General features: G+C 36.4%; 5 protein-coding genes across 9 annotated transcripts in view; 3 read left to right on the forward strand and 2 right to left on the reverse strand.

Moving 5' to 3' along the window:
• Window positions 1-1,313: 1,313 nt before the first annotated feature.
• LOC121319658 (T-complex protein 11-like protein 2) lies at window positions 1,314-9,288 on the reverse strand. Its single transcript, XM_041257311.1, has 10 exons — window positions 9,106-9,288; window positions 6,278-6,463; window positions 5,941-6,073; window positions 5,599-5,719; window positions 5,259-5,479; window positions 4,863-4,999; window positions 3,738-3,928; window positions 3,351-3,532; window positions 2,714-2,886; window positions 1,314-2,281 (listed from the first exon to the last, which is right to left on the reverse strand). Exons 2-10 carry the CDS (start codon window positions 6,438-6,440, stop codon window positions 2,031-2,033), a joined length of 1,572 nt encoding a protein of 523 aa, XP_041113245.1. The 5' UTR covers window positions 6,441-6,463; window positions 9,106-9,288; the 3' UTR covers window positions 1,314-2,030.
• Window positions 9,289-10,110: 822 nt separating this feature from the next.
• Window positions 10,111-17,137, forward strand: LOC121319659 (actin-related protein 6). The gene is made up of 11 exons (XM_041257312.1): window positions 10,111-10,342; window positions 10,898-11,015; window positions 11,482-11,550; window positions 12,060-12,183; window positions 12,310-12,445; window positions 12,720-12,776; window positions 12,965-13,063; window positions 13,151-13,229; window positions 13,425-13,596; window positions 16,186-16,324; window positions 16,834-17,137. Exons 1-11 carry the CDS (start codon window positions 10,275-10,277, stop codon window positions 16,961-16,963), a joined length of 1,191 nt encoding a protein of 396 aa, XP_041113246.1. The 5' UTR covers window positions 10,111-10,274; the 3' UTR covers window positions 16,964-17,137.
• A 6,253-nt stretch (window positions 17,138-23,390) lies between these two features.
• On the forward strand, window positions 23,391-30,711 carry depdc4 (DEP domain containing 4). Its single transcript, XM_041257313.1, has 9 exons — window positions 23,391-23,470; window positions 24,430-24,841; window positions 25,047-25,195; window positions 26,040-26,232; window positions 26,736-26,965; window positions 27,251-27,393; window positions 27,612-27,737; window positions 28,885-28,963; window positions 29,120-30,711. The coding sequence occupies exons 1-9, from the start codon at window positions 23,392-23,394 to the stop codon at window positions 29,317-29,319; spliced, it is 1,611 nt and encodes a 536-aa protein (XP_041113247.1). The 5' UTR covers window position 23,391; the 3' UTR covers window positions 29,320-30,711.
• An 852-nt stretch (window positions 30,712-31,563) lies between these two features.
• On the forward strand, window positions 31,564-51,319 carry scyl2 (SCY1 like pseudokinase 2). Its single transcript, XM_041257314.1, has 18 exons — window positions 31,564-31,687; window positions 33,754-33,957; window positions 38,597-38,754; window positions 39,500-39,644; window positions 40,943-41,092; window positions 41,392-41,613; window positions 41,889-42,005; window positions 42,178-42,303; window positions 42,701-42,877; window positions 43,377-43,499; window positions 44,280-44,393; window positions 44,813-44,945; window positions 46,379-46,497; window positions 47,752-47,852; window positions 48,089-48,152; window positions 50,213-50,302; window positions 50,421-50,540; window positions 50,684-51,319. Exons 2-18 carry the CDS (start codon window positions 33,781-33,783, stop codon window positions 51,311-51,313), a joined length of 2,766 nt encoding a protein of 921 aa, XP_041113248.1. The 5' UTR covers window positions 31,564-31,687; window positions 33,754-33,780; the 3' UTR covers window positions 51,314-51,319.
• A 772-nt stretch (window positions 51,320-52,091) lies between these two features.
• The window catches only part of si:ch211-244b2.3 (uncharacterized protein LOC557230 homolog), a 16,562-nt gene continuing 10,004 nt past the window's right edge, over window positions 52,092-58,649 (reverse strand). For 2 of the 5 annotated variants that reach the window (XM_041257315.1, XM_041257319.1), the window contains 5 exons: window positions 58,471-58,591; window positions 58,262-58,340; window positions 57,381-57,483; window positions 56,758-56,878; window positions 56,172-56,627 (listed from right to left, as the gene is read on the reverse strand). In XM_041257315.1, the coding sequence (XP_041113249.1) occupies window positions 56,554-56,627; window positions 56,758-56,878; window positions 57,381-57,483; window positions 58,262-58,340; window positions 58,471-58,591 (498 nt within the window). In that variant the 3' untranslated portion in view covers window positions 56,172-56,553. The other 3 variants (XM_041257317.1, XM_041257316.1, XM_041257320.1) reach the window with 3 other exon arrangements.

Raw genomic sequence — 58,649 nt, forward strand, 5'->3', positions numbered from 1 at the left:
ACGTTTTTATTTTTTACAAATGCAGACTATTTTTTTCCCTTTTCTTCAATAAATTGTATTATTGCTACATATACAGAACAATAATTGTTTGTGTTTTACAGTGTAAAGAAATACCAGTATAGTATATTTTACTGTGCAATTAAAAAAAAAAATGTTATTGGTGATTCATGTTAACAATCGGGAAAATAGTCTGCTGGCAAATAGTCCGCCGCGAGCTCCTCACACGCTCTCCTTAAACAAATACTTACGCAATTCAAGCCGCTGGAATTTACTGGTTTACCCAACTACTGGGAAAATTTCCCGCTATTGTGATATGTTCCCCCGCTAAAAACACAATGGGATTCCATGATTTATCTAAGGAGTGGCTTCTTTTTGATTCCTCTGTAAAATGTGCAAGGTTTAAAGTAGTTACAAAAATTTAAAATAAGAAATGTTTCGAAAGACCCAATATAGCATAAAAAATAGATATTAAAAATAAAACTTTACCTATGGAAGATGGGTGCAATCAGGACAGAGTGAGTGAGTGTGGTGTGTGTGTGTGTGTGTGTGTGTGTGTGTGTGTGTGGGGGGGGGGGGGGGGGGGGGGGGGGGGAATTGGGTTGTGCAGGTTTGGCGATAAAGACGGGAGAGGATATAAGCGAGTGGGGGGGAAAAGACCGGGACATGGTGTGGACAAAGCAAGAGTTACAGAAGGGGTGTGTGTGTGTGACACACACTCACCTCTCTATGAAAAATGCAGTTTTTTCCGTCAATGTGTTTTGTTTATAGCAGATAATAATCTACTATAATATTTGTATGTATGTATGTATATATATATATATATATATATATATATATATATATATATATATATATATATATATATATATATATATATATATATATAAAATAACACACACATTTTTTTTTTATTTGTTATTATTAAATCGTTATTAAATCGTCCAGGAAATTTCTTAAGCAAATTCATTAAAATGGGATTGATTACAAACACATCTGTGCTGAACCAGACTACCACAATAAATGCATTTAGCATGTCAGAAAACACGGTATTTTAAAACAGTTCTTACCTGTAGTATAAACAGAGATAGCAAGTGCTATGCATGTGTTATTAAGCCCTTACCAGATAGATCCAATTATTTAAAGCTTGCATTTTCATGAAATGAAATGATGAACTGCAAAAAGTCTCTCTCTTCTCTCTCCCACCGCCTCCCCAATTAATAACTGGGGTCTGTGGCAAGTTGTCACATTTAGCAATATTATTGTATTTTAGCTGGCATGTGTTTGAACAAAGAAGTACAACTATATTATATATATATATTTCTTTTGTTTATTTCACATGTCAAAAAGGTGCCAGGGTCTGTGAGCAGATGTTATGTTGTGGAAACAAACCCACCAGTAATCCTAGGAGAGGGAATTTATTTATATTATACACAACCTATAGTTTCCCTTTCTTATAAATGAATAATAACAGACATGTCCAAAAATTACCTTTATAAACAATGCATGAAAAGTTAGTCAAATATATCTAAAAAAGTGGGCCCAAAATGAGAAAAGATGCAATAATGAAGAACCCCAACTTCAACTATACTGTGTATATCAAAAAAGTAGATTATAGAATGAACATTTATCAATACAATTTCATATTTTACATAAAGCATAAACATCTAAATTTGATTCCAAAAAGTAGTCTGGTACTGATACATTTAAATCAAAATTATGTTTATATAAATATTTCTCTCTATATAATTATGAAAACCATATAACTTTTAGTACTGCATGAAAAGGCTAATTTACTTATCCAACATTCTGAATGCACGATGAAATGAGTTGACAGGTTATATATTGAGAAAAAAAAAAAAAAAAAAAAAAAAAAAAATCCATTGCAGATTACAAGTGACATCCACGCCTAAAAAAAAATGAAAGAAGTTGCCTCTCAGGTATAATTGGTTCTCAGTTAAAATAAAATCCTACGGCACAATTTCATGGAAGGAAGTGGCACAAGGTTTACTAAGCATGGTCCCATTAACTGTTCATTCAGCAGTTACAGCAGGCGTTACAGCTTCTGCAGTTCCCTGTGGTGCTTCACTTAACAGCAATTTCCGCAGGATCCTTCCATAAAAGGGACAGTACACTTGTTTATTGAAGTTGATGATGCTGTTAAACTGGGCCCTGATTACCTCCAGCTCAGGCTGAATGAGTGCAAGGCCTCCAGGAACAGCAAGTGGCTGGGTGTGGGAATTTGGAACAATGCTAAGTTTCATGTATGAGTGGACTCTGTCATCTGAAACAAAGGTGAGAGTTGCACAGGTAAACACAAGTATGCTGTTGAGTAACAGTTTTTTAAAACTTTACATTAATACTAAAAACTTAATCAAAACAAGTAGAATTGTACAAAGAAACCTTGTTATAAAGTCAGATTAACATTTTGATGAGAAGTCTTCATCATTGCAGCTTGTGTTTACAAACAACAAAAAGAGACATTAATTTATAATTGTGTTTAAATGGATGCACAAATTTTGTACACTTGTAAAATTATACATTTGTAAAGGGTCTTGAATACTTATGGAAAACAACTCCCCCATTTTTAAATATCCTTTAAATATTTATGCAATAATAATAACAGAAACTATGAGGTTGAATCTGAAGTTGTACTAGTATATAATATACTTGGAAGTTTATCATAAATTTAAGAGGTAAATTCATATTAACTTACCAATGAGATTACGGATAGAGTTGTCCTTATGCTCAATGGTGCAGATCTGCCCTGTCAGAGCAACCTGGACGTGAGCCGGGAGTGCAGGATAACCTCGCTCAGTCAGAGACTTATTCAGAGCAGTGCAAATTTGAGCACTTACATTTTCAAGTGCCTCAGTCATGTTAAATGATCTGGAGGAGACAAATAATAAGATATTGAATTAAGATATTCACAGTCATCTCTGAATGGACTTTTTCTGAAAGTCGACATTAACACAGTTTCATAACTCTGGGGGGGGTGGGGGGTGGGGGGGGGGGGTGAGTACTTATCTAATCTCAAGTCATTTTAGTTTTGTTTTTGTTTATTTTTAACCTCCTTTAACTGTTTCACAATAAAAAATTATCTTGCCTCTTCAAAGTGTTGAGTAGGTTGTGTAAATCAAAGGAAAATAAATCCCATTTAAATGCATCAAGATTTCAGGTTGTAACACAACAAACTGTGAAAATGTCGAAGGGGGGTGAATACTTACTACAGTGTGTGTGTGTGTAATATATATTAATTACGCTCAGTAAAGCAATGGGGGGCTCATACATCCAAAAGGGACTGAAGCAAGGCGCAATGCAGGTTTTATTTTTGTTTGCAGATATTTACTTACTTGCTGTGAATCCCTTCAAGAAGAACACTACTGATCTTTTTTAGCTGGTCAGCCAAAATTGGCAAGCCTGAGATGGGTCCTCCTATTGCATTGTAGACTATCAACAACACAGCTGCTACTACCTTATACAACTCCAGGCTTTTTTGGAGCTCTAGGAGGCGGGTCTCATCTGTAATCAGAGTCTGGTATAAAAGGAACAGTTGATGTTTCAGTTGATACAAACCATTCAAAATTCAGGAACTAAAATAATTCTATTACTCAAAAAAAGAAACCTCACCTTTACAGAAACATTTTAGAGCATTGTTAAATTTGACCATTACACCACAGACATGTACACAACAATAAAAAAAATAAAAGGTTTTGTCAGCCACAGACTTCAATATTCACCTCCGGCAACACTTTCTTCTGGCAGTCCCAGTCCAAAAGTTTAATGTAAAAGTTATTCAACACTGACATTGGGCTGGGGATGCCACTGGTAAGGTTTTCAGCACCAGAGGACGACGAGCTAGTGCATGGTTTTACAGCCATTAATTCATCAAGGGACTCCTTCATCCACTCAGTTGTGTGGTCCAGTGCACCTGAAAAAGGTAATTCAATGGTAAAGTAAACAGGCCATACATTAAGAATTGACTGCAAAAACATTCATTTGTTATTTTCAAATTACATTTTTGAAGGACTATACAAGAGATGGGCGGCATTTAACACAACATGATAGAGAAATTAGAAACTACAGGGGTCAGCTGTTATGGATCATGGGACTATAAAACACTACAGTACAGTGTGTAAAACTTGTTGTTGATCAGTTCATTACATTGCCTACGAATCTTGGTAAATTGACAAGGCTGATTCTTATTTCACTCCTGCATTGACAGATGGTTCAAACAGAAGTAGCTGGACTGAAGCCCAGGCTTTTGTTTTTCTCTGCTTTCCTGCAAGAGATATCAGTATCAACTGGAAACACATCTCCCATCTGTTGGGGGTTTCTTGGATGAAATAATCCTAGTTTGTTTTGTTATGAACAATGAGACATACATTGCACACAACTTCATCACTGTCCTCAGGCATTTCATCAGTTGAGCACAATAAACTGGCTAGTACATTGCTCTACCACTACTTCTGCAGTCGGGCTTTCTCTCCATCGAATAAAAAGCTGCATCAGGAGAGGCTTGCAATGACTGCTACTATAAAAATTCCTGTGACACTAAACTAAGACTGACTTTTCACGCCCAAGCAAACAAGACACCAGAAGAGTAAAAAAAAAACCAAACAAACAAAAACAAACACATGGAGCAATCATACCCATTTTTATTTTTATTTTTTTAAGACACTTAAAGAGAACCTGTGTTAGAGTCAGCATACCCTACCTATGAGGGTTTACATCATGCTAATACTTTGTAAATCATGCTTATTAACGGATTAATTAGTGTTTAAGGATGTTTTAAGTGTGAACTCCCTACAACAGAATCTCAAAAACAGTAACCAATGTTATGTTAAAGTAAACAAAGTACTTACTGGGAGTCTTGTCTAAAATAGCCTGGAACTTGGTTCTTTCATACTCAATAGACTGCATCTGCAGCTGGGGTCGAATGTTATTAATTGTAAAATTGACCATATCCATTTTCATTATGTCCAGCACACGAAAAATCTCCCTGGAAATAACATAGGGGAAATAAAAATAATTACCCAAATAAACAAAACAATCTTTAATTATATCCACAAAAGTACATTTTTGAGGATGTTAAGCAAGTCATGTATATAGGAATGCAAGGCTAACCAGAGAAAGAGTTGGTATTAATGGTATACGTTATTTTAATGTTACAGAATTATAAATATAATCTTTTTCATTATGGGTAAAACCAATGATTGATAGTTTACCGCTTAAAATACATTATATATAGCATGACTTACCGAAACAATGGGACAATGTCAGAAATATCTTTTAACTTCTTGATTTCATCATCCCGTGCCGGGGCACACAGCCTTCCCATGACTGTAATAATGTAGTTTTCTAGTCCATGGATGTCCACAGCATCGTTATCAACTTGCTGCTGTATGAGATTCATGTCTAGAACTTCGCAGATCTGGTTCCGAAGTCGATTTGCACCAGGATTGAGGAATGAGAGTAGAATCTTAAAAGATAAAAAACTTGTGTTAATTTTGATACTGTTCTTTGTCTCTAGAAAACACACTATTATAAAACAAGGGTATTTTGCTTTTGAGTGATATTTGATGTAAACCTCATTCTCACCTCTTTGATTTCTCCTACTAGTCTGATGGCATATTCATACTTAGGAGGATCTTCATTAAGTTCTGCCTCCAAGCGATCCCAAAATGCCTTGTGAACAATTTCTTTCACTTTCCTCTCCAAACTAAAAAGATCAAGCAGCAACAAACACATTCAAATGATACACAACTAAATACAGCAGAGTATCCTTACTTTGTTTTATTATAGCTTTATAAATCAAGCATCCTCGCAAAACCAGATTTTGGGGTGGGGTGGGGTGGATTTAGGAACGTACCTTGTGTGATTGCTTAAAGGAAAAAGAAATCCCCCCCCCCCCCAAAAAAAAAAAAAAAAAAAAACACTTGCCTATTCTCAGGCAGTTCAGGGTGTTCCACTTGGAAGTTTCTATTCACAACTATTTCATGTGCCAAACTCAGGTTAGACAGGTCTCTTGCAGAGGTCATAAGGTCATCAAATGTAACCATTTTAGGAGGGCTTGCTGCAGGGAATAAAAGTTTAGATTATGTTTTAGTCTGACTTGTTGAAATATAATTTAACATTTCAAGATTCTAAAGTGCCAAGAGCGAATCTACCTATGGGATATGGAAATAAACTACTTGGAACCTGAAAGTACGTCATGATAATTATAAGAGAATGTGGGGATCTTGGATTTAAATTTTTTTTAAATAAATAAGTGTCTTACATGCTGGGGAGCTTCGCTTGCTGGAGGAGTCACTGGTAAAGCTCAGTCGGGAACATTCAGTGTCACTGGATGAAGTCATGCTGTCACATCGCTCTGAGGATTCAGTGTCACTGTTCTGGTCATCGCTCGTGGAGGTGGAGGGTTGCCCGTCATTGAATGGCATCTTAATTTGTCAGGCAAACAAAACTAGAACACAAATAAAAAAGTGTTACATTAAAACAATCAAAGATACAAATATATAGGTCAACAAGAAGGTTTGACTACAGATTTTCAAAGGATCATACAGTTTTCACAAAAACAACTATAAAACATGAAAAGGGCTATGCTTTGGATTTCTAAAAAGAATCACATTTTCATGCTTAACGGATGCGATGCTCAATATTGACCAGAAAGCAGATGTTTGGTGTCGTTCATATGAGGTATAATTAAAAATAGTTACAGGGACTATTTAAACACAAGCTGTTAATACTGCAAATTACCTACAAAACTATGGGGGGGGGGGGGGGGGGGGGGGGGGGGGGGGGAATAATAGAAAACAGATAATTGTTAATTCTTCTACAGAACAGCAGTGAAACTTCTTAGTGCATCAAAAAGTGGATCAACTATTTTGCTAATGTACTTTGAAGCAGTCAGCCTGAAAGTAAGCATGGCAGCAACAGTTACACCAACTGAAGTGTGAACAGTATTAATAAAATAATAAAAACTAGATGTCTGTTTAAACAGCTGCCCAGTATGTAACCATCAACACTGATGTTAAAACAGCTTCGAACTTGTTTCCAGTGCTGTATATGATAACCCCATATTTACTGCAAACAGTTTACTGAGTCTTTCATTAAAATATGATAAACATAAACAAAACAGGTGTACCTATATGTCAGCAATAAGGAATAAAAGGAGCAACAACAGAACATATTCACATTAAAATAAAGTCTGAACTTTCTACAGTTGGCCTGCTAAGTAATTATTGGAAGCAACTGATTTGGTTTAGGTACTTACAAACCAAATTATATTAACGCACAAATAGGCATTTGTTTTGTCTACAGAAGCAAACAAGAATGTTTCACATGCACACTTCTGTGACAACACAATCTCTGCCATCCAATATTTAACATAACAGATTTAAAAATGAAAGTGAATACCCACAATCAGCAGTGGCTCTTACATGCAATATATTTAAATCATAGATAACAAGAAACTAATCAGGGCTAAATCTCAAAAGGTATTTTACAAACTACCTACCATGATGTTGAAGGCCTCTCTGAAGAAGGTAAACTGTCTACAGAATGAATCTTTAAGCACAGAGAAAGGTGCCAGGAACAGCAGACCAGAAAAGACCAATTGCATGGTTGAGTATATTAGGGGTCATTAAGGGGAAATAACTGGATTTAAGGTCAGAAGGGGGAGAGCAGTCCAAACTGAAATTCTCAGTTTTAGAGAATATCTAGAGGTAAGGGTTAAAAAAAATAAGAGTAAAATCATAGAATTTCTACTTCGACATTTCAGTGTGTTGTTTTTACATTGATGATGCTGTAAAGCTAAAAGAACTGATTGCAGGTTTATAGCCCACAGGCGTTTGAAATAGAAAGCGTTGAAAGAGAAGTATCTTGTTTAGGCGTTTGTGGTGTAGCTGTAGCATTTCTACACTAGGCATGCCTACACGAGACAGGTTACTGGCACAGGTGACGAGGCACACTCCCAAGAGTTTTCACCCAATGGTGTACTTCTGCAAACTGAGGGAGTCTCAAGCAATCATCTTTTTTTTTTATTTTAATTTTTTTTAATTTTTTTTAATGGGGTAAATGTCAGAAAGTCTGTTGTGAAGAATTGTAAGCAACCAGTTATGTAGATCAGGGAACCTACCTCTTAGTAGATAAATAGAACAGCCAAATTAAAATCGATAAAAGAAACATTTTTAACACAAATAGGGAATTGGTTGTAGACCTGTATATCTTTGCCAAGTGGATAAGCAAGTACAGTGTGTTTTTTGACGACGGCGGCTGCTGCTGGTTTGACACAAAAGAAACCCTTTACTACCGTATACCACCACTCAGCTTAGCAACTCATTTCCTATTGGCTGCTTGATCAGCCATAGAGGGACAGTTTCATGCGCTGCATGCGGTTCTACACAGAATGACGCGTCACTAGTGTTTAGCACACGTGATCTGAGCTTTTTGTGTGTGTTGCTTCAGTACCAAAACAAGAGAAGCGCTGCCAACGAACATTTAAAGACATTTCAAAACAATGGAAACAGCACTGGCATTTTAACGGCAAGCACTGTTCGACTGTAAAGACAAAAAAAAAAAAATATCAAGACGGCCTTGTATTTATAACATTTTACATTCTTAGACGTACACGAATCTACGCTGGTTAGTTTTGTCCTGATCTATGTATGTAACACACATGTTTTCATTATTGATCGAAAGTTTATTCTTCAAACGTCTCACTAATTTAATGTAAATTAGCAGACTGTGTTAGAAAAACAATTTTTTCGAATACAACTCTTATTTTTGATACTCAACATTTTATAAATAGCTGAACAGTATGTAAATAAATTATTTTAAAATAGAACTGTGATGGATTATAATTAAAATAAAACGATTAGGTTGACATTACCTCGCACTATCGAAAAAAGCAAACAAAAAAAACGACTAGCAAAACTATATATATATATATATATATATATATATATATATATATATATATATATATATATAGTAAACAACTGTACCCCCAAAGCTGTATACAAATCGAACAAGTTAACTATAGTCTTATTACTGACCAAACTGCAAAACAACAAGGTTAACAAATAAAAACATATAAAAATGTACCTTTAAAAAGTCTCCGGTTTGAGGAGACTGACAACGGGGCTCAATTTTGTAAGTGACTTCAGTAATTGATACTTGACCGTCCAATTCCTCTCCCTGTGGTGGTGAGGTGTTGTGGTGGTGTGTTTTTTTTCTTTTTTTTTTTTTTTCCTCTGGTTTAAAGGGCTCGATCTCCAGGCATAGCTACAGGGCTATTTATGTTGCAACAAGGACTGAAGCATTTTGCCATTTTAGAGGGGTAAACCAATTTGCATTATTTAATGTTACCAATGTTTTTTTGTTTTGTTTTTTAGTTTTACATACATTAAGGTATGTGTCTACATATACAAAGCTCATATCTGCATGTGTAAGTGAAAAAAAATTAAAAAAACGACATTTATTATCTGTTTGAATCCCCTCAAACAATGGTATTTCCTCTCTGAGCACAGGCTCTTTGTTTACGGATGTAACGTAATAGAAAGGCAGGCTACTATTATACAGTTGTGGGGTTTATAGGTTTGTTTTTCCGCTTTTCCGCGTGGGAATGTTAATGTTACCTAAAACTGTGAAAAGGTGAATAGTTTTTTTCGGTTTAAACTACATGCCATTATTAGTCTGGATTTTTTTTATATCCATATATGTTGTATTTTCCACGAATTTTATTTAAACCAAACCAAATATGTATAACATTCCACATTATCGAGCATTTCTTAATAAAAACATATTATTGATGGTAGTTGTGCCAACTGTGTCTGTCATAGATCTCTGTAATTGCCCTTACATACAGCATGTATTACATCGTGTTAAATGTACATTTACACTTTTTGCTACAGTATTTCATATGAATGATAGCAAAAGATAATAATGCTATACTACAGTTTGGTAGCACAAAGCATTAAACATGTATCGGCAAATGTAATAAATACATTGGATAAAAACAACAATCGCTAATAATAATAAGGCTTATATTTCAGGCGGAACTATTGTTTTTCTGTCAGTTTTCTAGCACGGACATATTAACTGAAGACCAGGCATCTGAAATCTCATTGGTCCTTGGTGTAGTCGTGTAGATTGAGAAACGCAAACAATTATTGCTGCTTTTGGAGGAGTTTAATAGAGTTAAAACAAACAAAACCAAAAATATAAATATTTATGTTTTATTTTTAAAGTTGAAACCTTGTTTTGTCATAGCAATGGCAACTCTAGTTCTTGACAACGGAGCTTATACGGCTAAAATAGGATACAGCCACGAAAACGTCAGGTTGGTTTGTACTATATTGACTATTGTATTTAAAACACATAGCTAAAACAAAAACACGAATGCAAACATTAACATGGTTAAATTACGATTTGTATTTTATTACATAAACATTGTGCTGTTATTAATATGAAAACAAGGCCAGCGCACCCTATAATTTGTTGTGAAATTTAGAGCTAAATTAACGTTTGTATGTATTATAAGAACACGAGTGTGTGCTAATGGTTGAATACAGTAATTTAAATCGTCCTCCAACCTCTAGGGTTGCCCATTTTAAACTATCTTTAGAACTCCCAAATTGATAAAATACGAAACATTGATAATATTACGTCTATAGTTTTGACACACAATAAATATTTTGCGTCTTTTGCAGTAGTGCTTTATATTGATTTGTGTACCTTGTGCTCAGTTTGTGATATTGGCATTTATTGTCCCGGAATGACATATTGAAGTCCCGGGACACATTCCTCAAAACCGTCACGATCCAGGGGAAACGAGAACAGGTGGTCTTATTACCTCTCTCTCACTATCCGTTAAACCTCTTTGTTTCTCTTTCAGTGTAATACCCAATTGCCAGTTTCGCTCAAAAACAGCAAGACTGAAAACATTTACTGCCAATCAGATTGATGAAGTTAAGGATCCGTCTGGGCTGTTTTACATTCTTCCGTTTCAAAAGGTGGGTTCTGAGCTAGTTGCAGGTTTTTTTTTTAAATATATATTTTTTATAATTTACAATCCCGTATCCTGCTGTGAAGTGTTGTTTAAGGTAAATTGCTATTACTAAGGAATACAGTATGTTCTTCATTCACTAGATGTCATGTACAGTAGCTATTTTGTTTAGAGTTTCTCAATTGTAGTATTTTTATCCAGCCAGTCAAATAAAGTAATTAATTGATGTTATAAAAGTTGTTTAACAATTCAGTTTCATTATTTATATTGCTGCACTTGTGACTCATATCAATTAAGTGTTCACACTTGCTTTTTACTTTCTTGAACATCAAGTCTAAAATTAATAAAGGATACAACTGATCCATCCTGAGTGTGCGACCCATCCAGTCTCTGCAAACAACAAACAAATGGAGTTTGGTTTGTCTTTTACTCAACATGTTTGACGACTAAACAGACAAATGTTTGTTTTGCAGGGCTATTTAGTAAACTGGGATGTCCAGAGGAAAGTGTGGGATCAACTATTTGGAAGGGAAATGTACAAGGTATAAACAAAATGCCATTCTCACAAACCATACTGGAAATGTCATAATTAAAGAAACAGATTATTTGTTTCTAACCTCATGAAATATTTTCTAATTTCAGCTAGTGCAGTGCAGTGCATTAGAACTTGCCCTTGTTTCAGCAACAGTGGGATCTGCTATCAGTACATTTACATTACAGGATACATGGGGGGGGGGGGGGGGATCATATTCACTGTCCAGTTGTGATAAGAGTCTGTTTGATTCCAGATTGTAATATGGCCTAATAATACACAGTCTAAAGGTAACAGGTTTTGGTCTGTCTAATTAACGTTGCAGTAAAAGATTGGTGTTTTGAATCGTTATATATATGTGTGTGTGTGTGTGTGTGTATATATATATATATATATATGAATATATATTCTATATATATATATATAATATATATATATATAATATTATAATGGCAGCAGCATACAGTGCCCTACATTTTGCAGAAACTATAATGTAATAATACTTTTTGTGTCTAAAAGGTTGATTTTGCAGACACCAGTATAGTGATCACAGAACCATACTTTAACTTCACTTCAATTCAAGAATCCATGAATGAAATTTTGTTTGAAGAATATCAGTTTCACTCTGCTCTCAGAATTAATGGTAAGTAGATGATTTTGCTAGTATGTTTATTGGCATTAATGTATGTATCTGGTAATTATAGTGTAGCAAACAACTTAAACACAGTGGAGGCAGATACTGTAATAACCCACTTTCCTTTTCTTTCAGCTGGATCCTTAAGTGCTCACAAATATTTTCAAGACAACAGTTCAGAGCTGTGCTGCATTGTTGTGGATAGCGGATACTCCTTTACACACATAGTGCCATACTGCCGGGGTAAAAAAATGAAAGACGGCATATGCAGGTAAAACCCCTATTTGGTGAGATTCTTTCACTACAAAGGTTAGAAATTCACCATCAAATTCAAACCCTTCAGAAAGCTTGTAGGTTTAACTTTTTTCATATTCTATGCCATTTTGGGTCAGCACCTACATGAAAGATTTATGAACTTGGGCTGTGCACTAATGACTATTATATATATATATATATATATATATATATCTATAATATATATATATTATATATATATATACTTACACTCTGACTGACATTTATGTATACTTATTTTTGTATTGTAGGCTTAATGTTGGTGGAAAGCTCCTGACCAATCATTTAAAAGAGATCATTTCATACAGGTAATGACTGTTGTGCACTAGAGTTTATTCAGTGCATTTTAAATGTTTAACTTTCTCTACTTTTAAAATGGGGTGCTTGACAAATTTTTATACATTATTACAATAGCAGTGGAATTATATTGGTTACTCAATTGTATTGTCTTTTTTTTTTGTTTTACCAAAACTGTTTATTTGTCTTAATGTTAAAGGCAACTTCATGTTATGGATGAGACTCATGTTATTAATCAAGTTAAAGAAGATGTATGCTATGTGTCTCAAGACTTCTACAAGGACATGGAAATAGCTCAGTAAGTACCTCCACGATTTATTTTTTCAACTTAGAGCCTATTTAATTAAAATATGACATGGCCTCCAATTTATGTATTTCCTTCTAGGTTAAAAGGAGAAGACAACACAGTGATGAGAGATTATGTGCTCCCAGATTTCAGCACAATCAAAAAGGGCTTTTGCAAGGTAAAGACTCACCACTGTTTATAAAATAAAATACAATGGTAACACAAAAAGCAGCTTGGTTGGGTTAACTAAGGGATTCTTGTTGTAATGTCATAACATTAATGTGTGTTTAGGTTTAAAAACAAAGCATTCCACTCCCCCCCCCCCCCCCCCGGTATAGTGTTAAGTGTGTTCTTATAATTTCTTTATTTGTAGCCTCGGGAAGAGATGAATTTTAGCGGAAAATATAAAACAGGGGAGCAGATACTCCGTCTCAGCAATGAGAGGTTTGCTGTTCCTGAAACAGTATTCCACCCATCTGATATTGGAATTCAGGAGATGGGTATTCCAGAAGCTATTGTCTACTCTGTGCAAAACCTGCCTGATGGTAAGAGGGGATGGGGGTGTAGTAACTAGGGTTTTAAAATCCCATTGTTTTGTGTAACCTTTCTCCTAACATAAACTTCTCTGAGCAGCCCCCTCTTCTGTATGTATTAGAGGTATTAGTACTGAATCACAGTGTCTCATTCAGGTAAATTGTTTTCTGTGCCCTTTACCTGTCCCACAGTTTCAGTAAAGCAAGATGGCAAAATTTGATACATTTAGTTCAAAGTTGATTTTATCACTCCACAAAAAAATGATTGTGGGAGAAGCATAGTAGGTGCAGACAGGTCTGATTTCATCATGTCCATGACTTATCTATATCACAAATGCAACTGTTGGCTTTCTAGCACAATAACATAACATACAGATAGTTTTAAGGTATTATAGCACCAGTTCACCTCATTGTGGTGTGAATTACTAGACTTAAACATACCACCTGGTGGCCAAGTATAGAATTTGCAGTTCCCTTAATGCAGTATATACAGCTCTGGAAAAAATTATCAGTTTCTCTGGTTTTACTATTTATAGGTATGTGTTTGGGTAAAATTAACATTTTTGTTTTATTCTATAAACTACTGACAACATTTCTCCCAAATTCCAAATAAAAATACTGTCATTTAGAGCATTTATTTGCAGAAAATGACAACTGGTCAAAATAACAAAAAAGATGCAGTGTTGTCAGACCTGGAATAATGCAAAGAAAATAAGTTCATATTCATTTTTAAACAACACAATACTAATGTTTTAACTTAGGAAGAGTTCAGAAATCAATATTAGGTGGACTAACCCTGATTTTCAATTACAGCTTTCATGCGTCTTGGCATGCTCTCCACCAGTCTTTCACATTGATGTTGGGTGACTTTATGCCATTCCTGGTGCAAAAATTCAAGCAGCTCTGTTTTGTTTGATAGCTTGTGACCATCCATCTTCCTCTTGATCACATTCCAGAGGTTTTCAATGGGGTTCAGGTCTGGAGATTGGGCTGGCCATGACAGGGTCTTAATCTGGTGGTCCTCCATCCACACCTTGATTGACCTGGCTGTGTGGCATGGAGCATTGTCCTGCTGGAAAAAACAATCCTCAGAGTTGGGGAACATTGTCAGAGCAGAAGGAAGCAAGTTTTCTTCCAGGACAACCTTGTACTTGGCTTGATTCATGCGCCCTTCACAAAGACAAATCTGCCCGATTCCAGCCTTGCTGAAGCACCCCCAGATGAGTCAAATTTTCAGCTTTGCCCAACACCTGGTCATATAATGGTTAGACGGAGACCTGGAGAGGCCTACAAGCCACAGTGTCTCGCACCCACTGTGAAATGTGGTGGAGGATCGGTGATGATCTGGGGGTGCTTCAGCAAGGCTGGAATCGGGCAGCTTTGGCATGAATCAAGCTAAGTACAAGGTTGTCCTGGAAGAAAACTTGCTTCCTTCTGCTCTGACAATGTTCCCCAACTCTGAGGATTGTTTTTTCCAGCAGGACAATGCTCCATGCCACACAGCCAGGTCAATCAAGGTGTGGATGGAGGACCACCAGATTAAGACCCTGTCATGGCCAGCCCAATCTCCAGACCTGAACCCCATTGAAAACCTCTGGAATGTGATCAAGAGGAAGATGGATGGTCACAAGCTATCAAACAAAACAGAGCTGCTTGAATTTTTGCACCAGGAGTGGCATAAAGTCACCCAACATCAGTGTGAAAGACTGGTGGAGAGCATGCCAAGACGCATGAAAGCTGTGCTTGAAAATCAGGGTTAGTCCACCTAATATTGATTTCTGAACTCTTCCTAAGTTAAAACATTAGTATTGTGTTGTTTAAAAATGAATATGAACTTATTTTCTTTGCATTATTCCAGGTCTGACAACACTGCATCTTTTTTGTTATTTTGACCAGTTGTCATTTTCTGCAAATAAATGCTCTAAATGACAGTATTTTTATTTGGAATTTGGGAGAAATGTTGTCAGTAGTTTATAGAATAAAACAAAAATGTTAATTTTACCCAAACACATACCTAGAAATAATAAAACCAGAGAAACTGATAATTTTGCAGTGGTCTCTTAATTTTTTTCCAGAGCTGTATATAAAAAAGGCGGGGGGGGGGGGACTACCTCAGGTGCTAATATCTCTTAACCTCTTGAGCTGCCTATTCCTTATTTTTTATTTTCTCAAAACGTTCGAACTGGGTCTTCCCATATTGAGGCCATGTGACTTTTTGGTTTATGGATTATAAAGACCTAACGCTTCGGTACTATAAATGTATTCTGTAGGACAAGATGGATATCAAGTGTTTTATTGTACAAAAGTTTTAAAAGCAGTCGCTACCACAGTATCAAATACTAGTACCCAGATAATATTTGAGTTAGCGACTTTATATGTGCAGGGTTTTATAAAACTGCATGCAAAATGTGTTGTTTGTCACATCATGTTTACACACTGTTCAAATAACTGATCTTATAAAATGCTCTTGGTTAGCTTTTAAAAGTAATATGATTCTGAATTATTTATTTCTAAAATGTCTGACAGCAACCGTAAACCAGATTTCTTTAGCTTATTTTATTAACATTTGTTTTTTTTTTTTTTTTTTTTTTTTTTCTTCAGAAATGCAGCCCCACTTCTTTAAAAACATTGTGCTGACAGGAGGCAATACCCTCTTTCCTGGGTTCAGAGACAGAGTTTTCAAAGATGTCAGATCCCTCACGCCAACGGATTACGAAGTGTCAGTAGTGCAGCCTGAAAAGTAAGTTATGAAAATGAATTGTGTTTTTAATCTGACAGTTTAAGTATGCCGTAAATTGGGGTTTGTATGGGTCCAGAGTGGCTATAAAACGGTATTAACTGTTTCATCAAAGATCATTCACAGTAATATAAGTAAAATGGCTACACCAAAGGAGATTTTTTCAAACATCTGTCCTGTAGGGTAGGTGATGCTACAGTCTAGCCCGAGAATATATATCCATCATTTTTAATTTAACACCACTGTCAAATAGACAGAGCCAGTGGTGCAATTCAATTGCTAAGTCTTTAATCCCGCCTGTCGTATTGTATCCATATCTTCACAGCAATAACTGAATTATAAGAAAAACTACCAGTAAATTATGAAGGCTGTATCTTGGGAACCACTTCTTTGAAATGTGTCTTGGTCTTTTATTTTAAGTTGTAGATGTAGGTCACCATGGCTTGATTTAGTTCAAGACACTGAACCCAGGATATGAGTGAAGTAATGCCATACCTTTTATTTTGTTACAGTCCAATCTCCTACTCTTGGGAAGGTGGGAAACTGCTGTCTGATAATCCAGACTTTGATGAGATGGTTGTTACTAGAGAAGATTATGAAGAAAATGGACACTGTATATGTGAAGAGAAATTTGATATTTAATGTCCTCCTTCTCGGTGAATGCATTGTAAATATTTCCCCAAGACTGATGATCAGCAAATAAATGTGTAGCTAATTCCTAATTACTCTTTCACCATTATAATTAGGACTTCTGATTTTCAGTTTTCAACCGATAAAAAAACAATAAAACACATGCAAAAAAAAAAAAAAAAAAAAAAAAAAGTGTACAGCCAATAAACACTGGAAAGCAAGATTTAAAACAAACTTACAATTAGGAATGGAGGTTTGTTAGCAGGATTTAAATCTGTGTTACAGTTAAGATACAGATGACTTAAAACAGAGTTGCAAATTGTAGCGAATGTTAAAAAAAAAAAAAAAAAAAAAAGGCTATGCACAAAAACCCCAGAAGAATTTGCCCGAGACCATAACGATTGTGTTGTGGAAGACAGCAAAGGAAAGAAGGTGCAACTTAAGTGTGCAAGTACCAGGAGGTCCCCGGTTCAAATCCCAGCTCAGCCACTTACTCATTCTGTGGCCTTGAGCAAGTCACTTAACCTTGTGCTCCATCTTTTGGGTGAGACATTTTTGTAAGTGACTGCAACTGATGCATAGTTCACACACACTAGTCTCGTATCTTGTAAAGAGCTTTGCGATGGTGGTCCACCATTAAAGGCGCAATATATAAATAAAGATTATTATATTATTACTTACAAAATGCAAAAACTGGACAGATATATAAAATAGATAAATAAAACACAAATATAAAAATGAAAAGACACAGTAACAACCCAGATTCATTCACCAAATCTTTCTCCATAATGGAGCCCTGGGCTCTCCTTTTGTAGCTGCTCCCGTTAGCAGCAATTGTTAAATTAGGAGCAGCCACTTTCTCGCATGTTTTTGGTATGGAGAGGAATTAAACTCATCCCTGCCAACCACCACCAAAACACTACACTATTTGTAGGCAGAGCTCTTGCTCAGCCACAAGGATCTATTAAAACAGATCTTTACTGGAAACATACTGACAATGACTACAAAAAACAGAGAAAGGAATTAAAAATAAATTTAAGAGGATATAAAGAACAAATTGAAAAAAGTTGACAAACTCGATAGGAATGAACTAGTTGATTATGAGAAAAGGGAAGAGATGGTTAAGAGAGTACCATTAATAAATACATATTCTAAATTATTACCCAACATTTGAAAAATAGCTTGGAAGCATTTACAATAATTCAGAAAAAATAAAAAAAATGTTTGCAAGAGCACCGATGTAGTGTTTAGAAGGGATGCAAATTTAGCTGACATTTTAGTCCACTTTAAATATAAAGGGGCCATAGATACATTAATGTTCATTGCAACCTGTAAAAACACATGTAAAGTGTACAAATGTATTGGTAAAGATAAAAGTGAAATCCCAAATAAAGAAAAATGTTCAGTTTTAAATCGGTAATGTAAGGATAGCAACCTTGTATGTGGAATATTTTGCATAAAATGTAATGAACCAGTAGTTCAGCACTTCACACACACATATATATATATATATATATATATATATATATATATATATATATATATATATATATATATAAAAATAGTAACAGGGCTGCACTCTCAGTCGTTCGTTTGCCCCTTTATAAAATGAACCCAGGACACAAAAACTGGAGATTTAGTGCTTATGTGCACTTTTAATGAAAAATAAAAACAAGATAAACACCAAGCTCCTTCAGAGCTCTCCTAGACATTTGTCAGGAACCTAGTCTAATAAACTGGCAGCTAAGCTGTTTACTGGCTGAAAAAAACACAGTTTTTACAGATGAAACAAAAAGGCTTTGCACAGTACTTTTTAGTGCGATTGAACACACCATCAATCATGGTTCTCCACACAGCAGCACAAAATGTACACAAAATTCACATTTCAAAGTGTATGTGAATATGTAAAAATCAGATGGTGTCAAAATGTACTTAAAAAACCCCAAAGTACATGGTAAAATATTTTTTTTGGGGGGGGGGGGGGGGGGGGGGGGGGGGGGGGGGTTGTACGTATAATTACTACATTTGATTTATTTTGTTTAATATATGCTGTTTAACTTATTTACATTTAATCACTAGCAAGCTTCCTGTATATTTAATTATAGCCCTGAGCAGACGGACTGCTTTCCTTTAATACCCTGCACCTGACTCTAATTTGCGATGATAACCAGGTGCCAGTGATAATTAACCAGAAGAGAAATTATCAAAAACAATTAACTCATGTTTTTAGGCAAGGAGGATATTAACCCCCTCCCTGTTGTGCTACTATATATATATATATATATATATATATGCTCCACACTGAAATGTTAGAAATTACCAATAAGCCCTGAATTCAACAAAAAAAATAGCAAGTGGTTTTACCAACGTTTATCCTATATACATTTATTTCAGTCAAACTCATATTTTTGGCATTATATGACAAATGGGAGCCATGGCCGTGCCACCTTATAACCTGTCCCTTATAAAGGGAGAGAACTATGTGTAATATATATATATATATATATATATATATATATATATATATATATTCCCCTCACACTGAAATGTTAGAAATTACCAATAAACCCAAATTCAACAAAGGGTGTTTTATTACAAAAACAGGTTGTTGAATCATATATTTGTGTGAGTGAATACTCAAACCTGAAATATTTTCAAATAAAAGATTTAAAAACTACAGTAATTTAATCAAGCAGCTTTAGACTGTTCAGACCATATTTTAAATAGTGGGATTAGCTGTGTTAATCTGTGGTATTTATAATCTTTTTATTGGGATAATTGATTAATTTGATCATACTGTAATTTTGTTTGTTGTTTTGAAGGGAGTTTCGGGAATGTATAATTATTTTGTTTTTATTTTTTAAAATTAAATGTACACCTTTCTGTCCACCTCATACTGTGGTCAATCTAGTTTCACAAATATATCTGTTGGCAGTAGTTTTGATGGTCCTCTCTGTGCCTGAGTGGATTGGACATTTTTGTGATCTTGAGAGGTTTAAGGTCAATCAGGATGAACCAGGCAAACCTTTAATCCAACTGAAAGGACTCAACGCAGCACAGAGAACTTCATACTCACTTTTAACGTTGTGATCCAATTTGTTTATTTTGTTTATGTCTTACTGTTTAACAGTCTCGCTCATTCAAACAAATAAAGCAGTAAGGTGTATAGATGTAATTTGATGATTACACTGTATAACAATTTTTTTTCTTTTTTTTAGTTCCTGGGTAGTAAGTGTTATTTCTTAATTGCTTATGCCTCAAAAGTATAGAAAATGGCTATTATTCCCCACAAACTTTGCTTTTGTGACCAAGACAGTGATATTTTGAAATTTACCTATTTTCCAGAACATTCCAGATAGATTCAGTGCTGAGTAAACTTGGAGTAACTTCTAGAACTTTCTCGAACTTTCCAGTAATATAAATAGTAGTAGAAATACAGGGGCCTTAAGCCCACCAGTTCAGTTTAGTTCCAGCTGCCTAAGTGGATACATATCTGCATTTTTCTGAGATGGCATCAAGAGGCTGCAAGCATCCGGCAGATGCATTTTGCTATGTCTGCGGCCAATTTATCAAGACAAGAGCGAAAAAGTACTCAGTGGCCTACAAGGCATATTTCGGCATGCCTGTCGGGGATCAAGACAAACCCTGGGCACCTCATTTCACCTGCAAGCACTGCAGAAAAACTCTGGAAGGTAAGATGAACAATTGTTGCTCGGAATTTTATGTTATAAAATTTGTTACAATTTTTAAAATTGTAAAAGTTTTTAATTTTAAAATGTTTTACAATTTTCAATGTTACTGAAAAAATATATATGAAAAATGTTGCGAGAATCTCTTACACATTAGTCATGGGTGAAATAAATGTATTTTTGTAGGATGGTACAGAGGGGAAAAGAGAGCCATGAAGTTCGCTATCCCAAGAATTTGGTGGGAACCCACTGACCACTCAAGCAACTGCTACTTCTGCATGGTGGACCCTTCCAAACGTCGGACTGGCAAGAATGCACCTGTTATCACGTATCCGGACCTTCCTTCATCATTCGCCCCGGTGCCACACTGCCATGAGCTCCCCGTACCCACTTCTCCGGAGAGAGAGCAGCCGTCTTTAGAAGAGAGCAGCAAGTCAGAGAGCGAGGAAGACATTGTAGATCCAGATGACAATTTCAGAGGTGGAGCTGAGGAGCTTTTTCCAGCTTCTTCACCCGTCAAGATGGGCTCTGCTTCTGCCACAATGTGACCAGTCTGTTCGAGGCAATCGGAATCGCCTGTAACCAGAATGAGTGGCGCGTCTTCATTGACAGCTCATCCAGGAGCCTCAAAGCCATGCTGCTCCATAATGGTAACAAGTACCCGTCTCTTCCCTTGGCTCACTCGGTGCACCTCAAAGAGGATTACAACAGCATCAAGACCTTGCTGGACGCCTTGAACTATGATGAGTACGGCTGGGAGGTCATAGGAGACTTCAAAATGGTAGCATTCCTGATGGGTCTCCAAGGCGGTTTTACCAAGTTTCCCTGCTATCTTTGCCTTTGGGACAGCAGGGACACCAAGGTGCACTACCACAGGCGGGACTGGCCACAGCGGGTCGAGTTCTCTGTGGGGAGGAACAATGTCAAGTGGGAGCCACTGGTGGACCCCCAGAAGGTGCTGATGCCACCACTGCACATCAAATTGGGTTATGAAACAATTTGTCAGAGCTCTAGATAAGGAGTCGGCAGCCTTCAAGTACCTTCAAGACTTCTTCCCTAAGCTGTCTGAGGCAAAGGTCAAAGCCAGTGTCTTCGTCGGACCACAGATAAAGAAGATCCTGGAGTGCAATTAATTCCCCAAGAAGCTCACTAGTAAGAAGAAAGCGGCTTGGAACAGCTTTGTCGCAGTGGTTCGGGGCTTCCTGGGCAATCACAAGGCCAAAAACTATGTGGAGCTGGTTGAGACTCTGGTGAAGAACTACGGCACAATGGGCTGTAGGATGTCCCTCAAAGTCCATATCTTTGATGCTCATCTTGATAAATTCAAGGAGAACATGGGAGCGTACTCTGAGGAGCAAGGCAAGCGCTTCCACCTGGATATACTGGACTTTGAACGCCACTACCAAGGACAGTATAACGAGAACATGATGGGAGACTACATTTGGGAGCTGATTCGTGAAAGTGGTTTACAGTATAATCGTAAATCTCGAAAAACTACTCGCTTCTAAATCTTGTGTAGTCATTTTTGTATTACTTTAGTATAAATACATGTTAATTTGGATTCATATGTTGTTTTTTTCTGACTTTGTGAACGAAAAGACACACATTCGCCCGTTTTCTCATTGGAAATGGGTACATTTCAAAATGTCACTGTCCTGGAAACAAAAGCAAAATTTGTGGGGAATAATAGCCATTTTCTATACTTTTGAGGCATAAGCAATTAGGAAATAACACTTACTACCCAGGAACAAACATTGTGTTACATAGTGTTATTCCTGCAGGAAGTATTTCTACCCAGAATCCAGTGTGCTTTTATTAAGTAAATACTGTACAACAATTCCATTAAATGTGTGGTTTATCTGTGAGGTAAAAAAAATAAATAATAAAACCTGGCCTGTCTTAATTATGGGGCCAGGGGGCAACCCTAGTCAGAATGTTCTGTTAGTTATGCAATTGAAATCTCATCTGAGGGTCGTCATTCAAAAACTGGGACCCATATATATGAAGATCGTGTGTGTCTGTCGCACTTTACCGGGAGAACGCAAGAACTGCCAATCTTCACCAAACTTTTAACATACGCTTATATTTGGGATTGCTTAACCCTATAAACTTCCGTTTACTGGCCACTAGATGTCCCATACCCTGCCTCTTATCTTTGGATATTATTCCCCAAGGTCTTGTCAAGTATATTCGTTTCTGTCATTTGGATAATTATAAATTAATATAACAGAACTAGAGCTATACAGATTTTTTAAAAATTTTAATTTAACTATGAACATTGAAATGTCAAAGCACCTTGTAGTACAATTAAAAAAATAAAGAAATATTTGTAGATTTCTTTTTTTATAACTGTGAATATATAATTTTCCAGTGCATAAAGGGTTATTATTAATCGTTTCTAAAAGTAAACCATCACTGTACTTCAACCTACCAAGCTTTATTGACCGACTGAATTGTGTTGTAATAGCAAAAAAGTTTAAACAGTGGCCGAAACCATTTTCAACATCAAAAGGGTGGGTAATGTATTTCTGGTTTAATGAAGTATATACATTACTGAAATGCGGCCCATGTATACAGCGTAAAACACAATTTGAAGTATAATAATTCAATTATAATGACATATTTAAAGACATATTTTTGAAATTACATATATAAAGACATATTTTTAAATCTACAGCAGAACGATGGGTTTAACCGTTCTCCTTTGTGCTTAGTGATGGTGCGTTCCAGTGCTACGTTGTATCCTCGCTCATGATGGCGGTTGATTTGACTCCAAGATTTAGAAGGATAAATAGTCAAAGTCGGACTTTACGTGGAGTTGCTGGAACAGGTGAGGAAAAACAAAACCAATAAGTTATGCCAATGCTATAACAGCTATGGGGTGAAGCTTGACACTGTAGTAATTCAAGAAAGCTTTTAGTTTTCCAAACAGAGTCGGGCAGTAGCCATCACGGACATGAATGCATTCTGTGTACGGAATTTGAATTACATATGTTAAGTACGTTATATCACTACACCTTTTTAAAATTAAAAATTACACATTTGAACTGAAAAGGATGCTTAGGTCGGGACATATTACTAAAGCGCCTTCTCTTCTGACCCTGAATTACGACGAAAATCTTTCTGATAAACCTAAGCACGGTTTCTTTCCCACGATTTTATATATATATATAATATATATATATATATATTATATATATATATATATATATATATATATATATATATATATATGTAACCCTGTCATCGGTTCTACAGTAGCCAAGATACATTTGGTGTCATTACCATTCGTTGTTTTCTTTGGTCTTTTGTTTGTTTTTGTAATTTAACTATTAAATTACTGACATTCATTCATATCGTTTGCATTTATTTATTTATTTATTTATTTATTTATTATATATAAATTAAAGTTGCACATTCATAACACCTTTGCTCTTTTGTTTATTATGGTGCTTTGTTTTTCTTTATGCAACTAAAAGTAGCAATGTGTGATATGACAGTTAGAAAGCAGTTTCTCGTACAAGCTGAACTTAGTTTCTTTTTAACTCCTATGGATTTCACTGTGAAAAAAAACAAAACATTGCATTTCTTGTTTGATTTCACTTCAAGTTTTAAAGAGCTTCCAGGTTTGGTTTTATGAACCAGTTTTGTGTACATTGTGAACATGCATCTGCATGATTAATTTATTTTAGAAAGCGTGAAATGTAATATTCAGGACATTATTCTTCATAATACCACATACTTCAGAACATTTTCTTTTAGTTTTTCTTATTTTTTTGTGCCATGCAGGATTTTCAGGTCCTTTTCGAGCTACGCAGTTATGGAAGAATATTATTCATGCTCTCCAAACTCAGGTGGAGGTGAAAAGACGAAGGCAACACTTGAGAACATACAACGATTGTTTCACTGGCTCAGATGCAGTTGATGAAGTACTCAGTCATCTCATGCAGAACATCTACTTCACCTGCAGCGAAATTTCCCGGCTTAAAGCGGTTCGCCTTTGCCAGGCTCTGATGGAGGCCAAAGTGTTTGAGTCTGTTGGCATGAAGCTATTCAGAAAGGAAAAAGAGATGGTGTTTGAAGACACTAACTGCAGCTTATACCGGTTCCTGGACTGTGATGCTCTGCCATCTTCAGCTAAACGCAATGTTGAGAATGTATCGCCTGACAAGTTTAGTGGCAAGAAAAAGAAAATTCCAAGGTTTGGTGTACTTTTGGAATTTTGGAAACATTCTCTGAAATGGTCTATTTCTATAAGATGCACTATGATGTGAAATATTAGTTTGACTACTTAGACATTAAGGTTTGGCTGTTATATCTTTTGGGGGAAGGCTGATTACTTTAAGATATGTTCACAAATCACATTCTAGTGGACTGTAATACATTACTGTCTCTTCTGTTCACAGGCTAGAAAAAGTAACAACAATATCTAATCCTCTCGCCTTGGAATCTTCAGATAAAAGAATAGAGAAATTGTTACAGACCATTAATCTGCATCCTTCTCTTCCACCCAAAGTCACATCAGACCAGCCATCGAACTTGCTTTCAAAGAAGGGTAAGTTGTTAAAATCTGCTGTCTATCTTTTAATATAAAATATGTCTTGCCATTGTAACAGGGCGGAGGCTCGGCGCGAAATGGAAATTGTGCACACTGCAAGCATTATAAACTATGCAAAATAGCTCTTCTGCATTTGTGCTATAGAGCCTTTACCCTCATTTCATCTAACCGATGGGACAGAATCTGTAACGGCTGTTCATCACACAACACTGTCTGTTACACAAGCACACCTATAAAATATATTATGTTGTCTGTCTGTTATAACGCTGTCTCCTACTAAACCGGAATTACAATTAGCTGCCATTGTAACATACACCATAAAACCCAACTGACTTTTTCAATAGAGTAAAGTTTGAGGATCTTTTTATGTTTCAGAAAACATGCTAATTAGCTGAGGAAATTCAGATTGCCTGCTGAGAGAGTAAAATACTTTGAACAGGTTTAATATAAATAAATGAGGCAGTTAACAAGAGAATTGTTTAATTATGGAAGATCATGCTCCTGTATAAAAGTGAGACATAGACTTAATCAGCTACTTGCTAAATTACATTTTTATAACATTCAAATTTCATGCCATTGTTTACTATAAAGGCCCCATTGTTGGAGGGACAGTATTCAGGTATGAGTTCCACTAGAATGCCTGATTTACCTTGCAGAAATACATCAATTATGCAGTACAAAGCTGTTTATTGCCTTTTTGTTACTAACTGAATTATCAATATGTCTTGCTGCAAACCGAAAAATGTTAGCTTTGCTGTCTAACTCATTTGTCATTGTTTTTCCTTTTCCTTTGCTTGGTTGACTTGGCTTTTCTGCATGGAACTGTCCTTTTTGTATCCAGTTGTGGATGATGTTTGGAAACAGCAGACTCTGTTACAGCTGCTTCAGATAATTGATCTCCCCATTCTGGACAGTATCCTGGAGTCTCCTGTGAAGACGGAGCAGCAGACAGTTCCTTTTTGTAACCATGATGACCTTGTTATCTCCAATACTTGCGTGGACAGAGAGGTCACCCATTGCCTAAAACTGCCACTGTCAGTAATTTCAATTAGCTTAGACAAATTAACCAGTTTGATTTTTAGGGTTATTTATTTCTTTATTTCTTTATTTGCTTAATTGAATTTTTTTAATGGAATTGTTTTGACTGATTACTGAGATCCATAAACAACGATTTCCATGAAAACAGAGCTTGAGTCTTAAAGTGAATTTGTGATACATTTATACAGAATATAAGAGCATATTACAAGGGTTGCCTGCATTACTTTAGTCCCACGTTTCCTTAATTGAAAATGCTATATAGCAGACTGTACCCTTGAGGCTAATTGAGGATTGCTATATTGCTTTTTAACTGCCATTTGCACTGCTGAAATATCTGATACTTAACACAAGGCAACAGCATTTATGTATTTCTCTTTTTTTTCATGTCACTTACATTTTTCAAACGTGTTTTTTTTCATGCAGTACTTTATATTTTATCAGCCATAGCCTTTTTTCCTGAAAAGTTTTACAGTAATTTTAATTCTACTTTTGGCTTCAGGCTTGACGCATGGCTTTCTGCAGCTATTGATTGCCTGGAGTATTTCCCAGACCAGCTGATAGTGATCTCAGGGGAACATTTATCTCAGCAGTGTGAAGGTGAAAAGGAGAAGATGGATGCACAAAAGAGACTGCTGTTTGACACCATAGCAAAGTATTATAATCAGGAAAAAGGCCCACTCCTAACAAGCCGCTATTTTGACATTCATACTGGCATCATTGAACTTCTAGGTAAGACCTTGAGTTACATTTGTACATGTCTGTTGCTTTCAGATTAACTTTTCTGTCTCATTGAAATAAATACCCTGTGTCCTCTGATGTTCAGCAGGATCAAATAATTAACAACTAAAGAATTTGTTGGAAAGTGTTCTGCAATGGAATGGAAGAGTCAATGTTGCCTAGTGCTTACCCCTGTTCTAGTAAAAAGAATACTGTTCCTATTAGAGTGTGTGGCTAGTACCTAATCAGGTATAGACTAATTGAAGGTATACGAGTCGTGTCTTAATTTTATTGCAGAGAAGAGGAAGAATGACCAATCTCTGGACGCTTCCCAGCTGTGTCTGAGGTTGTTGGAACCGAATGTGAGAGATGAACTCCGAAGACTGCTGGCATTTATGTCTGTTGCTGCGGAGCCTGAGGGCTACAAACTGCAAAAACAGGTGGAGTAACTCACTAAAGTAGTAGTTAATAACTGCATTTTTTGGTATGCCCTTCATACAATATTGCTGATTTTTTAGTTTTTTTTTTTCCAGAAATAACAATGACCGGGAAGTTGAACGTAATACAAATATGCATTGTGTGTGTGTGTGTGTATAGATTTAAATTCATATGTTTGCTGCCCAGAAAGTAAATGCAACTTTAATTTTGTATTGTGCAGTACGACAACAGATCTGTGGTCTGCCGCACCTTTACAAAGGCTATTGTTCAGAACAAGTCCTTATCGAAGGCGCAGACTGATCAGCTTGCCATGTTTCTAATGGACAACCACACAGAACTCTTCAAGGTATGTTTGTTTTGTTGTTTTTATTGGCACCAGTTGCTTTAATTTTAATGAATTAATGAATCATATATAATTACACACAGTTCTCCCCCTTTATAAGGGACAGGTGGTACGGCCATGGCTCCTATTTGTCCCATAATGCCATTACATTAACACTAGTATTCTCGTTATAAGTTGGAACACAAAGAGCACAGTCTCTTAACTGTGGCTCCCGACTACATCGTTATAAAGGGGGAGCAATATAATTAGGTTTGCTTCATTCCAATATTAATCGGTAAAGCTCGTTAAACGTCGAATTCTCAAAAAAATGAGTTTGACTGAAATAAATTTATATAGGATAAATGTTGGTAAAACCACTTGCTATTTTTTATTTTCTTATCAAAAATAATCCTTTAGAAATCATATCTGGTTTGCGTAGTTTTTGTACTACTGTCTGTTCCGCTCTGAAGTTTCACTGTCACTTTCACCTTCTCACATCGTTGACTGGAGCAGCACTAGAATGCTCTCCTTGGCTTAAATGACTGTCAATCATCAAGACCTGCACCGACTGCACTTTCATTTGTCAGCTACAGCTGGTAACCATAGTTTTGTTGCATGTTGAATATGATAAACGGGTTTCTCTAAATGAGACGTTTCAATGGCATAACAAGTCCTGTTTTTTTTTTAAAGCATAAAGGTCGATTTCACCCATTCTCTGCTTGAATCGAAAAAAAAATAAAAAAATTAAATTAAAAAAAAAAAAAAAAAACCTGGTAAAGGTACCATTTATAAAGATTTTATTTGTAAATAGTTAGTAGCTAAACCGTTTTTGGCAAAAAAATAAAACTTGAATAGTTAGCAAGCCTAATTAAAAATTATTAATAGATATATATAGATATATATATAATATATATATATATATTAGTGCAGGTCCTTATACAATTGAAAATCTTTCTTTTTCCTCCTTCCTGAAAATATACTTGCTCTTAAATACAGTACAATACAGCTTTGTAATCCCAGAGTCTCCTATTATAGAGAGCTTTCATATGTCATGTATTGGCCAGTTTCTACTGCATATGAGTTTATTGTATTCTACATTTCTGGTTTTAAAATGTGTGTTTAGGTGAAAAAAAGTATAACCTGGGTAATTGTATGTTTTATCTGTATACAGACTCCCATACATCTTATTGAGACAGTTAGAACGAAGCTTCACTCTCTACAGCGCGGATGGGATCCTGATACTATAACAAGTAAGCATTTCAGTTCATTCTCCAAAATTTAGTTTTTAGTTATGACAATTACTTTATTGTGTTTTGAGTTGCATAAACCTTGTCTGCCTGCCCACCCCCTCATAAGATGACTTCATGTGAATTACTCTCAGCAGTGTTTTCACTTTTATTTTCCAGCATTCACTTACTGCCAAAGGTTGACACTGGAGCAATATGAAGAGCAGCGGGAGCAAGCAACATTTAAACAGCTTCAGCAGTTAATCCAAGAAATCAGTCAAAATGCCTCCATTCCAGTCAAAGAAAGAAAGAGACTAATGAAAGAATTTCAGAAACAGCACCCCGTAGTGTTTCTGCAACATTTCTCTAATGGCTTTTAGGATATTGAATAACTTGTAATAGTAATAGAGAATCATTACAGTCAAAAGCTATTTAAATAGCATTCTGTAGGTACTTACTGTAGACTTGAACTAATCACCTGACTGTATAATCCATAGTTCATCAGTGCCAAAGAGTAGTGTTTCTGTACTACTTTCCTGTCAATGGGTATGCCTGTAGTATGAGTTTGATTTTTATATGTCTATCTTGATGAAATTATGTGTTTATAATTTGCCTGACTTTTGTACTATCATTTTCTATAGCAATAATAACACTTTCCATTCAGGAAGGCTGTTTATTTACTATAGGGTGAGTGGTTAACAGAGTTAACCTGAGAGTAGCATAAACACTAGCAGAGCCAGAGGCAGTGAAAGCATGTCAGCTACTCTATATGAATTTTAAAGTCTATGGACTAATCATTTGAAGCAAGTGCACTTGCTAAATATGTTTTAATAGTATTCAGAATAATAGGTCCCTTTGTCATTGTGGCTTTCATTTCACAAAAAACATGGATCTTCAACTGTTTTATAATAATGAATGAGTTTTTTTTTTGTTTTCTTTTGATAAAAATGTTATTTGTACTTTTAGCTTTTAGTACTGTATGGTACAGGCTTTTTGTTAAAACACTTTATTCTTTATTATTAGTTCTTGTTAATTTAAAAAAAAAAAAAAAAAAAAAAAAAAAAAGTTTTAAAGTCCAAAGAATTTTCAGTCACTTTATAGTAGCCCTTGATCCTGCAGTGATCAGGAAAATAAACTGTAACCAGCAACTGCCTTTTTCATAGCACAGTAGATATTACTAAAAGTAAAGTTACTCTCACTGGGGTATTATATATTTATATTAGCTTATAGGAGATGTGTCATACATGCTTTTAGACATCTTGTGCACTTGTGTCCACTACAGCTGTGCAATCTTAAGACTTCAACTAATGTGTAGCATCTGGAAAGCCTGATGAACACACACAGCCTTTTCCATTTTTACTTTGATTTAATTTTTCATATCATTTTTAGTATTGATTTCCTTTCATTTACAATCTATCTGCTCATGTAACATGACCTGTCTTAAAACAAAGAAACATGTTATTTTGATTAATCAATTCATATTTTGTTTTTGTTTTTTTCCCAATTAATTTATTAGTTATAAATTAATTTAACATTTGTAAAATAAATGTGGTCATTTGGCTGCATGCATACAATATAATGTTTATAATCAGTACAATATTTAACAGTCCTGCATTGTGTTATCTCATTTTATTGGAAAGATGGATTTTCTATCTAGGAAGTATTGTTTACAATAATTCCAAAACCTGAAGCAAATTCAAATGTTTGCCTGGAGAAAACAATGGGAATATCGGGTACTGTTCTAACTATAAATAGTAGCAATGTCCATTGTGGGAAAAAAAAGCACTTTTATGATACAACTTGAAAAAAATAAAAATAAATTAATTGTTTATTCAAAATCAGAATATGTAGTTTACATTTCTAATCATTCATGTGTGTTTTGTGGTTTATTTATAGGTGATGAAAGATAAGCATCAGTAGATTCAGTTGCATAAGCAAATACATATTGCTAATGCAGTGCACTGATGTCATCATACTCTCTTAAATGTCACACACTCCATCTTAATTATTTTATCAACTCATAGAACAATTGAAAGAAACATCTATTTTGTCGGACTAACTAAAAGTTTTGTATGCAAATCTAGGTTGAATAGTTTCATAAATATCAAGCTTTATTGACCAAAACAAACTACAAAAAATAAGTTAAAGCTTTCTTAACTATAGCCCATTGTAAGCAAACTGATGCTGTACACTAGGAGCTGTGCTGTGAAAAAAGACCATCGGCACTCTGATTACAATAAAGTGCGTGCAAAATGCAAATTAGTGACACTGAAAAAAAAGTTGTGTATATTAGTAATTTTGTCTAACATTCCCTCCCATTAACTACCAGTGCAATGGTTCTGCTGTGAATTTTGTAGTGACAGAAACTGAAAGGCTTGTGTGGAAGCAGGATTGTGCCCAGCCTCTACCATATATGTATATTCACAAACAACCAGTCCGCATCAGGTACAGTTGGATGCCATGCCCATAAAAAAATGAAGCTGAGCAGGAAGCCACACAACCGGTTTGATCTACAAACAGTTTCATGAGCAACACAATAATAATATGCACAACCACGTACTTCATCTTGTATCACATGGGTTTGATGGGTGGAGAATTATGTCTTTGAAGGAAGTGACGTTCCAGGCAGGTAGAATTCTATAAGCTCGAAGATATGGAGGCTGGTGTTTACAGGCGACATTAACAGTTCACTCACAAACCGATAAAAAGGAAACCACACAAAACGTGGACGTTTAATTCAGCGAGCAGGTACGAAGGTGGTAACTCAAACGCATTTTAAGAATGTGAAAGCAGTATGAGTAATAAGTTATGACGTGACGTGAGAGTAAACAACAACAGTAGCAGCAGGAGCAGCTGATGGCTGACTGTGGGGGCCTAGGGGTGTGTGTAGACAATTCAGAAAGTGATCAGGAATTAAGTTGTGTTGTTAATTGTTCTGGTCTGTTTAAAAATGATCTGCAGTGATAGTGATTGACACCCAGGAGGTGTAAACACACCATTTTACAAAAATAATACAATAGTTGTAATCGAAACCAAACTGGGAGTTGTGTCATTTAATTTATTTTAACTTAAAACGCAAATTAATTGCTGAACAACACAGACTATACCCAAAACATAACAAACAGAGCTTACAACATACGGCAGTGAATGTAATTGTTTGCTACAAGTTAATGTTTTTTTTTTTAAATATGTACGGTATATTCTGCCAACTATTTGTTTAAATTCACCAAATGGTTTGAAACGTCTGATACTAGTACCATACATTTCATAGCGTTTTTAGTTAAGATGACCGAGTAGAAAGCACAAGTTGAAGTTTATTGCAATTATCTTACTTTAACGTTTATATTAATAATAATCCGGATTTACTAAAGGTGTCTTGTGTGTATTGTGAATAGAAGTGTATCTACTATAGCGATTGCAGTCTGGAGTGCATCATACGGTCATTTTTTTTTTATCAAGAGCTGTGAACTGTGATGATGCTGATCAGTGTTGTGTGTCATCCTGTACTGTCTGAAGTACTGTAGCGAAGATACGCACAGTCATTTGAATACATTTTGTTCTGTGTGTCATTCCGATTTTTGAGACAATGGGCAAAACATTCTCCTTTATACTTTAGGTGACCCAGTGGAAGTTAATTTGTGAAAAATACTGAAAAACATTACGTGTTTAGAGGTTAATCCTTTATAGCTGTATTATCTGTCAACTAAATTGGGGTTTCTGATTAATGGAGTGTTTGTTCAGAATACAAAAAGCATGCCTTACCTTTCAAATTTCTATACAGTACAAAATCATTCAAAATGATCTAGACAAGATTCAGAACTGGGCAGACACATGGCAAATGACATTTAATAGAGAAAAGTCTAAGGTACTGCACGCAGGAAATAAAAATGTACATTATAAATATCATATGGGAGATATTGAAATTGGAGAAGGAATCTATGAAAAAGACCTAGGAGTTTTTGTTGACTCAGAAATGTCTTCATCTAGGCAATGCGGGGAAGCTATAAAAAAGGCTAACAAGATGCTCGGATACATTGTGAAAAGTGTTGAATTTAAATCAAGGGAAGTAATGTTAAAACTGTACAATGCACTTGTAAGACCTCATCTTGAATATTGTGTGCAGTTCTGGTCACCTCGCTATAAAAAAGATATTGCTGCTCTAGAAAGAGTGCAAAGAAGAGCGACCAGAATTATTCCGGGCTTAAAAGGCATGTCATATGCAGACAGGCTAAAAGAATTGAATCTGTTCAGTCTTGAACAAAGAAGACTACGTGGCGACCTAATTCAAGCATTCAAAATTCTAAAAGGTATTGACAGTGTCGACCCAAGGGACTTTTTCAGCCTGAAAAAAGAAACAAGGACCAGGGGTCACAAATGGAGTTTAGAAAAAGGGGCATTCAGAACAGAAAATAGGAGACACTTTTTTACACAGAGAATTGTGAGGGTCTGGAATCAACTCCCCAGTAATGTTGTTGAAGTTGACACCCTGGGATCCTTCAAGAAGCTGCTTGATGAGATTTTGGGATCAATAAGCTACTAACAACCAAACGAGCAAGATGGGCCGAATGGCCTCCTCTCGTTTGTAAACTTTCTTATGTTCTTATGTTCTTATGTTTAAACATAAACATTACTTTTAGAAACTGCTAAAGGAAAATGCTTAATATATTCTGTATGCTACAGTAAAACAGTTCAACTTAACACCTATTTAGTGAGTTTTGTGTGTAGTTGTATATTTGATAGAATTGTTTTATTCTGACCTCTTGTGTGAGTAGATTGTTCTTATTTAATCGTTTTTTCTCATCTATATTTTTAAGTGAATCAGACAGACTGTGGGTGAAACCATGGAGTCCATGCTTAATAAGTTCAAAAGCACGGTGACAAAGGTAACTGCAGATGTTACCAGTGCTGTCATGGGGAACCCTGTTACCAGGGAGTTTGAAGTGGGGCGTCACATTGCCAGCGGAGGGCCAATGCTGTCCTGGAAGATCTTCAATGGCATAAAAAAATCCACCAAACAGGTCAGTTGTTAAATTGTTGAATTTTCATAATTTCAACAAACTGTTGCGCCTTTATAAATGACTTTATTCCTATTGACATTTCTTTTAGCTATTGCAGCTGCAAGCAAAAAACAGACATACAGGGTCAATTGTAATGTACCACTTAGAGACCATTATCTTGGTACTAAATTCGGGTTTGGTTCAACCCCTGTTAATTCAACTTGGTAAATTAAACCCTATTCCAGCATACCAAACACTTAATATGGAGAGGCTGCAGGGAGAGCGCTAGGTGGTGACTAGGGCAATGACTGACCTAATGGGGGAGTTAGGTCAGGCATCAGGCAGGTCTGCTTGCCGACACCTCTGGCTTACCCAGGCCAAGGTCGTGGAGACCGAGAAAGTGGCACTGTTAGAAGCCCCCATAACACCGGGGCAGACGTTCGGAGACGTTCGGAGCGACCATTGATGTGAGCTTTGAGAGGTCCCACAAGGCCACAGAGGTTGCTTCTAAATTCTCGCGCCTACCGCCACAGCCCTAGGTGGCCTTCACAGCCTGCAGGGGCAACGGGACTTGAACACCGCCCTCCACCCCAGACCAGGCAAGCAGGCATAGGGAGAGCCGTCAGTAAGGGACCACTGCCGGCCAGGGGGGTAACCGGTTCTCTGGCTGGAGACCGAGGCCGGGGCCTAAGAAAAACATGTACCCTCCCAAGCCCAATGGAGACCGCCCCTGAGGGGCTCCGGCTACCACCTTCCCCCCTCACCACCTTGGACTGACCACTGGACACGCCCCATGGCAAGGGTGCACCCAGGACTCCTGGGTGCTATCGACAATGAGACACGGTTATGCTCTGCAATTCCTCTTAGGCCCGCCACCCTGCAAGGGTGTGCTCCTTACCACCGTCGAACCAGCGTGCGCGATTCTCCTTCAACAGGAGATCGTCAGTCTTCAACAGAAGAATGTGCGATGCCCTTAGCGGCTTTTACGCCGGGTACTTCCTGGTGCCCAAGAGGGATGGTGGCTTCAGACCTGTTCTGGACCTCAGGGTCCTCAACATGTTTCTCAAACAAAGGAAGTTCAACATGTTGACCGCACAGCGTATCCTCCAGTCCGTCCAGCTAGATGACTGGTTCACATCAATCGACCTGCAAAACGCCTACTTCCATGTCCCGATCTGTCCCGCACACAGAAAATATCAGCGTTTCGCCTTTCAAGGCAACGCGTACGATTTCTGCGTGCTGCTGTTTGGCCTCTCACTAGCTCCCTGCACATTTTCAAAGTGCATGGATGCAGCACTGGCGCCTCTCAGGCTACGGGGTATTCGGATCCTGAACTACCTGAACGATTGGCTAGTTTGCGCGTGTTCCAAAGCCCTTTCGGGTCCCCCATTTGAGCCCATGGCGTCAGCAGGGCTGTGCCCTGTTTCCTGTAAAGTGGCGTTTTTATTAGCCATTATGTCTGCCAGAAGAGTAAGTGAGCTTCATGCGCTGTCCATTGATGACACATGTATGGCTTTCACTGGAAATGACTCGCGGGTAACATTAAGAACAAATCCAGCCTTTTTGCCAAAGATGGTCTCATCATTCCATATTAACCAACCCGTGGTTTTGGAAACTTTCAGACCTCCCCTGCAAGAGTCAGAGGAGGACCGTAGACAGCACACGCTTTGCCCGGTCCAGGCTCTGTGTTGTTACCTGGATAGGACAGCGTCCTGGAGACAGTCCAACCAGCTGTTTGTCTGCTATGAATCCCGGTCTAGAGGTCAGGCCCTATCGAAGCAACGTCTAGCGCACTGGGTGGCAGATGCCATACGCTTGGTGTTTGAACAGATGGACTTCCCCTTGCCGGGGGACATTACGGCCCAATCTACCACCATTCTACTTCGTGGGCTCTCTTTCATGGCTCCTCCTTAGATGAGCTTTGCAATGCTGTTACCTGGACAAGTAGTCAGACATTTGCATGTTTTTACTTCCTTGATGTTGCAAACCGAGCGAGGCCCTCTCTGGGCTCTAGGGTGTTGCAGGCGGCATGCCTTAGGCGTCATGAGGGCTCTGAGGCTATTGCCGTGAGGCTGTGCTGTTGGTAATCTGGAGCCATGACAGCTTTGGTACAGCTTCCCATTCGGTAATGGTTGTCATTCCACTTGAAATCACAACCATTACCGAACGGGAAACTGTACCAAAGCTTATCCCCAGCTGACCCCCGATTTTGAAAGAAAATGGCGATATGCTACTGTGAGGACGACCCGCTTCAGCAGGGGGTGGGAGGGACTTCATCCTCACAGCAGGGCCCTGATAGGGCAGCTTTTTATATATGCTCAGTGATTGGCAGTCAGGGAGGCTCTTCCTATTCGGTAATGGTTGTCATTCTTTTCAGGGAACCAGGGTTATGGTAATAACCTAATGTTTTACAAGCAACGAATCCAGTCACATGTTCATTATTTTCATTTGCTATGATTCCAAAATAATTCCATACTTCTGATTTATGTCTCAAACTATTATCCAGTACATGAAATAAACCTTGCACTGTCTTTTGTTTCACCTTGTTCACAAACATTTTTAATATCACCAAGCAGACGTGATAAAGATCCTGCGACATATTAAACAAGCGAAAACAACACTTTAGAGCAGAGAATACTGGTACAGTTACCTTCTAATATGTAATTTGGGAAAGGGTTACAGACGAGTACGCTGAAAGGACATAAAATGTTTTTGGTGATTCAAATTCAGACCCAAAATTTATTTATTTTTTGACCCTCACCCTAACTGCAAACTACTAAAAAGTTCACATTCCGACCTGATGCAGGACTCTACAGTAAGTACGTTGTATCTTGTAATATTGAATATGCTTATATGAAACCTAAAATAAAACACAATATAGCTTTTATATTGCTATACTGTACATTTCTACACAGTTAAGGAGCAATGTATGGAAAACAAGCAGGGAATCCATCACTGAACAAAAAACCTTTGACAAACGTTACCTATTTGAAAAAAAGCTTACAAAAATATTTATTTTCTAAGTATGCTGTAAATATTTTTATTTATTTATTTTTTAATTTTAATCGCCAGTGGAATTTTTTACCCCATTTTTTTTCCGAATTTGGAATCGTCAGTACGTATTGATCTCTGTCCACTGCTGCAACCCCCGCGCCGACTTCGCGGAATGGTGGCAGACACACAAGTCCTCCGAAACGTACCCTGCCAAGCCGTCTTTTTTCGCACTGCAGGTCCACAGTGAAGCCATCAGACATATAGTGCTGGAGGACAACACTGAACGGCTCCGCACCTAACCCGTAGGCTCTCTGCCGGCCACAGGAGTCGCTTGTGCACGGTGAACCGAGAATTACCCTGCTGACCTGAGCCCTCCCTACCCGGGCGGTGCTTGGCCAATTGTGTGGCGCCTCCTGGGAATTCTCAGACATGGTTGGCAAATGACATAGCCTGGTTATGAACTAACGATCTCCAGGCTATAGGGCACATCCTGCTTAATATGCTATTTTGTTGCATTATACCATAGTAACGTCAAAGCAATTTAGCTGTACTGACCCCTATAAAATTTTGCATACTGTTTATTTATTTTTTTTAGTTTTGAATGTCCAGTTTTGTTTATTATCCTCACCGCAGTGATTCTGAGGGCGTATGAGCATCCTCCAATCTCACATGCCTAAAGCCAGAATTGCTTTTACTCCGAGCAATCCAAAGCAAATGAAGACGGTCTACCAATCCCGGAGAATAGAGATCAGCCCTGCTTTTTATCCACTCTGAATGTGTTCGGTGTCTTGCCAGTAGGGTTCGTTGTTCCGGGTTGAGGAGAAGTTCCTGCCGCTTTCCCATCCCCACCCTGGGAGCGTCAGACCCAATGTGACGCCCTCTTTGGAGTCCCCAACAAAGTTCGGCCTCTTTGCACAGCCCAGACACGAACTTGTGCCGTCCAAGCAGTATGACTCATACTGCACTCCCAGCGGCATCGCTTTAACTGGATGAGCCCCTTGGGGACCTTTACATACTGTTTTTAAATTAGGCAAATGGGTATTTGGGTAAACAGTGTTAATATATAACCACATTTTGCACACAATGTAAAAGTCTAAAATGAAATAAATAAGGCACAGCGAGTGCAGTACCTGTTGTTCATAAAACACTTAGAATATGTAAACATATGAATAGTTTTTCTGAACATCTTACCTGAAGTTATAATACATTTGTATATCGCCAAGTATCTTTCTGATGAATAAATACTGTCCCTTCAAAGGTAAAAAAAAAAAAACCCAAAAAAACAGTTAAACCTGCAGCTATGTGGTCTAAAATAGACCACAAAATGGGCTTAAATTAAGCCACTGCTGGTACGTTGGAGTTAAAAAAAAAAAAAAAAAAAAAACCTTTTGTCACCTTGTGGTCTAAATTGGTACATTGCAATTGAGCTCACAGACATTAAGACTTAATGGTTTAAACCTCAATTAAACCGGTTTAAGAGGTACGTTGCAATGGCCCACTGATCTTGTGCAGTTTCTGTGCATTTTTCTCCATCGCCATGTATTGCACTATATATTTTTAGAATCTTGCCAAACACATTTTATTTTTGTTTTTTATTTATTTGTATGGTTGTGTGTGTGTGTTTGTTTATTTATGTATTTTGTTTATATTTCACATTTTGTTTCAGGAAGTAGCAGTTTTTGTGTTTGATAAAAAGATGATTGAAAAGTATCAGAAGTTTGATAAAGACCAGATTATAGATTCTCTCAAACGAGGAGTCCAACAGCTTACAAGACTACGGCACCCACGGCTGCTTACTGTCCAGCACCCACTTGAAGAGTCCAGGTAAAAATGAATAACTGCTCACTTCAAGGCTGGCAAAAAGTCTGACATTTTACATTGACCTAATTCTGACGAGACACTACTTTGTCAGTAGAAACAGACTTTCTTGCGTTGGCAGTAACAGAACTCTGATCTTTGTTCTACAGTCTTCTACTAGGATAGCATCCAATCTATTTTAAGGTGAATACTTACATGTGGAAGTTTAACAAAACCAAGCTTACCTTGCCATTACTTTGAATTATTTATTTAGGCTTGTATGTGCAGTTGTAGCATGAACATTATTTTAAGCATCTTTCCTCAGAAATTGTAAACTAAATATGCCCATCAAACATGGCTGTGCGATGTTTCTTACTCTGACAAATTGACCCCCTAGCGATCAGGTGGGTGTGCACAAAGTAAAAGTTAAACTACATTATTATAATATACAGATTTAGTATATAAATAATGGTTAATTTAGACACAATGCTGCAAAAAGCCTTTTTGCTGAGGAGAGATGCTTAAAATTACTTTCATGCTTAAATTGCATACATCCTTGAGAAATAAATCAAAGTAATAGGAATGTTAAACAAAATGTTGGTAAGCTCTGTTTTGTTAAACCTCCCCACCTATAAATATCCACATTAATGAATACCTTATTATTTCGTTTAGTTATTAAGTGTACTGTACTTTGTAGTCTGGTTGTGTTGTCTATGAACATGGAAGTGAATGTTTTTAAATCCCCCTTTTGAACTGTACTCTTTTCATGTAGAGACTGCCTTGCATTCTGCACAGAACCAGTCTTTGCAAGCTTATCTAATGTTCTTGGACAGTGGGACAATCTGCCAAGCCCTGTACCTACCGACATTAAGGAATATAAGCTGTATGATGTCGAAACCAAATATGGACTCTTACAGGTGAGTGTCTATACAGCCCAATGCGAATATGGAAATGTATAGTTGCTATAAATTGTTAAAAACCAGTGAAAGAAAATACCATCCACATTTCATGTTGTAAAAATTCTAAATCCGCAATCCATTTTGTTGGTCAACACTTTAGAAAAAGGAAGTGTTGAGAAACAGTGTCAACAGAGCATTTGCTGGTGGTTTACAAATTTGGTTATCACGACATACTCCAGGTACAAAGACAGCATCATGTAGATGTTTCGCTTTGTGTATGTGTGACAAATCCTCTTCAGAACAAAAACATGTTTATAGTTCTAGGTAATTTTAATGTTTAGGCATAAACATCAGGCATGATCGCTTGGGCAACAAACAATTTATCACCCTTGTGATATGGCCTGGAACACTGGCAACACAATCCACCCTACATAATGACAAAAGGAGGATGTTTGGAAATGGCCTCAGGTGATGGTACAACAGATAGCATTCTTTAACCTTAGGGTTCTAAAAGAACCAACCTGGTTTACACCAAATAAAAGCTCTTTTACGCAGAAAATGCAGTTCTGTGATAAACTAGTGTTGGCAGCTTAATTTATCATTGACAACAGTGACAATGTGGAGTGGATAGGCCTTTTGAGAAGCTATCCATCTACTTCTAGATAGAGTTAAATATAGAAAATAGTTTTGCACAAAACTGCGTTAATCCACTCGTTTTTTTCAAGAATGTGTAAAACTTTTTTTTTTCTCTGCAATTACAAGATTCCAGGACAGACAGATCGATCTTTTTTTTTTTTTTTTTTTTTTTTTTTTATTTCTTTTGGAAATGTGCCTCTTAAAGACAGAGCAGATGTATATTTAGTAGCTGCATAATCCTCTTCCTGCGTTGTTGTACTCAAATTTTAATCAGTGGTACTAATTCCCGAAACAGAATAAACAGGGGTTGGTTTGCAAAAGGCTTATTATGTAAAGTCAGTATGATTCCCAATAATTCCTGATGTGGTATCAAAGAGTATTATTATTATTATTATTATTATTATTATTATTATTATAATATGAAAGTAAAGACACTAACTACAGTATGCTGTATATTATACTAATTTGTGTTACTAAGGACTTATAGATTACTTTTAATGTATCAGATGTCCAGCAGTGGAGTGGTTGACCTATAATTTTTTTGGTTTGTTCTGTGACATTCATTGATCTTTTCACTTGACTCATATCTGTTTCAGTGAATACAGCAACTGTCTTCCATGTGGAGCAGAGGATCTAAAGCAGGATAAACATGCTATTTTAAGATTTGTTTTATATTGCAGATTTCTGAAGGCTTGTCCTTTTTACACAGTGGTGTGAAAATGGTTCATGGAAATCTTACGCCTGAGAATATCATCCTGAATAAGAGTGGAGCGTGGAAAGTCATGGGCTTTGATTTCAGTATCTCCTCATCCAATCCATCTGAACAAGAGGTACTTGATTTCATAACTTTTTTTTTTTCATAATCATTGAAAAAAACATTTGTTTAGTTCATCTTTTAAATAAAACCATAATAATAATAATAATAATAATAATAATAATATATAATAATAATAATAAATAATAAAAATAAAACTACTTGCAGTTATTCAGAGTGTGTATATAACATACAGTCGCAGACAAAAGTATTGGCAGTCTAAGCTTTTTATACCATAATTCAAGGAAACAGATTAAGGACAAGAATTTAGTAAACTTAGTGAACCACTTTCTTGATTTGTTTATTTTTTCATAGCCAAAGTACTCCTGTAAAGAGTGGGACCCGAATCTTCCATCGCTGTGCCTGCCTAACCCACAGTATTTGGCTCCTGAATACATCCTCTCTGTGAGCTGTGACACAGCCAGTGACATGTACTCTTTAGGAGTTATTGTGTATGCTGTATTTAATGAAGGAAAGCCCATCTTTGATGTAAACAAGCATGGCATTTTTAAAAGCTTCAGCAAACAGCTCGATCAGGTAAAATAAAGCATTTGTTTTATATGTCTGTGGTTTTGTGTGTTAGTTTACGTGATACATACCTCTATGTAAGACACCTATATGTATTTTGTATTAATACATAAATTGCTGTCTTAGGTTCAGAATAGATGTGTTTTTGTTAATAATATAAAAATATTATCTGTGTCTGTGACGAGGGATCTAGCCCAAAAGATATATGCTTTCATGTGTGCGGTTGGTCCATTATAAAAATAAAAAGCTTAATGCATGATGTATATCTTGTACTTTATAACCAGTTGAGCCGTTTAAGTCCAAACATCCTTCAGAAGATTCCAGAAGAGGTTCGTGAGCATGTAAAGCTTTTGTTGAACGTAACTTCAACTGTAAGGCCTGATGCAGATCAGATGACGAAGGTAAGTGTATTTATATTACAATAAATTATACACACAAGCTGATTAATATTTAATAAAGTAGATTCAGTGACGCAACAAATAATATATAGTTGTCTTTATCAGTAGCGTGTGGTATGTACAACAAATACATTGATACAAATTCATTATTTGCATGTTTTTGTGCATCTCGCAGATTCCCTTTTTTGATGATGTTGGAGCTATGACACTTCAGTATTTTGACTCCTTATTCCAAAGAGATAACCTGCAGAAATCTCAGTTTTACAAAGGACTTCCAAAGGTTCTTCCTAAATTGCCTAAGGTATGGCTGGTTCCATTACCAACCACATTCCGATCACTCTCTTCTATGAACCTGGCTCAGTCTAAACAATGTTCCTTCACTTTGATCTAATATGGCTGCCACCTTATGGTCATTAAACTTGTTGGTTGCCTAATGATAAAGACCTAACCCTTTCAGATCTTGCCTTCATACTTAATTAAAACAACTGAATTAAATGATTCTCTAGGTCTAGATTGACCATGTGTCTTTCAAGAAGAGATTTTTGGTTTTGGTGAGGGGGGGGTGGAGGGATGGAATATAGGGGGAATAACTATAAATTAACGGCAAGCAAGTTCTTCAGTGGTAGTAATTATAAACGTGTAAAAAAAAATGATGTATTTCAAATTGAATATGAAATCTGTGATTTGCTTCTACATAGCGGGTTGTAGTACACCGTATCCTGCCAGCTCTGACCTCTGAGTTTGTGAACCCGGATATGGTTCCCTTCGTCCTGCCAAACGTCCTGCTCATTGCTGAAGAGTGCACTGAAGAGGAGTATGTTAAATTAATCCTGCCCGATCTCTCCCCAGTCTTCAAGCAACAAGAACCTATTCAGGTATTCAGCATCCCTGTTATTTAAGTTACTGCTCTGCGTGTGTACTAAAGCAGCCAAGCTCAAATCCTCATGCAAAGGTAAAGCTGTGTATGACAACATGCTAAAGGGTAAGGAGGTTCTGAAATACATACCATGATAAATAAGAGTGTAATCAGAAATCAGACCCTGCAGAATGGCATGACAGTAGCATTAGCAATTCAAAATTATGTTTGTTAACCTCGCCAGTGTGAAATCACAGGTCAATGGGAGGGGGAGACTTGAATATTCAGGGTTTGCAGTTTCCAGAATAAGATGTGTTTGAACTAACCAAACCAAACAGCTGTTTTGTTTTTTTCTTCCATGCTGTCAGGCTAGCAATATGGTGAGTGAAATTACGAATAGAAAATTATTGGCATAATTTCATACAGCTTTGTAATATTTTTACTAATACATGAGAAAACAAGTTGTTTTTCACAGCAAATGTTCCAAGTAATTGCTTTGGATTCTGTTATCTTTGCAGATTCTGTTAATCTTTTTGCAAAAAATGGATTTGTTGCTGACCAAAACTCCTCCAGAAGATATAAAGAACAGTGTGCTACCAATGGTCTACAGAGCTCTGGAGGCACCCTCAATTCAGATTCAGGTACTGTGAGAGAACACTATGGTTTGATTGTAGTATGGTGAAGTAGTCCCATGGTTTCAGTTTTTAATTGAACAATTTAATATATGTACGCTGTGAGATAAAGATCTCATTATCCCCTTTATGATCAGTGGGCGTAGTACTTTAATTGTCTGGCCCAAAATTAATCAAGTTTAAATATGAAATTACTTAAAGGTTTGTGTTGTACTTCTTGACATTTTCTGGATCCCTCCTATTTTTTTTTTCTTAGGTAGTGATTGTACTCTGTTATGTCATTACTGTAAATTTTAAAGAGTGTTTATGAGCCCCTTCAACAGTATTAACCAGTCTGCCATTGGATCACAAGTTGAATGTTAGCTTTAGCTTCATCCCTATTCTGTTGCCAGTTTGTTCTCGAAATTCTGTGAATTATTTATAAAAATAACTGCCATTACATGGAATAGTATTCCTTATGTCGGGGTTGAGGAAGAAGTAGAGTCATGCAAGTCATGCAAACTCCAAGGCTGTGTGTGTGAAGGTAATTACTACTCAAAGTGCTGCAAACCAGTACCTGCACTGAACAAACTTAAATGTCCTGTATTATCAGTTCAGTACTGTTTTATGATCTTTGTGGTACACACAAATCTGATCGAATGTACTATTCTGTTTAATACAGTACTCATTGTTTACACTAATTTTTCACTTTTCACTTAAAGAGCTATACTAAAAGGATAAGGATCTTGTGAGAAATATATGCTTTAAGCTCACTAAATGTATACATTTTTTTATATTCCCAATTTACAGGAACTCTGTCTAAACATCATTCCCACCTTTGCAAACCTTATAGATTACCCATCCATGAAGAACTCATTAATTCCAAGAATTAAAAATGCGTGTTTACAGACATCCTCTCTTGCAGTAAGTAAAAAAAAAAAAAAAAAATACAATTTGATTCTTCTGTTTGATTATGCGTATTGTACAATTAACAATTCAAAGGAAAATCCACATTATGCTCTAGTTGTGGTGAATTTTATGTAAACTGCATTCTAGTATTCAAATTGTAGAAGCAATTTGAAGTAAATATACATTTTCATCCCTGTAGTACCTATTTTAACCTTTAAGGTTAGTGTTTAGGGATTGTGTAGTTAAGTCCAAACTATTGACAGGACACCCTTGTAAATAAGACATAGAATCCTATGGGGCTTCCTTTATGCATACCCTAATTTAATTTCTAGAAAATAGTATTATAATAGCACTGTAGTTTTCAATACTCTTTTTTTTCAAATGGAAATTGAAAATGCAACTAGCAAAGAGTTCAATTGTATTCTCTTTTGTAGGTCCGTGTAAATTCCCTCGTCTGTCTGGGCAAGATTTTAGAATATCTTGATAAATGGTTTGTAATTGATGAGCTGCTGCCATTCCTGCAGGAAATTCCATCCAGGGAGCCTGCTGTGCTTATGGGAGTTTTAGGTAATGTATGTGTAGCTGTGCAACTCATAACTATTCATATATGAAATAGGGTTACATTTTTGTTCATACTTTTGTTTTGGTTGGGGCATTTCAGGAAGGTACAATTTTTTTGTGACTTAAATATATTATATTGAATTGGTACGTTCACATACATCTGTTTTCCCCAGTGCAGCAAGCTCTGACTTCTTACATAATTCTTTGATTTAAATGTACAGGGGTGCTATGAAAGTAACAATTTCTCTTTGACTGGTGTGCAGGGTAATCGGTGAACAGATTCTTTACAGCAGTCTGTCATGCTCTCACTGGGATATGCAGTGCTGTTTCAGTGAAGATTGATGTTTGAGTTCACTTCAGGAAAAGGGGGATAATGAAAGGGTGCATCTTCTTTAGTCTGAACTAAAAAAAGAAAGACCTTGCTGTATGTTTTGATTAATTAAGCCTTTGCTTAGTGTTACTGATTTTATTTTGTTGAGCAATTATTTGCAGTGTATACTTAAAATAACTATATTCTGAGTCTGAAACATGTTGAGACAAATTGTAATAGCCTGATTTTTATAGTCTTGTAACGTGTTTGTTACAGCAGATGGGACATTTCTGTGAACAATGTAGTTGCACTCGGTGAACTTGTCTGTATATTTAAAAACAAAAGAATCACAGTAAAATACTTAGCAAGAGTTATTGCATCAGTTAATGTACTGCGCATGAAACAAAGAATAAGCAATATATCTGAACTGAAATGACCTTTCAACAGTTTGCTTTCATCATCACTATCAAGATTTTAAAGATTTTAAATGAACTAGAGCAATTCATTTACTATTGTGCATAGCATACAGTATCTTACCTGAAATGAGTTTTAATCTGCATTTGTTTACAGTATAGTTGTGTCTACAGTGTATTAAGTCACATAGCTATTATATGTTGATGAATACATGGGATGTATTTTACATTTTTCTTTTTATCAACTTCATACATACAGTTGTAGTCAAAAGTTTATATACCCCAATGAAAATTTATAATTTCTAGAAATTGCCCAAAAATAAATTATAAGAACAATCTTTTGTAGCAAAAGTTTTGCTTTTGTGGATGAGGGAAAAAAAAGGTTACAAGAAATAGATTATTTATCTACAATTATTTATTTCAGCAATTTTTTTTTGCAAAACTCTTTTAAACGATTAGGAGCCTGCTGTCTTCCACGTGACATGTTTGTCAACATTTTAAAATTAGTTTCTGATGAGGAAACCCTTCTAATTTAAAATGTCACCTAGATTTGCCATTAAAAAACTAAAGCCCAACCCCACCCCCCCCCCCTTGAAAAAAAAAATTAAAAAGCCAACTGAATAAAATTACCTTGGCCAATTTATTTGATTTTCTTTGTATCTCCATCTTGTTTTTTAAATTGATTTTTTTAAAAAAACAAAAAACTTTTTTAACAGGAATCTACAAGTGTACATTTACTCATAAAAAGTTGGGGATTACCAAAGAACAACTGGCTGGGAAAGTCCTGCCCCACCTCATCCCGCTCAGCATTGATAACAACCTCAATCTCAATCAGGTGAGGCTTTGCATTAAAATTGAATTGGTAGTTTACAGGTATAGTAACACATGTAGAATTACCTCTGGGGCATGATTCCAGGACGTCTCAGGTCTTCTGTAAAATGCCTCAGGCTGCCCACACATTCAAGTTCCGGGCAGATCCGAGGACCTGACCCGTACCCGAATGGGTTTCAGGTAGAAAATTGTTATGCAACACTGGTCTATTCTGTCAATGTTAATGTCTTACAGTTAAGGCTACGATTTTATCATGGAAATCACAGAAAATCGTGAATTTGAATAAAGTCTCTGAAATCTTGGAAATGTATGTAAAAACCCATTTGATTAGGCGCTTGCTTTATTTCCTTTAAAAAATGCAGTATCTGGTAGTATTGGTTGCATATGCACACAACAATTACGTGTAGCTGTGTAGGTCAGTGAATGAGATAGCTGAGCGAGCAAGCATGTAAATGGGGTACAGCTAAAATACTAAAACATTGTGAGTGAGCAGTTTTCTGTAAAGACAAGAACAAATGCATCGGAGAACATATGTTTACCGACCTACAGACGCTTTCTTTGCAACATGCTGTTTCAGAATCTTGGAAAACTCTTAAATCCTGCTTCGTACTCCTTAAAATATACATATTAAATGCTAAAGAAAGGTCAAAATGCATGCACCAATCAGCAGCTACACTGACACCAGTGTCATCTAATGGAAGCACCAAAAGTTTTTTTGCTCGTTTGACTGGGTGATTCAGATGACTCCGTCCAACCCCTCGCTCTCCCCGGAGAAAAAAAAACAAACTCGAAGGACTGACGCCTGACTCGAGGAGGCCTGATGCCTGACGACTGACTCAAGGAGGGGCGATGCCCGATACCTGACGACTGACTCGAGGAGGGGTGATTCCTGACACGGGAAAGAGTGATGTCTGAGGATGTCGTAAAAAAATGGACAACATAAGAGCCCAACCCAGTTTGGCGATTCAATGTCAAAATGAGTCAAACCCAGGTTTTCGTTATTACCGGACCCATCAGATCACCAAACAAATGCTTCTACTATTGAAGGCTACAGCTATAAAAAGTTACGATGTCGCCATTTACAGTGTATTAATCCGGTACATGTACATACATCATGTATGCTCAGTTGTCCGAGTCACTTTTAAAGCCGAGTCTCAGTTTAATATCGGCATATATAGCCATATATATATATATATATATATATATATATATATATATATATATATTATTTATTTATTTATTTATTTTCATCTCCTAGTTCAATTCCTTCATGGCAGTAATAAAAGACATGTTGAATCGAATAGAAGCAGAACACAAGACCAAACTTGAGCAATTGCATATCATGCAAGAACAGCACAGGTAAGTATCTAAGAGGCACTAAAAGTCATCAAATTATATGTTTTTTCACTATCATAACTATAATAACTAAATGTTATTATAAACATTTTTATTATATTTTCAAAATAAATTTGACATTTAAAATCAAGTATTATACTCATTCATACCTGTGTATTTCTTTTTCATGTTTTTTTTTTTTTCCCTCCCCCACATTATAATGAATTGTATGTAAAATGCATTAAAAACTCTTTCATTAGAGGAATGGAAATTTCCAGTACAATGAACAAAACCGAAGAGCCTCAGTTGAACCCAGTTCATCAGGTAAGGTGATTGTTAAGACGTAATGGGACTTTGGTGTGTTTAGTGTCACATTCAGTGCAACTCTAACAGCATCTCTTTGTGTTTGTAAAGGGGGTAACTTTGTGTCAAGTTTATGATTTTTCTTAATGTTAGCCTGTTGTTCATTAGAAGGTTTAGGATTCTTCTTTCCTACCCTTTGATTTCAGTAATGTACAGTGCCGAGAAAGTTTGTGAACCCCTTAGGATTTTCACATATTTTGCATATTTCCAACCTTAAATGTTATTAGATCTTAATCGAAGTCCTAATAATAGATACAAGATAACCTGATTAAACAAATGACACAAAAACATACTTTTTCAACATTTATTTACCCACCAATTATTCAATATTCAATATCCATGTGTGAAAAAGTATGTGAACCTTTAGATTCAGTAATTGGTGGCACCCCCTTGAGCAGCAATGACTTCAACTAAGCGTTTCCTGTAACTTGGTCAGTCTCTCACATCGGTTTTGAGGAATTTTGGCCCATTCCAACTTACAGAACTGCTTCAACTCTGTGACATTTGAGGGATTCCTTGCATGGACAGCTTGCTTCAGGTCCTGCCACAACATTTCGATGGGGTTTAGGTCTAGACTTTAACTAGGCCATTCTAAAACGCGAATTTCTTCTTCTGCAGGCATTCTTTTGTAGATCTGCTTGTATGTTTAGGATCATTGTCTTGCTGCATGACCCACTTTCGGTTCAGCTTCAGCTCACGGATGGATGGCCTGACATGCTCTAGAATCTTCTGATACAATGCAGAATTCATGGTTGTGTCAGTGATGGCAAGCTGTCCAGGTCCTGAGGCAGCAAAGCAGCCCCAAACCATCACACTCCCACCACCATGCTTGATGGCTGGGATGAGGTTCTTCTGTTCGAACGCAGTGTTTGGTTTTCGCCAAACATAACGTTTGTCTTTGAGGCCAAAAAGTTCTACCTTTGACTAGTCTGTCCAGTGAACATTGTCCCAGAAGTCTTGTGGATCATCTGTGTTCTCTTTAGCGAACTGCAGACGGGCAACAGTGTTCTTTTTAGAGAGCAGTGATTTCCTCCTGGCTATCCTTCCACAATCACCATTCTTGTCTCTTTCTGGTAGTTGGGTCATGAACACTCACATTAGCTAAGGCGAGAGTAGCCTGCAGATCCTTGGTTGTTACTCTGGGGTTCTTTGTGACTTTCTTGATGATTTGTCGGTTTGTTCTTGGAGAGATTTTGGTAGGACGACCTCTCCTGGGTAGAGTGACTGTGGTCTTGAACTTTCTCCATTTGTAGACTGTCTGTCTGACAGTGGAGCCCCAAATCCTTAGAAATGGTTTTGCAACCCTTTCTAGACTGGTGAGCATCAATAGCTCTTTTTTGTGAGACCCTCAGAATTTTTTTTTATCTTGGCATGACGTGTTTCCACACACCTGTATGGTGAAGACCAAACTCAAAGTTTCTGATCTTTATATAGGGTGGGGCCTCCCAAACTCACCCCTGAAGATCTAACTAATTATTTAAACACCTGATTCTAATTATCCCCTTAATTGAGCTGATAAAACCAGGGGTTCACTTACTTTTTCACATACCCTGAATTATAATTACTCAGTGTTTGTCTAATTCATACATCATTTTGTTTCAAAAGACATGGAATTGGTTAATATAAACCCTATTGGATATTTAAGAAAAGACTGGTTTTGATTCAAGAAGGCTGTCATGGTAAAACTCCGGAATTTCCATAATTATCATTGGGGTTCACAAACTTTCTCGGCACTGTAACTATGTAGTGTATTCATCTTATGGGTGTTTATGTTTTCAAAGTAAGTTTATTTCAACAAATTGATAATGTGTATGTGAGAAGAAAACCTTTTCACAAAGATCTAGCCAGTTGAGCAGAATTTCAGCAACCAAAAGTGTCTTCCAAAACATCCTACAGAAAAGTGATGGATTTGCATGGGTAATCCAAAAAATACAAACACATTTTTAAGGAATATAAATTCACACTTGTTATAATTTTTATTACATATTGAGCATTAAAAGTCAGTTGCTTTCCAAAAACAGATTGACAACATATTTGGGTCAAATTCTGTAAGCGGAGGATCTGACAGGAAAGAAAATGGATCTATGGCAGTAGCACCACAACCATCAAGAGTATGTTTTTTTTAAAAAAATAAAATAAAATTTTCATTTGTGCACATTTTATATTTTCATTTGTCTAGTGCTGAAGAAATCTGCAGTTGCAACCAACTTAATTTCATTATATTACCAGGTATCTCTAACACTGGAGGAAAAACAGCGGCTAGCAAAGCAACAGGAGCAGACTCTGAAACTGAAGAATCAGAAGCCGCTTGCGCCCTCAAATGTGACAACAGCAGCTTCTGTAAAACCAGTACGGCTTTCAGTATTCATTAGTAGAATTTATTTTCATCAACAAATAAAATATGTAAAACAAATACCATTCAACAAAAATCTGAGGGTACTTTTGATATTACTTACTAGTTAGACTAATCAGATTTGTATTTAATTTTATAGACAAAGGATCTGACCAGCACCCTTCTAGACAGCATGTCGTCTATGGGGACCCTGTCTCTAAGCACCACTAAACCAGCTCCCTCCACAGGATTCGCCACCATGTCCTCGATGGGTACTATGAGTGCGATGGGAAATATAAGCAATGGTTTTAATTCCAGCATGGGATTCCAGCCCTCTGCCATGAACATGGGAATGTGCACCCCCAACCCCAGCATGTATGGTGGCATGGCTACAACAACAAGCACGCCCAATTTCAACACCATGGGTGGGTTAAGTCAGCCAGGCACAGTGGGTGTGTTGCAACAAAACAAACCTGCAAACATGGTGGCTCTCGATTCTCTCTTTGTACCCCAGAAACACAAGGTAAGCTTGAACCAAATGGTACCAAAACTTGCCCCACCAGCAGCTGCTCCCAGCCCATGGCTGAACCAGTTTGGGCAACCCCAAGGACCACAGACCATGAACATGCCCATGGCTCCAGTGCAACCCGGGGTGACGGGCCAAGCAGGATTTGGAATCCAGGCAAATCCATTCTTTAGCCCTCAGAACTTCTCCCAGCCCGGCATGCCAAAGAACACCATGAAAAGCAGCACCTCTGTAAACAATGACCTGAAAGACCTTTTTGGCTAGAACATTGTTTTATGTTTACATTTTTTTTTTTCCAATCTTAACAGAGAATTAAATAATCAGAATCATGGGTGAGCTGAAATAGCATCTACCATACCTATTGTATTCTATATTACAAATTATTATCATTTGTATGCTGTATCCAGGTTTGCCTAGTGATTTGGACCTTAACATGTTTTATTCCCAAAAAATATATATTTAGTTACATGAATTAGACCATAATAATGGAATATCGTGAGCCTCTTTTTGTTAAAATTAAAATGTATACAATTTGGCATAACTTGTTAAAGCTATTTTTTTTAATGTATACAGTTATGTATATAATAACTGGATCATTCCACTGTGTGTTCAGTCCTACAAGACTGCTTTTAGTTTTAATTGGCTCAGCAGTACATTGTGCAGACAGGCAAACACCAGCTTTTATGTTCAAGAGCAGAAAACAGCATCCTCTTACAGAAACGTTACAAAGCAGTAAGAAACTTCAGTTAAAGTTCTGTGTGTAGTTTTGAGTAACAGCAGCTTTTATTATAAACAATGCAATAATGTTTAGATCCTGTAGCATTGATAGATCTACCACACCAGAGACATATGAAGCCTTCAAGATGAAAATACTTTAAAGCACATTGCAGCACATCCATGATACTATGCATTATTTATGTTTCCAGCTTTTTTCAGCTCTAATTCAGGTGATTTTAAAAGACTTACTAAACAGGCTGTAGGGTCTAAAATACAGTGCATTGTTGTTTGTATTTTTGTAGTGTCTTTTTCAACATAATCACGACTTGTTTCTGTATTTTTGTTAGCATATCCATGGTCAGTCCACATTGGTTATACTTCGGGTCTTCCTGTCAAATTGTCTTCTGAATTGGCTGTTAAAATACAACGTGTTCAATCAGAAACATTTAATTGGTTCCCAGTTGGTAACTGACCAGGAATATGTTAATAAAAATATCAAAACAGTTGCGATTTTGGGTTAAACGATATTGCAAGAAAACATTCAACAAAGCTAAAAGCTAGTGAAAGTAATGTTGTGTTTTAAACCCTACAGCCTGTTCAGTAACACTATCAGAATACTTTTTCAGTCATTTTTTTTTTTCTTGGTTGCTGCTCAAGATACCACAAGGCCTTATGCTATGAATGCAATACAGGTTTTGAACATAAAATGTTTTTATGAAGTAGTAGTGTTACTGGTGCATAGATTGTAATTTGGTGTTTAGTGATTTTTGTGGGAAAACCAGTGCATTACTCACAGTTATGCTGTATTTGTTGAATTAAACTTTTTTTTTTTTTTCTCGGACCTGGGACCAGATGACATTGCTAATGAATGCCTTTGCTTCAAAGTTGAATTCTATATCTGTAAAAATGTACTTGCCTTTAAGATAAAATCCTGATATTTTATTACATTGTAGTAGAAATGATCATACTATCTTGTTGATATGGAAATTAAAAAAAAAAAAAAAAAAAAAAATAGTTTCATTGTATGTGATCAGTCCGTTGCTTAGGCAGTTGAACAGGCATTGTTACTTTCCAGTTCTTTCCACTTTTAACATTTTATAAGTTTCTCATGCAGAAAGTTGAAGGAAAATGTACAGTATATGTCCCAGTGTAATAAAGTACTCAAATATAATTAGGGCTTCTGTTTTTCAGGTTTTTATTAATTAAATTTTTTGGTGCTTATTTTTTTAGCTGTTTTTGAGTTTTATGTAAATCTTTTTTTTTCCAGGGCTTTCTCTTTTTATATACTGTATATGAAATTATTGTTTTTGGTTACTTTACAAAATGCTTGGGCGTTTTTTTTTTTCTTTCTATCAATGTATAGTAGTAAATCGATGCTACTTGCGCACTTCATTTGTACCTTCTTTCCTTTACTGTCTTCCACAATGGAATCCTTATTGTCACAGGCACATTCTGGGTTTTTGTGTGCGTAGGCATTTTTTTTACATTTCGCCACAATTTGCAATTCTGTTTTAGATCCTGTGTATTTTAACTGTAATACAACATTAAATCGCACAACCAAGCCTCCATTCCTAATTGTAATCACCTTTTAAATCTCACAGTCTCCCAATAGAAATGTAAGAATGTTCAGTCACTCAGTAGTTGGGGTGGGTTTAAAGTATTCAGAGTGAATAAATTATAGATACAAGTCAGGAAGGAGGGATATTTGTTTTATTTTTAACGGGTAAGGGGCGGTTAGCTTGACTGGATTAACTATTTCAACAGTTTTTCCAGTGTTAATTGGTTATACAGTGATTTCATTTTTTTTGTATTGGGTTTTTTATCGGTTAAAACCGAACATTCAGAAGCCCTAAATATAATATCCCACAACAGTTCTGTATGGCAACATACCACTTTTGAATCCTTTCATAACAATTAAAACTTAGACTTTGTTTGACATCTTACCTTGAGGTATAGCTGTAATTGTACAAGCGCATTGTTTCGGGTACAGTTGAGCCTTAATTGTATTGAATTTGTTTTGTGGGCACGGTTATCTGTTTAAGATACTGACATCTTAATATGTCCGTGCCCTAAGTTATTAAAAACTCCTGACATTTGCAAGTTATTTGGGTATTTTATTTTCAGTTTTAATTAGAGAACTTCTACAATGAGGAAAATGACAAGCCATTCTTAAACGCATACACATATCTTTGACGTATCAAGTGAATGAAATATATAAACTTATTACTTTTTTTTTTTTTTTTTTTTTTAAATAACAGAATTTTTTGTGTGTTATTAGGGTATACACAGAGTATTGATAGTCATTGAAATTGTGAATAAAAATATCCATGGTGAATCTTTGCAATAAAATGGCATGCACTTACATTATCACGACTCTGCTTCAACAAATGCTGAGTAATGCAGAAATGTGTGTTGCATAATAATTGCAAGTTCATTATTTGTTTCAGATATCTATTTTACACCTGTTGTGAAACACTTTATTTTTCCAGATTGAATCTGTCTTGTTTGGTGAAGGTCACTAAATATTTAAAAACCTTGGGATGTCACTGCACATTAGCAGAATTCAAGAACTGGGTTTTATCAACGCATTTGGTATTTCTTAGTTGGTTACTGACAGTAAGGTATGATCGGAGAGCCTGTGACTTCAGTGCATCCAATAATAGAGTTCTTGTAAAATTTTAAAATGGTTCTCTGACATCCCTACAATGCATTCAATTTTATCTTGTCATATAAATTTGTCTTGTAATTACTGTAATGTCTGGTGTGGTTTCTGTATAATTAGAATGAAAAGGGAACAGTCAAAGCATGACATAGTTGTACTTAACATCTGTTTTGAAAAAAAAAAAGTTATTCGTATATAAAATGAGGCTTCAGATAGTTATGATGTAATAAATGTACAGTGATGTGTCTTCATATTATGTACTGTGAATGAGAGTGGTGTAGTTTTGCAAGTCTGAATAAGATGCTGCTAAGAGACATGGACTTTCCGATTTTTGAATAATAAAAAAAAATACTATTTAGGCTCTGGTATTAAAAACTATTTTGGAACTTTCATATATGTTTAGTTATTATTTTTTAAAATAAATATGGATGTGCCGAAAACATTGGTTCATGTTTTAGAAACCTTTTCTAGGTTTTGGTAATAACATTTTTGGAGGTTCCATCCATTTGGGTTTGCTCTCAGATGACTGTATGACTAATCTTCTCAGACAAAGATAACAAAAAGTGCGAATGTGTGAAATAGCTGTTTCACATAGTCCACGGATCAGACCATTTAGGACGTGTCTGAAAGGGATATTTGGGTTTTGTGTGTGTATACCAATACCCATGTGACTGAATTCATAAAACGTGTTAAAAATCGAAATGTTAAATTATTTATTTATTTATTTATTATTTATCATTTTCTGCAAACCACCATATCTATACATCAGTTAACAAAAAACATCACACAGAGCAAATATATAAAAATGAGAAATGTATGTATATTTCCTGAGATCAACAGAATATTACTTTGGCAGTGGTATCATAACTTGGGTAGGTGCATTCATATAATTATGTGTTTAATGTAGCAAACACAAAGTATTACCTTACATACACATATGAAAACAGGAGAAGAATATCTAACCGGTAACCACACGCAGTCCTGGGTTTCAAAACTTCCTTTTTTTAAGGTATATTCTTTAAGAATACCATGTGCCTGGAATTTGAGGTACCAGGCCCCTGCTACATCAGGTCTGAACAGATTGCACTGATGCTGTAATTCTGATCTACAACAATATTAGGAGTTGATCATGGGTGCAGGACTAGTATGTCTTTCTAACACTGCAACCATAACAATATTGGGGGCCAATTTCTAAAAGGAAAATCAAACTGGTAATGTTACAGATCAAGTAACCCCCTAAAACAATATGGAGTGCTGTCTAGGTATCTTTCTGGCAGTGAAGCCTAAATCAACAGTATGTAATGATATCCTACTGATGTGGTCCCAGTTGGTTTGATTCTTGTACTGCTCTTGTGTCATGCTACTTGATGCTCTCTTTTATTGTATAACAGTTCAAGGGAGAAGATCCATGTAAACTATGCTTACAAGTACACTGGATCACACAGTTTAGAGCCAGCCACTTGCCTTGGTTTGATGGTCACTATCACAAAATTGCACACAACCCTATCTTCCTATATAGACAGAAAAACAATAATATGTTCAAATGACTTCATTTCTTTAGAAGAAGTCTTTTCCATTGTTCAAATTAATTAAAATTGAGAATGCACTTGATTTTAAGTTAAAATAATTTCTCCAAACTTGGAGAAAATTCAACACCATCTCTGCAAAAGTGGTCACTTTTGAAGACGCCAAACTTGTCGAGTTTTAGAGGTTCTCAGATTTGTCTGCGTCATAGCTGAGAAAGAAATTAATCCTTTTAAGTCTTTTTGATGACAATTATAATCAAAATACTTTAAGAGGTTTGATATGTTCACAAAGCAGAATGTTTCAAAATTAGTTCCTCACATTGTTTTGTATACAATTGAGAGTTGTGCGTCTTTAATTTGAAGACGGGGCTAGCCTTTGCGTTGTGTTTGTATTACTTTACCACAATCTCTTCTTAGGGATCAAGTCCTTTTTCTTTATTAATGCAAACAAATAAATAAGCAAGACCATTCTCCCTTAGATTCCCTCCCATATTTCCACAGTATTGAATATTGCTATCCTATATTGCTTTTTACAATGAGTCTAGTACAGGCAAGCCCAGTGCCCCCCATAATCCCGCCAATGTACATACTTACATGCTTTACTGCTGATTTCTACAAAGTATTCTTCTGACTTTTCTTTTTGTTCCCAATGTGTTGTTTACTTGAAACATTCCTATAAAATATAAGACAACATGCTGGAAATATATATAATTTTTTTAAACTAGTGCAACTTAAAAGAAATAACCTCAGTTAAACAATGACAGCATATAAAGTCATTTAACTTGACCTGAAGTTGTTTTTACCTGAATAATCCAACATGTAACTGAACTGGCCAGCTGTAAACTGCAGTTGTCCTTGAGGATTCCGTTGATAGCTCTGCTCAATATCATCACTGGTTATTGAGCAAACCACTCCACAGGCATTCTGAGGAAAAAAAACAAAACATCTTATCACTTAAACACTGCTTGTGACAATAGTGCGGGAAACCAATTTGAAAACTGTCAAAAGCCATCTGTTGTATGTACAGCTGTCATATCACTTTAGTATTACATTACTAAAGCCCTCTGTCTAACCTAAAACTATGGACATATCATAAAGGAAATGTGGCTGTCAAGCAACCATGTCAGTAAGTGCCAGTTCTGAATGTATGCGTTTGGGTACAGTGTTATCAATACAAAACTGCAGAATAATACTAGTGCTGTCACAGAATAATATAACTGTATAGTAGGCCATTATTCGGACTGTGCTACTGTTTTTAAGGAGGAAACTACAATGTTAAAAGAATATGGGGAAAAAAGGGAACTACAGACTATGCACTACAGTGTCTAAAAAAGGTGTCAAACAATTTCTGTGATACATTAAGACATTCAGGCTTCATTCACAATTCTTATAGTTTGGATGATATGTAAAAAAGAAGAAACCTTACATTGGTTTTATATTCTGTCCACACCCCTTCTTCTCCTCTGAACTGCCAGACATAGCCGCCAGCAGGGGGAGCCGCTGATGAAAGGGCCATGCCTTGTAAAGAACTGTCCAAGCAACAACAACATAACAAAGCTTCAGAAGTATTACTCAGTTCATTTGTATTTTAAAGTTAATCCCTTCAGCAAAGGTGGAAAATAGTTGTATTTTTAGTCAGTATTTGGTAGCAAATTAAACCACACTGTCTTCGACTAATGTTAAGAATAGGCCTAATCATTCAGTGATGTCTGGTATTATAGTACCTGGGGAATTCTGAAGCTTCGTGGTTTAAAGACATTCCTGCACAATCTGATAATAAAAATGTATATATGAATACAGCCTTAAGAAAGGGTGCCAACCCTACACAGCACATTAATAAAGCACTGCATTCAGGCTTGTCCACTGCCTCCATTCTCCGAATTTAAACCAAAAACACAGGCTCTAAGCAACACTGTGGTTTTCTGTTTGCAGCTGAAGATTGATTAGAAACCCTAATAATAGTTATCCCTTCTTGAAGGACATGTGTGCAGTATAGAGTTGCCTACTTTCCTTTCCAAATTGACAAGGCAACATTGTTTTGTATACAATTGAGCGTTGTGCGTCTTTAATTTGAAGACGGGGCTAGCCTTCACGTTGTGTTTGTATTACTTTACCACAATCTCTTCTTAGGGATCAAGTCCTTTTTCTTTATTAATGCAAACAAATAAATAAGTAAGACCATTCTCCCTTAGATTCCCTCCCATATCTCCACAGTATTGAATATTGCTATTCTATATTGCTTTTTACAATGAGTCTAGTACAGGCAAGCCCAGTGCCCCCCATAATCCCGCCAATGTACATACTTACATGCTTTTCGGCTGATTTCTACAAAGTATTCTTCTGACTTTTCTTTTTGTTCCCAATGTGTTGTTTACTTGAAACATTCCTATAAAATATAAGACAACATGCTGGAAATATATATAATTTTTTTAAACTAGTGCAACTTAAAAGAAATAACCTCAGTTAAACAATGACAGCATATAAAGTCATTTAACTTGACCTGCAGTTGTTTTTACCTGAATAATCCAACATGTAACTGAACTGGCCAGCTGTAAACTGCAGTTGTCCTTGAGGATTCTGTTGATAGCTCTGCTCAATATCATCACTGGTTATTGAGCAAACCACTCCACAGGCATTCTGAGGAAAAAAAAAACAAAACATCTTATCACTTAAACACTGCTTGTGACAATAGTGC

Source organism: Polyodon spathula, chromosome 8, assembly GCF_017654505.1.
Source record: "Polyodon spathula isolate WHYD16114869_AA chromosome 8, ASM1765450v1, whole genome shotgun sequence".
In the NCBI taxonomy this organism is placed as follows: Eukaryota; Metazoa; Chordata; class Actinopteri; order Acipenseriformes; family Polyodontidae; genus Polyodon; species Polyodon spathula.

Bases quoted from the DNA above. Each gene is read 5' to 3' on its own strand.
- depdc4 (XM_041257313.1), top strand. From the start codon at position 23,392: ATGATGGCGGTTGATTTGACTCCAAGATTTAGAAGGATAAATAGTCAA. The intron at 25,196-26,039 runs GTAAGTTGTTAA...TTTTGTATCCAG, and splicing joins GAACTTGCTTTCAAAGAAGG to TTGTGGATGATGTTTGGAAA. The intron at 27,738-28,884 runs GTATGTTTGTTT...ATCTGTATACAG, and splicing joins ACCACACAGAACTCTTCAAG to ACTCCCATACATCTTATTGA.
- LOC121319658 (XM_041257311.1), bottom strand. From the start codon at position 6,440: ATGCCATTCAATGACGGGCAACCCTCCACCTCCACGAGCGATGACCAG. The intron at 5,480-5,598 runs GTGAGAATGAGG...TTATCTTTTAAG, and splicing joins TAGTAGGAGAAATCAAAGAG to ATTCTACTCTCATTCCTCAA. The intron at 3,929-4,862 runs GTAAGTACTTTG...TACCTTTTTCAG, and splicing joins TATTTTAGACAAGACTCCCA to GTGCACTGGACCACACAACT.
- LOC121319659 (XM_041257312.1), top strand. From the start codon at position 10,275: ATGGCAACTCTAGTTCTTGACAACGGAGCTTATACGGCTAAAATAGGA. The intron at 11,016-11,481 runs GTGGGTTCTGAG...TTTGTTTTGCAG, and splicing joins ACATTCTTCCGTTTCAAAAG to GGCTATTTAGTAAACTGGGA. The intron at 12,777-12,964 runs GTAATGACTGTT...TTAATGTTAAAG, and splicing joins AAAGAGATCATTTCATACAG to GCAACTTCATGTTATGGATG.
- scyl2 (XM_041257314.1), top strand. From the start codon at position 33,781: ATGGAGTCCATGCTTAATAAGTTCAAAAGCACGGTGACAAAGGTAACT. The intron at 38,755-39,499 runs GTAAAAATGAAT...CTTTTCATGTAG, and splicing joins CACCCACTTGAAGAGTCCAG to AGACTGCCTTGCATTCTGCA. The intron at 42,304-42,700 runs GTATGGCTGGTT...GCTTCTACATAG, and splicing joins TTCTTCCTAAATTGCCTAAG to CGGGTTGTAGTACACCGTAT.